The sequence below is a fragment of the Pyrus communis genome, chromosome 2, assembly GCF_041283825.1.
Source record: "Pyrus communis isolate YQ-2024b chromosome 2, ASM4128382v1, whole genome shotgun sequence".
NCBI classification, from domain to species: domain Eukaryota; kingdom Viridiplantae; phylum Streptophyta; class Magnoliopsida; order Rosales; family Rosaceae; genus Pyrus; species Pyrus communis.
In genome coordinates, this window is record NC_142566.1 from 7,332,494 (window position 1) to 7,404,095 (window position 71,602).

At 36.6% G+C, this 71,602-nt stretch overlaps 6 protein-coding genes, 1 long non-coding RNA gene and 4 pseudogenes across 7 annotated transcripts; 5 read left to right on the plus strand and 6 right to left on the minus strand.

Annotated features, from left to right (window-relative positions):
- Positions 1-11,015: 11,015 nt before the first annotated feature.
- LOC137748353 (putative purine permease 11) lies at positions 11,016-13,655 on the minus strand. The gene is made up of 2 exons (XM_068488498.2): positions 13,411-13,655; positions 11,016-12,324 (listed from the first exon to the last, which is right to left on the minus strand). Exons 1-2 carry the CDS (start codon positions 13,421-13,423, stop codon positions 11,234-11,236), a joined length of 1,104 nt encoding a protein of 367 aa, XP_068344599.2. The 5' UTR covers positions 13,424-13,655; the 3' UTR covers positions 11,016-11,233.
- A 2,359-nt stretch (positions 13,656-16,014) lies between these two features.
- On the minus strand, positions 16,015-19,519 carry LOC137747179 (ras-related protein RABH1b). Its single transcript, XM_068487225.2, has 6 exons — positions 19,200-19,519; positions 17,739-17,809; positions 17,264-17,352; positions 17,003-17,114; positions 16,532-16,622; positions 16,015-16,408 (listed from the first exon to the last, which is right to left on the minus strand). The coding sequence occupies exons 1-6, from the start codon at positions 19,314-19,316 to the stop codon at positions 16,262-16,264; spliced, it is 627 nt and encodes a 208-aa protein (XP_068343326.1). The 5' UTR covers positions 19,317-19,519; the 3' UTR covers positions 16,015-16,261.
- Positions 19,520-23,392: 3,873 nt separating this feature from the next.
- Positions 23,393-25,380, plus strand: LOC137747539 (acyl carrier protein 1, mitochondrial). Its single transcript, XM_068487669.2, has 2 exons — positions 23,393-23,668; positions 24,938-25,380. Exons 1-2 carry the CDS (start codon positions 23,465-23,467, stop codon positions 25,112-25,114), a joined length of 381 nt encoding a protein of 126 aa, XP_068343770.2. The 5' UTR covers positions 23,393-23,464; the 3' UTR covers positions 25,115-25,380.
- A 2,888-nt stretch (positions 25,381-28,268) lies between these two features.
- LOC137746571 (putative invertase inhibitor pseudogene) lies at positions 28,269-29,024 on the minus strand (annotated as a pseudogene).
- A 13,161-nt stretch (positions 29,025-42,185) lies between these two features.
- LOC148698442 (uncharacterized) lies at positions 42,186-43,853 on the plus strand (annotated as a pseudogene).
- Positions 43,854-44,165: 312 nt separating this feature from the next.
- LOC148698443 (uncharacterized) lies at positions 44,166-45,000 on the plus strand (annotated as a pseudogene).
- A 2,711-nt stretch (positions 45,001-47,711) lies between these two features.
- LOC137735383 (protein TRIGALACTOSYLDIACYLGLYCEROL 4, chloroplastic) lies at positions 47,712-52,509 on the plus strand. Its single transcript, XM_088683611.1, has 5 exons — positions 47,712-48,267; positions 49,232-49,478; positions 50,398-50,779; positions 51,369-51,691; positions 52,066-52,509. Exons 1-5 carry the CDS (start codon positions 47,996-47,998, stop codon positions 52,261-52,263), a joined length of 1,422 nt encoding a protein of 473 aa, XP_088539737.1. The 5' UTR covers positions 47,712-47,995; the 3' UTR covers positions 52,264-52,509.
- Positions 52,510-52,973: 464 nt separating this feature from the next.
- LOC148698444 (putative LRR receptor-like serine/threonine-protein kinase At3g47570 pseudogene) lies at positions 52,974-54,146 on the minus strand (annotated as a pseudogene).
- An 8,264-nt stretch (positions 54,147-62,410) lies between these two features.
- LOC148698445 (uncharacterized) lies at positions 62,411-63,436 on the minus strand. The gene is made up of 2 exons (XR_015951796.1): positions 63,317-63,436; positions 62,411-62,592 (listed from the first exon to the last, which is right to left on the minus strand). It is a non-coding gene; the product is annotated as an uncharacterized LOC148698445 (long non-coding RNA).
- Positions 63,437-64,708: 1,272 nt separating this feature from the next.
- Positions 64,709-65,629, plus strand: LOC148698446 (aldehyde dehydrogenase family 2 member C4-like). The gene is made up of 4 exons (XM_088678135.1): positions 64,709-64,774; positions 64,862-64,951; positions 65,078-65,206; positions 65,615-65,629. Exons 1-4 carry the CDS (start codon positions 64,709-64,711, stop codon positions 65,627-65,629), a joined length of 300 nt encoding a protein of 99 aa, XP_088534261.1.
- Positions 65,530-69,253, minus strand: LOC137735384 (uncharacterized). The gene is made up of 3 exons (XM_088683612.1): positions 66,472-69,253; positions 65,927-66,332; positions 65,530-65,829 (listed from the first exon to the last, which is right to left on the minus strand). The coding sequence occupies exons 1-2, from the start codon at positions 69,158-69,160 to the stop codon at positions 65,953-65,955; spliced, it is 3,069 nt and encodes a 1,022-aa protein (XP_088539738.1). The 5' UTR covers positions 69,161-69,253; the 3' UTR covers positions 65,530-65,829; positions 65,927-65,952.
- Positions 69,254-71,602: the final 2,349 nt, after the last annotated feature.

A 71,602-nucleotide genomic window follows, 5' to 3' on the forward strand; every position in this document is an offset into this window, starting at 1 on the left:
GCCATGAAAAAGGCCGCCACCACCATTCCATTGTCATTATACCTATATATATATATATATATATTTTTTTTTTTTTTAGTATAGGTATCAATGGAAAAGTTAACCAAAACAATTCTATAATACTATAATTCAAAATAATTACATGATTGTCACTCAATCCTACCAAGTTTTTCAGCCGGCCAACTTGTTCCTGTGACCAGTTGATCAAATTTTTTGGGTACTGGAGAAAATTTTTTGGCACAACGACCATGGCGGCAACAATTTCTAGCATTGGCACTGGTGGCATGTGAGTGATGTGCAATGGGGCAAAAGAATATCAACATTCCGATGCTTGTAAGTGTATTTGCTTATAATTTGTGGCTTAACCCAAATAAAATGGAAGTGATCGATTAGTAGTTTTCCTTATAACTAGTATTTTTTCTTAAAACCTTTATTAAACTTGGTAAATTATGAACTGCAATTCGTAGGAACTTCAACCCTAAACGTATATTGCGAGCGCTTTTTTATCTGGTTTTTTTTTTTTTTTTTTAATTATCTTTTTCTTCTCTTATTTTTTTCCGGAGCTCGAAATTAATTCAATAGTGCCCACTTATTTATGGCACACCAACCAGTGTCTGTAGCTAACTTGATTTAAAAAAAAAAATGGAAAATATTCAGTTTCATTAATTAACATGGACTGACCATAAATCGGTCAACGACCCAAAAAAGATAGATCATAAATTGATAGCTAACTTGTTAAGCGATTCGAACTGAAGATCCTAATTTTACTTACGAGTGAAAAAAAATACTACTAAATTATAATACTAAATAATGAGTTATTAAATAAATATTTGTTGATAAAAGAAAGGTGATTATAGACAAGGGCGTGTACAGTTTTTAGCTCCGAACTTACAAGTGAATGTAAGTATTATCATTTTTTTTTTTTTTGTCAAATAATAGATTTTGTTAGATTAGATGTTAGAGTAACCAACAATGGGGTTTAACTCATGCCGTCCTGCAACGGTTCAACACATTTCCACCACTGTGGTGAATGTCCAATTGCTATTGATGTGATAGAAACTAGCACACAAATTAAACCCTATAATTTAGACGATTGTAGTATGAGCAAGTAGGGATCGTTCTAGACCGGGGTTTAGGAGGGATGCTAAGCAACACAAATTAAACTTAAAAACAGAAAACTAAGCTAGACTAACACAAAATAAAAACTGAGGGGGATTTTTGGATGAATTTTAACAAAAATAAAGTAAATTGCAGCTGACGAAGTAGGTCTTGTACGAGATATAAGTGAAAGGCTAGCTAGAGGATTCTTCTCCACACATGAAACATATGCATACAAATCGATTTCCAGTTATTATTTTTATTAACCGTGAATGACAATACCCCAAATTAACTGTGAACTGCACAAATTAACTATTAGATTTTCCTTGGTTCATTGAATTGGACTCAGCGATGCAATCAAATTATTCTTTTCAAGTTCCCTAACTATTAAAAGCATGATAGAGATGTATCTCGAAAATCATTAAGTTCTGTGAAAATCATAAGCATTGACAAAGTATTTGTAACTATGAAAAACATGATACTCCTGCGAAGAATTTACTTAACTCAATCATGACTAGTGACTTTTACTACTTACAAATATAAGTTCATAACGATTAGGTGAAATTCCCTTATATTCTAGCATCAAATCTCTGCATGCAAACTAAGTGGGCACCCTTAATAAACATACAAGAATAAGTTCTTTATAAAGCAGATAAATAAATCACATTCATGTTTTATGAAATAATAATTGGATATAATCAACTTATATAAAGCATATGATCATGGCTTCGAATTCACCTTTAGCTAAAAAGAAACTTAGTTACACATGTTCATCATAACTGAAAAGCAATCTAAAATAAACATTGAAACTTAAAACAAAGATAGAAAGAACTCTGAAAATTCCAGCAACTTCAATGGATGAATGGTAGGCATGGCACCCTAAATCTCTACATGAATTTCATATATATAGGGGAAAATGGCTGAATCCAAGGAGGAAAGGGTTTTGGCAATTTTGAGTTATTTTAGGTCTCTAAAAATCAGGTAGAAAGTGTTGGAATGTGATTAGGATTCCTCCTTGTTGCTGGACATAAGATAAGATAGTGTTGGATATGATAGGATAAGATAAGATAGGATAAGTTAGGATAGGATAAGATAATGTTCCTCTCCAATTAGATTCTTTTTTCTTGTGTAATTCATTGCCTTCCAAGCCTCAACTTTAATTTCACCAGATTTTAGCACATGTCTAACACCATTTAAACACCAAAAACGTCCAAACCAAATGCTATCCACACATGCTATCCAATCTAAGTCCAAAACTGCTCCAAATTGCTCCATTTGACTATTTATTGTCATCTTTACCAACTAGACCTACAATAATATGAAAATAATATAAATTACCAAAATAAATGGAAATTAACTAAGTAAATGTAAAGAAATAAGATAACAAAGTTGCATAAATATGCTCCTATCAGGTATTATAATATTCTAGTAAGAAAATGTATTTAAAATTAATGATAATCATCGTAAGAAACGTGCACATAATGCCTTCGCACGTTTTGTTTGAACTTGTTATAAAATCACAAAACATCATTGCTCTCTTAATTGGATTATATATTTTAGTCAACTAATCCAAAACATTAAGCATGCTATATATTATCACCATGACCTATTTATATACATTATATATATACAGCTCTGGGTCAGGCCTTTCAAATGTCAAATATCAAATATATACTAGTAAATTGTCCAATGATCCTTTGGTGCTTCTAAGATCAAGACTGACTTTTCGTTGAAAGCTAATTGATTGGTACTCTAAATATGTTATACCGTCACACTGTCAATTAATTGGCCGCAGCCTTAGTTTTTGTGGACTAATCTCGAACTACTTTTTCTTAGACGACCCTGTAGACAAAGAGGGATCAAACTAATATATATTAGGATTAAGTTCTTATCTTTTAAAAGGGGACTAGCTAGTGACTTCGCCACGCACTCCACTCTTTCGGGAGCCGGAAGACTCGCATAGGCATTTCCGCCTCCTCCTGGCCACTATTGCGTGATTCATCATCGCTGAGAATTGAACACAGGATATGCTGTGTAGAATGCGGGCCTAAAATTCATCCTCAATTGCTGGGCCACACCGTAGTGCTTAGGCTTAAGTTAATCATTCACATAATTGTTTATGTAATTTTTTTTTTAATTTCTTTTGGTTAAAATAATTATTTATGTTTGATTAAGGTTGGATATAAAACATTCATGCCCTAGAAATTGACACCATGTGCTTATTTACTAGACATTATTTCACAACCCAAACCTCTTGCATTGAATAGTAACTCCAAGGAAGGAGGATGAGTTTTTTTTTTTTTGTTTTTTATTTGGTTACAAATGGTAAACTTATTACCAACCGAAAACTTACAACACAAAGGCCCACACTAAAACATAAAGGAAAAAGGGCCAAACAAACTACACACCAAGTTCCAAACCATATACGCAACACAAAATTAGCCCTTACAAACTACACACAAAAGGGCCAAAACAAAGGTTAAAGCCCAAAAACAAAGACCCACCGAAAGAGAACCTTCGTCTTCTGCTACAACCGCATTTGTAGCACTGCACAAATAGCAGGAACCAAGTACACCATCGAACACCAGAATTCCAACCAATCAACACCTTACAGATGGGAGGAAGGAAGACCCCATGATCCATTAATGAAACCCTCTCCGAACGCAGCCACCAAGGAGAAGAAAACAAAGAAACCTATAAGAATACCACAAGCAACACTACCAATAAAGGCAGACCAAGATAAGGAGGTGGTACGGACACCCAAGCCGATACGAAGACCAGAACTTGACACACCTTCTCGATGTACCGTGACAGATCACGGTCAAAAGTGATTGCAGACCAAACAAAGGTATAAATTGATGAATGAATGAGCCAAATCGAAAATAAAGAGGATCGAATTTGTGGGGGATGGATGAGGGACATGAAGATGGATTGATGAATTGGATGGATATGAAGAATAAATTGAGTAGGAATAATGGCATCAAGGATGCATAGGTCGCACTGATCATGATGGATAGCTGAGAAAGAGCAGTAACAGAAAATAAGGGAAGGAAGAGCAAAAAGAAAAAGAAGAGGATTACCACTGACCCTAGCCATAGCTAGGGTCGGCAGCCGAACGGAAAAGCCAAGAACAAAAACCTCACACAAGAGACGAGAATGAGTCTAATTAGATAGAGATTATCATCAACTCGGGAAAGAAGGCTGTACCAAAGTTCAAAAAGAAAGATGATGAGTTGACCATGAAAATAAGTAGACTTTCAAATCTTATAGAGAAGATCAAAATCAAATCAAATCAAAGCAAAATGATGAAGCAAGCTAGTACTATTGGAGTAAATATTTTTTTATTTAAATATTTAAATATATTTATGTTTTGCTTTATTACCAATATTATACACATAACAGTCAATTGATTTTGGCTTTATCAATTAGACAAGGAGTTATCTGCTCTTAATTATGAAACATGCGATTCCTTATCTGTATAGAGAAGAAGATCATGTCATTATACATAATCAAACTGTTTTTTTTTTTTTTTCATTTTGAGTTTACTTTACGTTTTGATTTTGTCCTGCTTTCAAGCCCTTAATCTCTCAAACCCTCAACGTCTATTTCTTCTATAAGTATATATAGCAGTCCCTGGAATCATTGAAAAAGACACGACAAAAATAATACATGTACCTTATGATATTGAGTTTTGGTTAGCAACATATTGAAAGGGTGTAAGTTCAAAGGTTCTTCCGTTGTGCAAGGAAGAACCTTATCAAAAGAAGAAGTTTCTAGGCTGTTTTATCCTGGGGACGACGTGGTGTTTGTCAACTGCTTGAACACTTTGGGCAGATCTGTGAAACATTTTAAAGAGAGTGACTTAGCCCGCGACTCATCTCAAGAATCATTCATCACTCAAGGCTTTTACATTTTTCGGGTAACTTCGTTCCTTTCTATTTCAATTTTCAACAATTTTAAGACATCAATCTACCATGGATTTTGAAAACCCTGCTTCTCATTCAAATCTTGTTGAAGAGCAACTAATTGCAATGATATCAGAAATCAACCTAGTTGATGGATCTGAGGGGTAGTGGATGGGCACTGGCGCTTTTTGCCATGTTTGCTACGATCGTTCCCTTTTCAAGACTTATTCTGTGACTGAGGGAAGGAAGGTGTTATTGGGTGATTCGCACTTAACTAATGTTGTTGGTACTGGAGAGGTGTAGTTGAAGTTCACCTCTGGAAAAAACCATGATATTGAAATATGTGATGCACGCTTCAACAATAAGGAAGAATCTGATCTCAGGCTTTCTTCTCAACAAGGCTGGATTCACTCAAACCATTAGAGCAGATACGTATACTCTCACTAAAAATGGAGTTTTTGTGGGAAGGGGATATGCTACTAATGGAATGTTTAAATTGGATGTTGATGCTAATAAAATGTCTACTTCTATTTACATGTTGTCTTCTTTTAATACTTGGCATGCTAGACTTTGTCATGTTAACAAACGCTTGGTTAAGAAGATGAGTAACTTAGGCTTTTTACCCAACTTATCATTGAATGATTTTGAAAAATGTGAATATTGTAGTGAAGCTAAAATCACTAAAACTTCGCATAAATCTGCCAATAGAGAATCCGAACCACTTGGCTTAATTCATTCTGATATATGTGAATTTGATAGAAAGTTAACTAGAAATGAAAAATGTTATTTTATTATCTTTATTGATGATTGTTCGAATTACCTTTTTGTCAATCTTATGAAAAATAAAAGTGAAGCTATTGACATGTTCAAAAGTTTCTTGACTGAAGTTGAAGATCAATTTAATCATAAGATTAAAATATTTCATAGTGATAGAGGACAAGAATATGAATCCACTGAATTTATTATTTTGTTCAAGTCTCATGGAATTATTCATGAAACTACTGCTCCTTATTCTCCTAAAATGAATGGTAAAGCGGAAAGAAAAAATCGAACTCTTTGTGAATTGACTGTTGCTACTTTATTATTATTGGTAGGGTGAAATTGTGTTGACTGTATGTTATGTGTTAAATCGAATTCCTAACTCAAAAATGAATATTTCTCCTTATGAAATTTGGAAAAATAAGAAACCAAATGTGTTGTATTTCAGAACTTAGGGTTGTTTAGCTTATGTTCATAAACCTGATCCAAAAAGATCGAAATTGGCTAGTAGAGCGTATAAATGTGTTTTCATTGGTTATGCATGTATTGGCAAAGCTTATAAATTTTATAATTTGAAAAACCATGTCATAATTGAGTCACTTGATGCTGATTTTTATGAGAATAAATCTCCTTTTATTTTTTGAAATAGTGGGGGTTCTCATTCTTCTAGAATTTATGAACCTATTGTTGTAGAACATAGTGAATCTGCATTAGAACCTAGAAAAAGTAAAAGAGCTCGAACAGCTAAAGATTTTGGGCCTGATTTTCATGTATGTAACTTACCAAAAGATCCTAATACAATTCAAGAAGCTTTAACTTCTTTAGATGCAGATTTGTGGCAAGAAGCTATAAATGATGAAATGGACTCCCTAGAGTCAAATCAAACTTGGCACTTGGTGGATCTTCCACCTAGTTGCAAAACAATAGGTTGCAAATGGATTCTTAAGAGGAAATTAAAACCTGATGGTTTTGTTGACAAATTTAAAGCCCAGCTTGTTGCCAAAGGCTATAGGCAAAGAGAAAATATTGATTTCTTTGATACTTATTCACCTGTGACTAGAATAATATCTATTCGTGTAGTGTTTGCTTTAGCTTCTATTCATGATCTTGTTGTGCACCAAATGGATGTTAAAACAACTTTCTTAAATGGTGAATTAGAGGAAAAAATATATATGGATCAACCATAGGGTTCTATTATTCCAGGACAAGAAAATAAAGTTTGCAAGTTAGATAAGTCTCTTTATGGATTGAAATAGACTCCTAAACAATGGCATGCAAAATTTGATAGTTTGGTTACTTCGAATGGTTTTAGAATAAATGAAAGTGACAATGCATCTATTATAAGTCTGAAAATAATATGAGCACTATAATATGCCTATATGTGGATGATTTGTTTATTTTTGGTTCGAATATTCATGTTGTGAATAATGTCAAATCTTTGTTATGTGCTAATTTTGATATGAAAGACTTGGTGAAGCTAGTGTAATACTTGGTTTGAAAATAACTAGGTCCGAACATGGGTTTTCTTTAGACCAATCTCACTACATAGAAATTTTTTAAGTAAGTATAATTATTTCGATTGTAAACAATCATGTACTCCTTATGAACCTAGTGTTAAACTATACAAGAACACTAGTGACAATGTTAAACAATCTAACTGTGCAAGTATTATTGGTAGCCTTCGTTATGCTACTGATTGCACTAGGCTTGATATATCTTATGTCGTAAGAGTTTTATGCAGGTTTACTAGTATATCTAGTTTAGAACATTGGCATGCTATAGAAAAGCTTATGAGATACCTTGAAAGGACAATGAATTTCATATTACATTTTGAGAAGTTTCCCGATGTCCTAGAAGGTTACAACGACGCTGATTGGAATACCCTTTCAGATGACTTTAACGCCACTAGTGGATATATTTTTAGTACTGGTGGCAGGGATGTGTCATGGAAGTGTAAGAAACAGACTATCTTGGCTCAGTCTACTATGGAGTCATAATTAATAGAGCTGGCTACAGCAAATGAAGAAGCAGGATGGTTGAGAAACTTACTGTTAGATATCCCTTTATGAGAGAAACTGATTCCAGCAGTTTTGATTCATTGTGATGGCACAGTGGCAATAGCTAAAGTGCAAAACCGTTATTATAACGGGAAAAAGCGACAAATACGTCGTAAGCATAACACTGTAAGAGAATATCTCTCTAATGGAGCTGTAAGAGTGGATCATACACGGTCTGAAGAAAACTTGGCTGATCCTTTGAGGAAAAGACTAGTACGAGAAAAGGTTTGGAAAACCTCAAGGGATGGGACTAAAACCCTTAGAAAATTGAGTCATTTTTTATAGCAACCCAACCTATAGACTGGAGATCCCAAGAAATAGGTTCAAAGGGTAATAACAAGTCGCAAGTGATATGAGTGAAGTCTGCTAATTTTGATTTGGAATATTATTCCACGTCCATCCCTAAGAAGCATGACATCCTGAAGCGTTTTTAGGTTGAGATTTTTTTTATCTCTTAGTGAGGTCTATACTCAATGTTGAGTAGGATATCTAGTTGCAAGAATATCCTTGATAGTCTTACCTATGTGAATGTGGAAGTGAGGCCGCTTCCTATGAAATCTTGGGCAAGTTTCTGAGTGTTCACTGTACTGGGATACAAGCACATGGTCGTAATGTGTTGATTTTTTGAGCTTCACCTTAATAAAGTTATGTGTGTGGTGTTGTTAGAGATAGAGTTCAAAACTATAAATTACTCTAGTATAATCTAGATCACTAACACTATGTACATGTTCAAGTTGAGAAACACCTTTACTTATGCATAGCTTTATGATATGTTGCTTGATATATAGCTTTAAACAAAAACAAGTGGGAGATTGTTGGAGTAAATATGTTTTTATTTAAATATTTAAATATATTTATGTTTTGCTTTATTACCAATATTATATACATAACAGTCAACTGATTTTGGCTTTATCAATTAGATAAGGAGTTACCTCCTGTCAAATATGAAACGTGTGATTCCTTCTCTGTATAGAGAAGAAGATTATGTCATTATACATAATCAAACCGTTTTGTTTTTTTAGTTTTGAAATTTACTTTATGTTTTGATTTTGTCCTGCTTTCAAGCCCTTAATCTCTCAAACCCTCAACGTCTCTTTCTTCTATAAGTATATATAGCAGTGCCTGGATTCATTGAAAAAGATGCGACAAAAATAATACATATACTTTCTGATATTGAGTTTGGTTAGCAACATATTGAAAGGGTGCAAGTTCGAAGGTTCCTCCGTTGTGCAAGGAAGAACCTTATAAGAAGAAGAAGGTTATGGGCTATTTTATCCGGGGAACGACATGGTGTTTGTGAATTGCTTGCACACTTTAGGCAGAGTTGCGATACGTCTTAAAGAGAGCGACTTAGTCCGTGACTCATCCTAAGAATCATTCATCACTCAAGGCTTCTACATTTTTTGGTTTAACTTCATACCTTTCTATTTCAGTTTTCAACAAGTACTTAGGAAGAGGATCCTCTCCGAATCCACTTGGTGGGGATCCTAGGGATCCCCACATCCTAACTGTTCATCGTAAATCATGAGACTAGTTTTCGTCAGGTACTATTTGTGTTTAATTTTAAATAAAAAAAGTCAAATGATTTCTGACTGCACGATGCACGATGAATGGCTAAGATGTGAGGATCTCTAGGATCCCCACAATTTGGATCCGGATGGGATCCAAATCATAGTACCTAAGTACTAATTATTTTTTAGATGTTTACAGATAGGCATAGGGATCACTGCATAGGTTAATTAAATATGTTTACTTTTTTTTCGATCTTTCACACTCTTGTTTATTCGTGTTCATCATTATTGTTTGATTTATTCAATTTGATGGTCAAAAATAAAGAGAAGCGCATGAGAGTTAAAAAAGCTTGTGTGAAAATCATTCTAATATGTAAATTTTGCGTATTGAGTGGATAGATTTAGCCCATCTTCATTAGTCTATGATATAAATTAGTGGAAGTGTTCATAATTTGAATTCCATTTCCATTATTCGCAACTGTTAATTGTAGGGTTACGGGTGTGTTTGGATGAGGGTTTTAGAAGACTTAAGAGATTGATGTCAAACTACGAAGAAATTGACCATAAAAAGGTAACATGGAGAGGATTGGAGAAACCCTACATGAGCATTAGAACAATTCCAGGGTTGATAGGCCCCCAGGCTATAGGCAACTCAATCACCTTAGTGAATGTAACCGCCTACAATGAACAGTAACTGCTCAAGTGCATCTCCACCCTTATAGTAAATAGTTCAGGCAATTCATATTAATTTTTATTTTTTATTTTGTAATGCTCATGGAAGGTTTCTCTGATCCCCTGAATGTTACATTTTATGGTCCATCTCTTCATAGATTGACATCAGATCCCCTTGGTCTCCTAAAACCCTCATTCGAACATACCCGTAGAGATCGACACCTATTATAACAATTCATTGTCATTCATGCACCGTACAAGAACAACCATTTCAGTTAGAGGCTAATACTGCAGTAACTAATAAGGTGTGTGAAGATCAACTCTCATCTGCAAATACTGCATACAAAGGTCTTTGCATGACCAATATTACTCGCTTGTTGCACTTATTTTTATCTAACAAGAGCTAGATTGATGAGGTACGTTGTTACGATGAAATGCCTAAGCACTCTAATGAGTTTTAAAATGTCAGAACGAATTAACCAAGGCTCATTCGATAACTATTTTGTTCTTAATTTTCACTTTTTTCATTGACGAGTTAGAGTAGTAATACACAGTAGAAATGAGAGGTAAAGAAGAGCGGATGAAGGATGGTAGCACACCTTTGAATCCATTCTTTTCCTACCTACTTCTCTTTCACATTCCTGTTATCTTTAGTTCTGCATTGCCAAAAGCACAGGCGGCAACATCCAGCCAAGTTTTCTTTGAGCTCTTATTATGCTTGGCTGGATGTTGCTGGCTGTGCTTGCTTCTCTCTTGGTGTTTTCTTCCTAATGCAGCTCAAAAGAATAACGGATTTTCGCCTAATCCGAGAATAGGCTGCATATCGTAATAATCATTAACTTGTGGGAATCCTAATGCAGGTTATTCACACAAGTCATCGTTAGCACTGCCGCAGATTATTCACATCCAGATCATGTAAGGTCCCTATAAAACTGTTTAGAAGGTAGAAATCTAAATTTGACTCCTAATCTCCGGGATCAAGGGACTACTTTACACAGTGCAATTCAAATGTGAGAATATAAGAGGGTCGAAATCAACATTACCTATGACACAAGACTAACTACATCCCCTGATAGTTTCTGTCATAGTTTATCTATTTTGACAACTTGTACAAGTTAGACAACCGTGAATCATAAATCTTACCGAGCAACAAAAGAACTATAAACAATATGCTTAAATGTGAGAATGGCATTGATCGAAAACTGAAAACGTCACTGATATGAACAAAACTTTAAATAGAGGAATCATTTTGTGGTTCCCTAGCATCAGCTTGTCTTCTTCTTGCTTTAGAGTCATCAAGATAGTTCTGATAAACATAAGAGGCGAAACCCCAAAGAGCCAGAAGCATAGCAATTACCTTGACACCGTTCATCTTGTCATGGAAGATTATCACAGCGGCTATAGGAGTAACAGCCAAAGAGAGAGTACTAATTACATTGGAGAAGAGAGAAGACACCACGAAAATTAAACCCACGACACCAACAGAACAAACTTGCCAAGCCACAGCTGTCCAAACTAAGGTCATCACGTAAGAAACTTGTCCCTTGCCATAGTTTACCATTTCCCCATGTAAACTCCTCCATTCCCCACTTGCAAAAAGACCTACAGTTGCAGCACAACTAGCAACCAGGGCTGTATAGATTTGCATCTCCAAAACCACAGAAAACGTTTCCCTTTTTAAAACCTTCTGGAAAGAAAGCTGCATGAGGGAAAGCAAAAGAGAGTACAATGCAGAAGCTCCAATGGTACAGATGAAGCCAAGGATATATTTCCCCTTTGATACTCCTGTTGGCCCTCCGGAATCATCATTAACAGCAATAAGAGCTGCTGAGAATGACACGATAATCACTGAATTAAGAATCAGCATTGTGAACTTCTGAGAGTTGATGAAGTACGAGAAAACAGCATTAAAAGCTAATTGAGTTGCGCATATGAGGGAGTAAGTAGAGGCAGATAGGTACAAGAGTCCGACAGAGTACATCATGTTGTCACCAGCTAAGAGCACTCCAATAGAGAAGTAAACCAAGGCAAGAATTTTAATGGAAGGTGGGTTTAAAGTTGCCTGATCTTTGGATGAAGGAAGAAAATAAAGCGGGATGAGAAGGACTGGGAAGGCTGCAGTTTGGACAAGAGTAGCCAACCACTTACTATTACCACCCTGGTCATAATAGAATCTTCCAAGTAAAACAGCAGCAGTCTGCCCCACAATTAGGAAGAAGACGTTGAGCACCACCAGAAACCACCATTGCCAACGACCAAGTTTAACAAATAGTGTTTGTTCAATCACAGTTTCTTCTTTAGGTAAGATCGATTCTTGGCTATCTGTATTTAAATACACACACATGTAAACAAATTATTAAGGTTATAGGTTCACCGAAAGAAACTAAAGCATTTCAAACAGGAGAATCATGAAACATGAAATCAGAAAACACGGCATCTATGCAGTGATTTCCCCTGCAGTTCAAGCTGTGGTATAGGCCAGGTAAATGCCAGAGCCAGAATTTGGATATAAATTTTTGGTCGAGAGGCTGGTAACATACACTCTCATTTCCATACACGCATTCTCGTTTCTTACAATATAGAAGCTAGCTTCTATCAGGTTGGCAAAATAAATCACAAGCTGCAAATATGGAACACGTTCCTTTTCAAATGACGGTGATTCTAAGATTCAAAACAGAATAAAAGGCGTTTCTACGGTCACCAATTCTTTCCATTCATCAAATGCCCGGGAGCTTTTGATGAACGGATACAATGGGATACTTAATAAGCATGCATGCACAAGCCAGCACTAACAATATTTCATTCATAAGCTTGCCTGAAGCTGCAAATTCAAACGAGGCGGAGGCCAAACAGTAATCAAAATTAAACATTGAAAAGATCCAGACTTTCATATGGCATATATTTCAATCAAGTTAAAATTTAAGTGGTGAATCATGTGACAAATACATGCTTAACAATAACCAGCTAAAAACATAACAGATACAAAAAAAAAAAAAAAAAAAAAACCAGCTAAAAGCATACAATAATCAGTTAATCACCAGAAGCACAGAAAAATTAATAAAAGAACTAAAAGAACTAATTTGTCAAAAAAAGAAGCCGAAATCCGAAACCCAATTGGAATTTTCATGTGAGTGATTGTCTGTAACTGGAGAAAGAAAAACAATATATTTAAGTGCCCAAAATTGAAGCTTTGAGTCATATTCTGTTCTTCTTCTCATGCATACAGTTGGTCAGCAAACCAAACGAAGCCTCAGGTTTTGATTATTCTAATGAAATAAACAAAACCCATATCGAATTTCTCCATTAACATATTAAACAAAATAAACAAAACCCATATCTAATTTCTCCATTAATCTTCACAACCCAAGAACGAGAGAGAGAGAGAGAGAGAGAGAGAGAGAGAGAGACCTGGCATGGCCATGTTTGCTTAGTTAGGGTTGGCGTTAGCGTGAGTGAATGAAGGACTTTTTGAAGTGGTAGAGGGAGAGTGGCAGTAATCGGCGGGGCAGTGTTATTATTATCGTTAAGAACTTCAGATTGGGATGAAGAGGATTTTAAGTGGGATTTTACTGTTCTTAATCACACAAAATTCCACAAATGTCTTTTATTTTATATTTAAATTTTGCTGTTTTGGCCTTCTTCAAGGATTTGAGTTTAGAGTCAGACTTGTTTCGAATACGGTGGCGAAAAATAGAATCGTGCGTTTCCACATACCCGTCCACCAATCAGAATCTGCCGCGTGTAAATCCATGAAATATCTGCGCGGCCAAGAGAAAAGCAGAAGACACAGAGATTTGGAGGACTGAGGAGTTAGAGAAGAAGTACAAGTGTACCGCGTGTTCGTGATCCACCAGACCAATCTATGACTGGCACGGCGGAAGGACCGATGGCATTTGCTATGTGGCGACGACATCACCAACTGTGACTAATGATTTGGAATTAGGCGGAAATTTTGGTCACGTTCTGGATCCTGGCTTCTTGCTAGCCTTCTGTTGGCCCAATTATAGTATTTGTGGCTTAGCCCAACCAACCGCTTTAATTTAAATTATTTCATCACAAAAGAACTTTTTTTTTTTTTTTTAATACATGGATATTTTTACATGAAGAGGAGTGAGAGTTTGGCTAGTACATTGATATTTTTAAAGAAGAGGAGTGAGAGTTTGGCTAAGCCACATAATGAGCAATCTGATTTGGTATCGAATTCGCAACCACGAGATTCGAACCTAAAACCGCTCACTTCCAAGTAAAAAGGAATGTCACCAGACTCTAGTATTGAATGACTATAACAACTTATTATAGTATGGATATTGAAGATATAGTTTATTACCAAAAATCTTCATAAGAAAATTTTATTAGTTACGCTACGTGACACGTAATAATGGTATGGTCCATTATATGACCAAATCTTCATTTTTTTTTTTTTTTTGAGGAAAATATTATCGTCATATAAAAGGTGAAATGTGGTGAAACTTTCAAATTACCATTAAATATTTTTTGGGAAATTTTATTTAAACTCATGTAACTTATTTCTACATCCAACTTACTCTTTGCACCCATTTGATTTTTAACTAAATTATTAATATCTCTTTAAACCCTAATTTACTACCTAATATACACCTATAAACCTAATTCAATGTGTGGATTTATTTTTAGGAAAACTAATGAAAATGACTTGAAAACTTTGAGTTTTAATGATAAAGACAAAATAAAAAGTAAAGTGAATAGTAGCAGGATTGATTTTTTAGTGTAAAAATGTAGGTTTTTGTTAAAATAAACAGTACCGTAAGCTTTTCGTTAAAACTCTCGTTATTTTTACACCCATTTAATTTTTAACTCTATTTTTTGCTTGTATATACTACTATAAAGAGACGTTGCTTGCTTTTTAACTCATCTTGATTTGGATTGGATTCTCGTATTCATTCCAGGAGTTCAATGCGCCACACTATGAGGAGAAGGCGGTTGATGGATTTTATGATGTATATGGACTTTCCCTAGATTCAGCAATTCAAGGAAAAATGCCATCTCTCACAAATCTTGAAACAAACCTTGGGAGTTCTGGAAGTCTTTTTGGTTTTTTAGGGTGCAGTCTTTGTATTAGGACTTTTAGGCAATACTATTTGCACCAATAGTTACATTGATGCCATGATTTTGGGGGTGTAGTTAGACTACACCGATAGAGAAGAAAAATAATAATAATAATAATAATATAAAAGCATAAGAAGCAAACCAAAATACTCATCTTCTAAACTCTAAAAAGTTGAAATCAAACGAACAAAAAATTCATAAATTGAGTCATAACTTGGTTGGAAGATTCAAAACTTCAAAATCACCATCCATCAATAAAAAAAACTTATTTTTCTCTATGAGAGTTATTAAAGTTTTAGCCCGAATGAACGTTGGATAAATAAAGAGTGATCGTAGGGTTTAATTATAGTGTTTGGGTTTATTGATAAATTTGAGTTTTATTATTAATTTCATTTTGTACTTAATAGTAATTATGCAATAAGGTAAAATAGACAATTAATATTTAAAATTTAAAGTTAGGTGTAAAAAGAAATTGCATGGGTTTAAATAAAATTTCCCATATTTTTTTTCTTTTTAAACAAACGATATTATCTATACTGAGAGAAGGGATAAACTTGGTCTCACAATTGGCTCGCAATAATTTAATTCAAATTTGCCTTTGTCAAGGATCAAACCGAAGACCTCTCAATTACAATAAAAAAGAATATCACTAGATCATAATACTAAGTGGCCCATTTAATATCAATTTATAAAATAAAATAATAATAATAATAATAATTCAAGAGAATAAATTATAAATTATAACTATTTTGACTTTTGTTTTTATTTCTCTATACTCGTTACAAAACAAATTATAAACCCATAAATAACAAAGAAAGGTAATCAGTTCGAGCGCATGCCAATAGGCTAGTATTAATAATTGTACAATACACAATAGTTGAGAGGTTTCCTACCAATGCCACCCTTTAATATCCGAAAATACCCGTAGAATACAACCATAGGAATTTATTAAAATTAGTTTGCAGAAAAAAAATGTAAATGTTTCTTTTAATTACTATTAACTGAAAATCTGAAAGTCTGATATTCTAAGCTCAGCCAAGCAAACAGTGTACACTTCCTTTAACAATCAACCAAACACAACTTCAAATGCTACAAAATGGCGGGACGACTGGGACAGTAACTAATCTTTACAGATTGTGGGATCAAAGCAGAGCACATAAGTAACGGGGTAAAATTAACAAGCGCACCCGCCTGACTGTGCCTGTGACTGTGATGAATTTGCATTCGAAGACTTCAGGTTCACGTCAACCATGTCCTCCTGCTTCGTTGAAGAAAGTGTTTCCATTCCAGGTAAAGCTGCTGCAATCTTCCGAAACAGCGCCTGTAGTGGGATTAAGAGAAAATAAATCCAATGTACAGATCAAGTACTCAACAGTAGCGCAAACACATGCGTTAAGGCATTACAGGAATATGATACAACTCGCTGAGCAGAAATGTAGCTTACCTTGATATTGAAGCCGGCCTTGGCACTGGTCTCGATAAACATAACATTGAGGTCACGAGCTTTGGCTTCTCCTTCCTCTATAGAAACTTGCCTGTCCATCCGTCCACAATACAACCCAAATATGAGCACCATAAGTGACAAGAAAATTCAGATGCAAGAGGCTAGCCTAATTGACAATGAGATACAACCTGAGGGGAAAACTTGTAGTATCACCCTCTTTGTTCCCATCTACAGTAGAAAACACGTATTCTCCATACATGTTTTACAAATGAACATCCGCACAGCTTGATAAAAATCATCTTCTCATGCAAATGAAGTAGTAGGATGGAAATGTTGCAATAAATGCACATGTAATCATTGCCATGAAGACCACGTGCACATGACTATCGAACTAAAAAGTGAAATTGCAGTAGGAAACACAAGAATCAACTTTCTTTGTAACTTACTGCAGAGAAGAAAGCAAATAACTACCTTTTGTCTACAAGATCTGTTTTGTTTCCAACAAGTACAATGATAACATCACTTCCCCGCTCAGTGCGAACCTCTTCAATCCACTTGGAAGTGTTTAGGAATGATTGTCTGCCTACACCATAAGAATGAGCCAAAAATATTTAGTTAAATTCATCTTCAAACATAAAACATAAAGTCCCAGTCATTTAATTAAAATGATATAAACTTCAAGTTCAACAAAGTTACTTTCGTGAGAGAGAGAGAGAGAGAGAGAGATCATACTTGCAACATCATATACAATGACAGCCACAGAGGAATCCCTGATGTAGCTAGGAATGAGACTCCTGAACCTTTCCTGCCCAGCAGTATCCCTGTTCAAAATTTCTAAGGTTTTATGTATCACGAGATAAAAAATATTCCCACAATGCCAATCTTGTTCTAGGATGACTTAAATACGAAACCCTGCTAATCACTGAGAAAAATATAAAACAATCCCACAGCTTCAGAGTGCAGGTTAAAAAAAATGGTGTGAAATGTGCCTCGAGTGCATAAATTGAGAACATTTTAATATGAGTACTAGTGAGCGCCAAGGGACAATATCTTTTATAAAAGAAGCCTAATAACCATCATTTAACATTACATCATGGAATGAGAATGCTGAGCAAGATCATGTCAATAAGAAATTTAACCTTATACGTGAAAAAGGGAGTTATAACATCTACAGGACCAAAAACTAAATAAAGGGATAAAGACTAACCAGAGCTGCAATCGAACAGTTCGATCTTCAAGATACATTGTCTTTGACAGAAAATCAATGCCGATGGTAGCCTGGTTGCAACAAATAAATACATGAGCTAAGAAAGAGAAAACTTAAACAAATAATTCAGAACATGTAGGTTAAATATTGAGGGTAGATATCTGTACAGTGGAAGAAATTTAATCTGTACAGTGGAAGAAATTTAAGTAAGACAAATGACATTTTATGTATAAAGATTCTGAGAACCCAACCAAAATGAGAAAAACGAAGAAATGAATGGTAATCAGGTTATCTGAGCAGTTACTAAAAGAGATGAACAATAATACGTACACAAATAACAAAGAAGTGTTTTAAATAAGGAGCTGTATTTCAGGCATTATACATATGATTGATATCTAATAAGGACCCAAATCATAGACACACATCTCAACCAACCTATTTGATCTAACAACTGACATGCATTTCCGTAACATAAGTGTAGATTTTCATATATATTCTCACACAAAGTTTTTTGATATTGATATGTTTCTCGGCTGTTAGATTAGATACGAAGAGCTAAATACATTAACATACAAGAAATAGGTCCTTATTTGAGGATCCTATTGCGGAGAATGATACCCCCTCCCTCCCCACACCTAGATCACAATTGATCCCCTTTCCCCAAACAACCCACATCCTAATCGTTCCCTGCCTCAACTTTTATTTTTGATCTCATCCCCAACCCATACCGATCAATGAAAGGTTAGTGTTTACTGTTGCATAATTTGAAGAAAGTCCTAAGAAATTTCTTAAATCTTCTTCCCCAGTCCAAAGTGAAAAAGAAGATTATCATAACATACTTCTATTTCTAAAAATTTTTACAACCTGTTACAAATCGAGTTAATTAAAAAAATTCAGCTCCCACTCATTCTCTTTTACTTATTCTCTTTCAAACGCAGTAATCCAAGTAACTCCCTACTTTTACATAAATCTCCTCTCGTATTAAAATTAACATATTTCGGATAAAAGAAAATTGCCCTAGTGTACTAAAGCAGTTGGCACACACAGTCCCGCCGCAATCACATAAGGCACCACATCAGAGTCCCAAAACGATTTTCAAAAGCTACAGGTCACATTTCCGCCACTACAGCACAGCAACCAGTTTTTGGATTATAATGGCAGTTCCAGCCCATGATCGCCACAAACCAAACCGGCATTATTCACAAATTTGACAATTACAAACCGCAATTTTCGACACTCGAAAGCATTCGAAATTTGACAGCAATCACAGCCCACAGCAGTTCGTTTGAACACTAACACTGTAAACGAAAGCAATTGCAATCTAGAAACCTACCATCAATCAATCCAAGACATTGTTGCAGTTCATAGCAAATGTTGACAGAAATGAAACAGCAAAAGCTCGAAGAATCGAAAGATGGCACAGAAATTTCAGAAGATTTGGAGAGGGAAGGATGCGATTACCTGATAGGTATTGTCGAACTTGTCGTACATGAAGCGAGTGATGATGCTGGTTTTCCCGACGGACTGATCCCCCAGGAAGACGAGCTTGTACTTGGCGAGAGCCGAAACGGGAGCCATGGCGATTTCGGATCTATGAGGATCCGATCGGTTTCAAGGTCGAGATCTCGCCGGAGATTTATCGGACAGATCGAGATCTCGGAGCCTCGTTCGAAATTCGCTTCTTTCCTTTGATTTTCGGTTGGATGCGTATTTATAGCGCGATGACCCGCTGGCAGAGAGAGAGACGGAAAGAGACTATATTTTGCGCGTGAAATTGGTTTGAGGGGGTTTTACCACGAAAAGGAAATTATTTGTAGGGCTGGTTTGGGTCATGATCTCGAACAGAAACCCCTAATCCGAATCTCAAATCAAAACATTTCGGGATGAGATTTTATATTCCAAAACAAAACCGAAACTATTCATTTTTCGAAAATCGGGATTCCCGAAAGTGTTTTGAGATTTTTGGGAAACTTTCGGATTGGGCCTTGAAGCCCAAAATGTTGGGCTTTTTAAACTTTTTACACTTTTACGCTCTTTAACAAGTAAGGCCACTCATTTTTCAGGGGAAAAAAAAAATCAACAATTGTAGGCTTGCAACCCACTGCCCACAACAATTGTCTACCAAACTAGTTAATTAAAAGTGCATGCAATCAAATTGAAATAAGTTAAGCTTTACAAACCAAACTGCTGAATGAATTTAGATTATGTTACAAACCAAAAGCAAAACATAGTTTGTAAGCAAAAAAGTACATGCAACCAAAATGAAGCTTAAGTAAGTTCATTCCCTTTCGCCCCTTTGGCCCCTTCCCCTTGTTGATGAATGACCCGTTGCCGTTGATGGTGGACGCCGTCCTCTTGTTGATAATTGAACCCTCATTTGTGTTGGTGTAGATGCTCTTGAAATGGGTGGTCACGGAGGTAGTGATGCGCGGCGTTGAACTTGAGGTGGTGGAGGAGGTGGCATTTCACAATAATATATCACAACCATAGTTCAGCATATATATAATATTCATATATCTCATATACTGATCAAACACATATATATCACAACCATAAAATTGATCCATAAACTGACAGAGTGCACATTCCATAAACTGATCCATAAACATATATATATATATATATATATATATATCAACACACATATTTATCTCTGATCCATAAACTGAGAGAGTGCACATTCCATAAACTGATTCATAAACACATGTATATCAAACAAATGCAGTAGGAAACTAACATGCTACACAGTTGGCAATAGGAGAATAAGCTGAATAGCTACGACGTGCTTTGATGAAAATGCTTTGATAAAATAGTAACAAATGCAGTAGGGAACTCACACTTTCTCTTAGATATTAGTTTCATTATATGATTGCCTATTATTACGCATGAAAAACAAAAGTTCATGTATGACATTGAAGATGTATGTTGGTTTTTTCTTTTGAAAAAGATTTTAAAGTGGTTTTTTGGTTTTTTTTCTTTTCTTAAAAAAAAAGATTTCAAAGTGGTTTTCTAGTGTTCAAACTTCACACGGATTGAGAAATAACTTGTTTGTCATAAGAATAAAACTATTTTAGTTATAGTTTGGAATGAAATAACTCAATAAGCATGCAGAGCATAGTCAAATTTATGAAAAAGATCTCCGATAGTTTCACAATTGTTTAGGCGAAATTGATTTTCCATATGTTGAGATAAATTTGGGTTTAAGGGTACTTAAAAACAGCGAGTACATGAAACAAAACAATATATGATGCAGCTTTTACGGCAAAGGTCTGCACATACTCACCCTAATTCGAAACCCATAGTCCCTTAGATATATTACATGCAGGTTCTGCACTTACCCACCCTATTTCGAAACCCACAGTCCTCAAACCTACACATTTGACAAAACCCTAGTGAAAATCAAGTTAATCAACATGAAATTTGACCCTAAACACTAAAGAACAAAACCCTAGTGAAAATCAGAAACCCTTACCTAGATTTTGGGACTCGATTGGTGTCGGATTCGCATCTTCCTGCATCTACGTCTCTATGTGTGTGGCTGGCTGAATGAGCGCCGTTGAAGTGGACGGAGGACGGAATGAGCGGCGTGAGTCGATGGAGGAGCAGCGGAAGCATGAGCAACTTCAGAAGATTAAGTGTGAGACTGTGAGAGTGAGCAACTGGGAGACCACAAATGACCTAACTCCATGGACGGTTGGATTAGATCTTAACCAATCCAACGGTCCAAGTAATTTCTAATTATAAATTAAAAATAAATAAATAAATATATATATAATATTCGGTTCGGTTCGGGATTACCGAATGCATTCAAAGTTGTGGCCAAATCCCAAACCAAAACTTTCAGGACAGGTTTGGTTTCAGATACCGAATTTTTCGGGAAATTCGGTTCGGGCATTTTTCGGTCAAATTTCCAGACGGTTCGGGATTTTCGGGAAAAAATTCCACCCCTAATTATTTATGTCAAAGGTGAAAACAAAAAAAATTCTTTTATCTCATGTAAATTACTTATAAATCCGGAAAATTAACTATTATATACTCGATTAGAGTCTTGGTCGTAGGCCTGGGGAGGTGTACCGGGGAATGGGTCATCGTTAGACGGCTGCCTGCTCTTCTAACATAACCACGGGACGGTTCGCAATGCTGACGGCTGGATGATCCAGTTTCCTGTTTCCATCGTCAGTTGGTCCTCATCCTCATGCACCTTAGACCTCCCAGCAGCCCCTCAACCCAACACATACAGAGCCCACTGCGGCTGGAGTTGGCCTGGACCATTTTGAATTGTAGTGTAATTTATTTTATTTTATTTATTTTTTTCTGTGTTCTGATTTTAAAATTTTTCCTTCGTTGTCCGTACAATTTCTTATTTATTTGATATAAAATTATTTTTTCTTTCAATTACTGTTTTTATTCTAATTATACTAATTTAATTTAAATATCAACTATTTAAAAAAAATTTAAATTAAATTCTAAGCAATTGAAAAAAAAAAACACTTTTGCGTGACGAAATTACTTCGTCGTACTAAAGTAAGAGAAATGAAACAGTTCGTCACACAAAACCTCACAATGACAAATTACTTACAATTTAATAATTTTTAAATTACTCAAAAATGATAAAATGTCCTTGCCCTAATGTGTTCAAACATTACGAAAGCATTCGTCGCGCAGTACCACCCAAGGAAATGCTTTCGTAGGCATTACTTCAAGGCAACAACAAATTTTGTGGTGTTAAATCTTGCGTGGTGAATAAACTTCTTGGTGTTAAACATTGTGCCACGAAGTATTTGTCTCACAAAACTTAGTGTGACGAACAACCCTTCACGGTGTTAAATATTGCGCCATGAAGTCATTCGTCCCTTAAAACTTAGTGCTACAAATTATCCTTCTTGGTGAGAAAGATTGCGCTACAAAGGTGCTTCGTCACTTAAAACTTAGTGCGATGAAAACATTCGTCATGCAAACCCTAACTTCATGAGCTTTGCGTGACGATAAGATGGCGACGAAGCTTTCATCGTGCAATTGTTGGGCGACGAAAATCTTTTTTGCTAAGGCCGTTGTGGTAATTGTTCAACGTAGTAGTGTGCTCAACAAAGGTCCTTACGTCGCTGTCTACACGTAGATATGTCCATGGAGAACTCATTTCCCAACGCCTTGCCATAAGCTATTCATCAAGGATGGTTCTCACCATTCTTTCATAGAACTACACCCGTGGTTTGATTTCCCTCCCCGGAGATATGTAGGTAGTCCTTTCCGAATTCAACCACACCCTCAATCAACCTCATTCTTCCCTCGCCGAAGAATATGGGCTAGTCTGACTGGATTTCGCCTCCGCCTGCAGATATGTGCAAATTTGGTTTCAACAATGAAGATTAGTGTGTCATCACATCAACATATGGAGAAAAAAACAAAAAGGGAAAATAAGTTCAAGAAAAGGACTAGGATTTTCTCCCATCCTCTTTTCATCTCCTTCTATTCCCTCTTTTTACATTCTCTATTTTGTCTTTTTCTTTTCTATATAAAATTAATATAATGTGTTGACGTGGTTTAATTGTGACTGTTCAAATAAGAAGGAAAGAAATGGGAGAGAACAAAAAGAGAGAATCTTACTCCCAAGAAAATGATATCACGCCCCAAACACGTGACTACTAAGCTGTTGTTTACTATGCCATTGCCAACAGCAACCAAAAGACTCGGGGAGAGTTTACCACAAGAGCAGAGAAGGTAGAGAGATGGCGCTGAGAGCAGCCGTACTGCAGCACGTGCGAGTTCCGGTACAAACCCTAAACCCAGCCCTAACCCTAACCAGAGGCAAATGGACCTCACCTTCTCTCCGGTGGATGTCATCGCACGGCGACGATCATCTGACCAAAAGCGAGGTCACCGACAGAGTCCTCTCCGTTGTCAAGAGCTTCCCCAAAGTCGATCCTTCCACGGTCAGCCTTCTTTCCATCTCTACTTTCTGTTTGTTTCCAGGGAAAATGTAAACATTATATCACAAATCCGAATCCGAATCCCAATTTTTGTTTTTATTTTTCTTCGGTTTTCTCGGAAACCAAAAGGGTAATTAGAGCTATTGATTGCTAGATTACTTCGATTTCAATTTATCTTTGGTGAATTGTAGTTAGTGTTGTTTCAGTCAATTTCCTATTTCAGCTCAATTTCCCCCATGAATTTTTGAAATAATTTAGGTCCGATTTTGGGTTCCAATTTATGAAATAATGCCAGAAGAGAAGATAATTAAATGAGATTTTGGATCTATTTTCTGTTTGTTTGTTTAATCTTAGGCCTTTTACGGGCATGTGAATTATCTAGATTTTTGTGGATCTTAGTGCTCATGCATCTGTACAATGTAGATAGAAATGTTGGAGTAATTTTGGCCTGAATTCGTAGTTTGTTTGCTTAATCACGCTCTATTCTTCTGTTTTTGTGTTTGATGGTAATTTGGGACTTCGATAAGAAGTCGTGGACTCGTGGGTAGAACTTGAACCTGTACTCTTATATTTAGCTGATGTGAGAAAGCAAGAGGAAGAAAACAAATTTTTATACTGATTTTTGGAGGATATAATGCACATTTTCTTGGCATCGAATGCTGATGTTGTACTATCTTTTCGTTGATCTTGCACGGGTTGGTGAGATTTCTTTTGCAAATCTTCCGAGTAAAGGTCACATGGTTGTAACTATGACCTTTTGACATATTTTGAGCTCACAGGTCTGAGGCTGATTGGGCTATAAGAACCGCATAGGACGGTTGGTGAGAGACCGGCCATGATAAAACTTAAGATAATGATACACTTTGGTCCTTTGTAACTATTAGCCAAGATCTGAAGGGTTTTGGGTTTACAGGGAAAAGTGGGTTATGAATGAGACGCTTTATGGAATCTAGATTGAGCATGTGCATGGTGGCTGCTTTGGTATTTTTATGTAACAATCATTAACAAAATGTAGGATGCAGTGGTTAAGAATCTAAAACTGTACTTGTGGGATCTGTTTTAGTGCTTATGTATTATGTTAGAAACCTCATAAGGGCAATGGCACGATTGCTCATCTTCCTTCTGTTTTACGTTTTCGTCTGCCTCATTCAATAAGTATAACTTTGTTTCTCCCTTTCAGAATGTCTTTTTCTTTCGTTATCAAGTATCAAATAATTATTTTTTTGGCTGAAATTTACTGGGAGAACCTATTTTGCCGTCAATTTTTGGCAGGTGACTCCTGATGTAAATTTTCAGAAGGATTTGGGCTTGGATAGCTTGGATAATGTGGAGATTGTTATTGCTCTAGAAGAAGAGTTCAAGCTAGAGATCCCAGATTTGGAAGCTGTTAGGATTGACTCCACTAATCTGGCCATTGAGTACATCTATAACCATCCAATGGCTTCGTAAGTCTCTTTTGCAGCAGCTTTTTCTCTTTGCATGAACTGTTTGAACGTAATTTTGTTTCTGCTCACGTGATGTGTAGAAATTTGATCACCACGGTGGTTGAAAAATAATTTGCATCTTTCTGAAAAGAGTTGTCTTCCTGGAACTAAAACTTACCAATGTGTTTGCAATGCTTCAGTTGTAAACAATGACATCTTCGATCCAATCAGTCTGCTGATTGGTTGTGTTCCTTCCGATATCTTAAATGCTATTTTCCATACACGGTTTCACGTTCTGGTTTGTATGGTTAACATATCCGTGAGTTGAAAGTGTATTACTTGTGGACTCAGTTGAGCGTATCATTCATTACATGCTTACATGGTTTCTGATTCTTTTGGATTCGTGATTCATTGTTTCAAGGATCATGATTCTCGTTGGAAATACATTGTAACAATGAAGAGCACGCTTCGACTTGATTCGTTGGGAACATTTTCTCTTTTGGTCTGTCTCTGAGAAACCTTTTCCAGCCCCAAAATTATTTTTCTCGATTTCATTTGAATATTTGAAAAGCGTTATGAAGAATCTGGGAACACACATGACACCATAGAAAGCACTCTCAAACATGAATTCTACGAAAGACTTTCGGGATTGTGATTGTGTGCGTTGGCATGGGTAGTATTTTCTCGATGATATGTTGCTTTTGTAATAAGTTTGCTCTGAATTTCATTCTTATGGGCAACTGCTGCTGTAGAAGCTGGATCCGATTACAATGCTTAAAAAGTTTTGCCATACAACAGTGACCGAAATAACTCTCTCGAAGTTATCTCATTGCGGCGTCTATAACACGCGTTGGCCGGAAAACTCTCCAATGAGAAAACTTTAAGGGGATGTAATACCCGGATAAACTGTCAATCTTCCCCTGAACTTTCATTCAGCTTTCGGTTCTCCCCTAAACTTTTTCATTGGAAAATTAAGGCTTAAGCTAATTTTTTTGGCTGATTCTCCCCTACTGTTAGTTTTCCTTAGATTCCATCAAAATAAATGTTAACTCTTATCACATGCACATTACGTGACTCTCCTTTAAGGACAAAAGCGTTACTTCGCTAGATTTTCAGACACAAAAGATATAGAACCACACAGATTTGCAGAGGTCGACATTTTAGGAAATTTAGGATTTTCAATTATTTTAAAGAATGTAGTGATCGAACTATTCTCACATGTTGTGCACATGTTTTTATTTAACATAAATTTGGATGTAATGAATAAAAAATTAATGGCAGGAGGAATCGGCCAAAAAAATTAGTTTGAACACTCAAAATTTTCAATTAAAAAGTTTAAGGGGGAAATCAAAAGCTAGGTTAAAATTTAGTGGAGAAATTGACAGTTTAGTCAATCATACCCATAGGTAGACCTGGCATTTTGGACTTGACCCGACCCGTTAATATTAGTATTTGGGTGGATGCTTAATGGGTCGGGTTGCTAACGGGTGAACCCGTTAACAACCCGTTACATAACGGATCACTTTGGGTCAACTTGTTAGCACCCATTAGTTGAGGATGTTTTAGTAATTTCAATCAAGTCTTAACAACAAATAATAAACTCTATGCAAAAAAAAAAAATAATAATAATAATTGTTAACGGGTGTTAATGGGTGAAATGGATGACCTGTTCGCTTAACGGGTCGGATTCGGATGACCTGTTAGCTTAACGGGTTGGGTTCGGATGACCCGACTCGTTTACAGCCCTACCCATAGGGACCAAAAGAGGTAACTTTGAGAGAGTTGAAGTCATTGTCGTCCCCTGTTCCAGTGGCCATATCCCCTCTTCCAATAGCACTTTCCAGGTGGCTTACACGAAGAGAGGGACATATCCTGTCCTTGGCTGTATGCACGATTCTGCCTTGTTCACAATTATCTTCTGTTAACATAACGAATATTGAAAATATATCTACAAACGTATCAAATTGATGTAGAACAGATGACAAAGCAAATTGCAGTATAATATGTCGTTCAGAAGAAAACGGCGCGTAGATCAATACTCACAACTGTACACCAGTTGTCAAACTTAGTAACTAAGCTAACTAAGCTGACGTGTACAATCTAACAAACTAACGGAAATATTACATTATGTTAATACAAAACAGCGTTCCAAGTTTTAAGGATGCTTTTGATATTTCGTTAATTTTTTATTTTGTTTTCTATTCAAAGTTTTGATGTGGGGGTTTGGCTTCATGTATTCGACGTATAAGTACACCTCTTGGGTGTAATGAATGTTATATTTTAACTATTAGGGCTTGCCAATGGATTCTAGCGTCGGAGTTTCATTCGATTTCTTTATCATATACCATGCTGCGTCACAAATTGTGAAGAGAAAATGCTCTTTACGTATAGGAAGCCAAATATTTATCTTTTCATATTAAGTTTTTGGCATTCTAATCTTTATCCATTTTTCAAATAAAATGGCAACCATTTGAGCTTCACAATATTCACCCATCATATTGTTTTCTCATCTAACAATCAATTCTTGCATCAACACAATACTCATAGTTTCATCCATTAAGCAATCTACTTAATTAGTGAACAAAAGAGTACTTCTTGTTGTTGCGTACAAGGCACAAGGCTCCCACCACATACTTTTTGAGATTTCTTTTTGCTTGTTATGTTATAGTTTTCAAATTTCGTGACGGAATTTAAACTTGGGATCTCTCTCTATACAACCGGACTAATAGTTATTCAGTTATGAGATTTGTTTTCAACAATCTCGTATAATAAGGTCGAGATTGATCAACGTCTAGCAATATGAGGTGTTAATTAGCCGTGAAACTTGAAGCCTTGGTTCATTGCAGATAGAAGATCGTTTCAAATTTGGAGTGACGTTTCATTTATTCAAAACTGGGCTAATATTGAACCTCATTTATTTTTAACAAATAACGTACAAACACGAGTAATTACCATACGTACACATTTTGTCGAACCTTAGTAGTTATCTTTCCCATTCCCATTGTGAACTTTTAATTCATCAGTACCTCTCTATCATAAAATAATTTAATACAATAGGATTAATTAGAAGCTACTCCTTCTTGATATTATATATCTTCCAAAGCCCACCATTAGCAATTTCCTAATCATATCTTCTGATTAATCAGATTGTTTCACACACTACCTTGCAAACAACAACAACCAGGAAATCAAACAAAACAATGGACGAACATCAAATATAGATATTGTAGAAAACAAACCAAATAAATACAAATAATTACTAAAAATATAAAACGCACAAATATAATTCATGAACAAAGACAGTTATATACTTATGCGCGCGCGCGCACACACACTTGATTTAGTTTGGTGAATTATGCATATTGATAAAAGACAGTGCTATAATCGACAACTGAAACGTGTCGCCGTTTCGCTTGGTTAATGGCGAAACCAACCGATTTCCTCCGTTGAATCCATCGTCACAAGTTGTGGAGGCATCAACGACTGAACTCACTTCAGTGTTGGCATCTTCGTATTTCTTGGACTTGTAATTCATGAGGGCGTGCTTAATGGTTGGTATGGCATCCGAGTAAAGCTCCAAGCAGTCGCCCAAACACGCCCTTACGTAGGGGTCGAGGTTCTTGTTTTTCAGAAGGTGCTTGATGTAATGCCTCGTGTCCGTTGCGTTGTTGCGGACTAACTTGATTGAGATTATGCCGAGTTTGTGAAGACCGGCGCGCTGGCTTTTTGGCGCTGCTTGCAGAGAGTTTACACAGAAATTGTAGCTTAGGTTTGGATCGTATTGAGCAAATTTTTTGCAAGTTTCAGGGATGAGGTTTTTGGCAGTTATGGCATTGAAGGTGAAGAGGAAGAAGAGGAGGGAGACAGGGAGAGAAGTGAAAAGGAAAGCGGGAGTTCTCATTTTTGTGTTATGGTGGGATGATAAGTGCGTATTTTTCTGAATTACGTAATTTATAGGTAGTTTACAGTTGATAGTTGAGTTTTTTTTTTTTTTTTTTTTTTTTTTTTCTGGGGAGACCATCTTATTAGATCACATTTTATAAATCACATGATATTGCGGTTTATAGTTGAGTTCATTTTTTTTATGATTAAAATAATGAATCTAACCATCAACTGTCACAACATATAATCTTCAAAATATGATCTCTCTAGAATCTCCCTTTTTGAAATTATGAGAAGGGATGCTTGCATGCTTGGACTAAAATGAAAATTATTGTTTCAATAAAGTGAGTCATGCAATCAACCTCTAATATGATATATTCATTAATTGACGTGACATGTAGATGTTACTTGCTGATATACAAATGTAATAAAAAAAATGTGTTCTCCCTAGTATGTTTCTAATAAAATAGACTTGATGGAGCCCATGCACACTGTATGTAAATAATATTCAAACGCCCTTTAAGCTCATCGAGGTCCTCATCCGTCCTTGAAAGATCATCATCGCCATTCGCCTCCACATAGCATTCAAGCAAACCCTGCTTCTTCTTCTTGTGAATTCATACAAGAAATCGACAATGAAGAATGACTGGAGCTGAACAGCTTGAAGAGCAGGAACAAATGATTCTATTCTCTGCTCACCATGTCTCTGGAACCATCTCAATTTTTCAAATAAATATATATTTTTTTATTCCTCTAGTTTAATCATATAAAATAGTTTTGTTTTTCGTGATTTCAATTATAAAGAATATTAAATATTTAAGAGACATCCACTCAACTAAGTGTGTCATACATATGCATTCATGTAGTTAGAGCATTTTTAGTAGTATCTAAATAGGAATAACCACTTTATAAAATGAGTATAAAATAAATATAGGGACAAATGAATATCTAATGAATCGGAAAGTGAGTTCTTCAAGTATAGGAACTCACCAGATACATAATGTATGTACTCACATACAAGGACTATATAGGAACAACCTTGAATGAAAAACAAGGCTTACAATCTTGATTGAAACTTTTATGCTTTTAATTAATAAAAAAAAATGTTAATATAAACGAAAAAGGTGCACATTGAGTGGAAAACGGGTCCACAGTCTTGATTGAAGCTTTTAATGTTTTGAATGTTTTTAATTAATTAAAAAAATGTTATCATAAACAAAAAATGTGCACCTAATCAAACTATTACATAGAATCATTAAAATTTCAAATATAGGGATTCTACTATAAGGACTCTTCCATTGAAGGCAATATTCTTTTAGGGATACAAAGATTCCCTTTAAATTCTTAAATGAGTACTCAAAAGTGATGGTAGGAGTCCCTAAATAGGAACTTCCATTAGAGATACTCTTAAGCCTTATTTAGTGATTGGGTTTAATATTCTTTCGAAATATATTTATTTGTGTGGCTATATGTGTAACACTGGTTTGGGCTTAAACTTTATATAACATGGTTTAATAGGTGTTGATTTAGGTTGATGGTTTAGGTTCGGGATCCTCTCCAAATTTCTTCTTCCTAATCCACCAAATCAATGAATTCGTGTCATTGAAATTTGATCCAACGACTACAAATAGGGGTCCACTTTAAAAGTTATAATAATTTCAGTTGTTAAATCAAATTTCAATGGAACGGATCCACTGATTTGGTGGATTAGGAGGAAGGGATCCAGAGATGATCCTTTCCGATGGTTTAAATTCATAATTTTTTTTTGTTGTCTTTAATTGTTGTCATTGATCTGGACGTAGCATTTTTGCATAGAGAGGAAATTTGATTTTGAGAGCAAATAGTGTGCATCACTACTGATCAAGCGTTATTTTAAGAGAAAAAGTTGTACTCCTCGTGCTGGTTTTGTTTGGGCTTTAATTATAGATTAATTATGAAACTGTGGCATGTGATTTTCGTAATTAATTTATTTAAAAAAAAATAAAAAATCATTTCATGCATTTTACGTGATTGCATTAGTATCTTGCAAAGTTTGAGAAGAAGGTAGTGAACGGCTTCGTTAGTATGGTATCACTTCTACTTGATGCCTCAAGAGAGATCGAGTAACAAAGCGCCGAAACAAAAACGCCTACTAATATGTGTATCTAGTTGATGAGTTTTGTAAATCTTTCTGCACTCATTTCTCTTAGTGTTTGTCCTAGTTTGGGAGCACGAGGATTTTCCAGTGGTGGGTTTTGCCTCTCTAAATCCTACATCCGGTGTGCATATTTTATTTGTGTATTTAAGCATATCTATAGGATATTATCGTGTGTGATGTAGATATGAAATTAATTTGAGAATCGAAATTGACATTAGATTTATAAGTTAGAACCTATTCACCCCCTCTAGATTAAATTAGTACCCTCCTAAAACTTTAAGTTCTTACTATAGACATGGAAATTTCATTGCATACAAATGATGTATCATAAAGCTCCACGTGGCACATGACTCATCACAAATGGACAAGTCATCAATGACATGTGGTACAAGTCAAGCAAAGGAAATACAAAGCCTTCCCAAAATTCGGCAAAAGGGGGAAAATATCCCTTAAAATCGGCAAGGGGCCCAAATTGCTCTCAAAACCAGAAAGAAAGCTAAATCATCTTCACAAAACAAGCAAAAATTGAAGAGTGCTCACAAAATAGGCAAGAAAGCCCTATAATTCGGCCAAGCAAGGAAAAGTGGCTGAAATTAAGACACAAAACATGCCTAAATTCTCCCATGGACAAATTAAAACACAAATCAAAGCCAAATCCACCTAAAGGCATGGATTTGGAAGTCTATAAATACAAGGTCCTAAGACATGCATAAGGTCGACAATTTCTACATTGAAGGGCCGAAATTCTCACAAAAGGAGAGCATTTGCCAAATCTTTAAAGACTAATACGTTGTCAAAGCTGTCTTTGAAGAATACACAACCAAAGCCGAAGCATTACCTTGAAGAATCAACAAGCACTTGTGCTGATTCCTTCAAGACTTTGTTGCAAGCTCAAAATTTGTAACAACGTTTTCAAGATCAAGTCGCCAAGACCCTTAATCAACAAAATCCTACATCAACACTACATTTGCCGCACATTATTTCAAGCTCAAAACTTGAAGCAATCGTTCAATCGTTCGTTCGAGATCAAGTCATCGCGACCCTTGGATCAACAACCTACGAATCTACATCAAATTTGAAGACTAAATCAGAGGAAAGTTGTGAACAAAGATTGTAACCTACAAATTCAAATCAATACAAATCTACTTTGTACATGTGTTCTTATTTCATTCGTTATAGAATTTCATGTTTACAAATTTGGCATGCCCTATGGGACTTCTTTGCCTCTCATTTCTGTCTTCAAATCCACATGAAACACACATGGCATCAAGAAAGGATAAAGTTGTTCCCGCAACGAACGCAAAGAACAAGAACATCCTTGCTGCAAATGGTGGCATTTTGGGTGCCACAACTCGAAGCAAGGCAATAGCTCTCTCTACCGTGCTTTCCACCTCTGCATCAACTTTGCCGAATGAGCAAGAGCAACTGAGGCATGAGCCCGCGACCATCTTGGCCTTGCTAAAGGCGCCAAGGGAAGAAAGCCCGAGGAAGTACTTTGAGTCGTTGACTTCCGATGCCGACTCAAGCAATAGCTCGTATCCTGTAGCCATGTAAGTCATGACTACTGGTGCAACTTCAATTGAGGAACAACTAGCTCAAATGAATGAAGCAATTACAAGGCTAACAAGGACCATAGAGGAAAAAGACTTGCAAATTATCGCACTCGTCAACCGACTGGAGGAGCAGCATGACGAAAAAGTTGATCGCGACTCAAAGGTTGATCTACAAAAGAAGGAAACCGACTAGGATGAGGAGCCTCCGATGGAAAAAATCGAGGAGAAGCCAGACCAGACAACGGTGTTTATGTGATCTCTCTCTATCCAGTAGCTGCAGGAGATGATCATTAACACGATTAAGGCGTAGTATGAAGGAAGCTCATACGACTCCGTGCTGTACTCAAAGCCATACTCCAAGAAGATTGACGCCTTGAGGATGCCAGGGGTTATCAGCCGCCAAAAGTCATGCAATTCGATGAAAAGGGCAATCCTAAACAACATATTGCCCATTTCATCGAAACATGCAATAATGCTAAGACGAAAGGGGATTGTCTCGTCAAGCAATTTGTGCGCTCACTAAAAGGTAATGCCTTTGACTGGTACATCGACCTCAAGCTCGAGTCCATCAATAGCTAGCATCAGCTTGAAAGGAAATTCCTCAACTACTTCTACAACACTCGCGGCATTGTAAGTATGCTGAAGCTTAAGTGTAAAGCAGTGGAAGGACGAACTTGTCGTCGGCATCAATAGATGGCACTTATTGAGCCTGGATTGCAAATATCGGCTTTTTGAAACCTCCGCCATTGAGATGTGTGTTCAAGGCATACATTAGGGGCTACATTACATCCTCTAAGGCATCAAACCAAGAATTTTTGAAGAATAGGCAACTCGATCCCATGACATAGAGTTAAGTATTGCCAATCATGGGAAGAAATAACCGATCACCGACTTAAAAAAAGGATAAGGTATTCGCTCCAAAGGTAGACAAGACTAGGAGAAAGTCCGCCAAAGAAGCTTTTGCCGTCTATACTATCCCTATTAAGACCTCCGCACCCGTCAAGATTTCCTCTAAAAGAAAAACAAAGGAGATGAAAAGTGAGCTTTCTCACACCCAAGATAGGTACAAAAACACCTTAAGGGAACTGGAGCAAAAGACGTACCTTTTTCCTGACTCTGACGTGGCTGCAATGTTAGACGACTTGCTGGAAAAAAGGTAATTGAGTTACCTGAATGCAAGCGCCCCGAAGAGATGAATCACATTAATGATCCTAGGTATTGCAAGTACCATTGTATCGTGAGTCATCCTGTCGGTAAGTGCTTCATCCTCAAAGAGCTCATCATGAAGCTGGCATAACAAGGGCAGATCGAGCTTGACCTTGAAGACATGGCCGCAACACATACTACTACGATTGTGTTTGGATCATTCAATCCCATGCCTTTCCAAGTAACACTTGACCATTGTCGTCCATATTCAAGCTACACGGCACCTTTTGCAAAACCATCGCTAGGGGCAAACGACTAAAATGCACCTACCGACGATGAAAAAGGATGGTCATTTGTGACCTACAAAAGGACAAGGAAGCTAAGACCACAAGCCACACGGCCAAATGTGGAGCAAGGGAGAAAGCACCGTTGCCGCAACAATAGGAAGCCCAAAAGAAACGTAAGAGCTGCTAAGCCAACATACGTAGGGGAACCTATGGAGCAAGAGCCACGCATTCCTGTCTCTTTGCATGAGTACTTCCCAAAAGATTTCTTCCAACAGTGCACTACGGTTGCCTATCACATGGTTGAAATAGAGATAGAAGAGCCCTCAAAAGGCAAAGTTATTGCCATCGAGGAAAAGAAAACTTCCATGCTCGAAGAAAGCCTGCTGACATACTTTAGCATCAAGGAGGCGCTGCGATTGCCCAAGGAGATGGGAAGAGCACTAGTAGCGGTCTTGGTGAGTCTTGACAACTATGAGGTGCAAGAAAGCAAGGACGAAGGCTTGAAGCTTCGGCCACATTGATATGCCACATGTTGTGCCACCTATGACGTAATCAACTTCACTGATGAAGACTTGCTGCTAAGGTCAAAGCCTCATAACTGTTATCTCTTCGTCTTTGGGTACGTAGGGATCACAAAATCAACCGCATGTTTGTGGATGGTGGATCGGCTATAAACATCATGCTAAAGTAAACAATGACCATAATCAGCATCAAGGTAGATGAACTATCTCGAAGCCGCCTCCTAATCCAAGGTTTTAACCAAGGAGGACAAAGAGCGATGGACATGATCCGAGTGGAGATGACCATTGGTGAACTTAAGTCAAACACGTTATTATAAGCGGTTGATGCAATAACTTCCTACAACTTGCTTTTAGAAAGGCCTTGGATCCATGAAAATGGAGTAATGTCATTCACCATTCATCAATGCTTGAAGTTCTACTGAGAATGAGTGAAGGTGATACAAGGCGACACCAAGCCATTCACCAAAGTCGAATCAGACTTCACGAATGCCAAGTTCTGCATGGATGAAGACATGGTACCCGAAGCTCTTCCAAAAGAGATCAAAGTCACTGGCAAAGCTACACCCAAAAAGGAATGGCAAGCCGTGCCATCTTCAAGCAAAGATGATGATGAGCTTGCCAAGCCTGCAACAACCAAAGAGAGTATGACACCCTCAAAAGGACCAAGTACACTTATCTTCCGATACATCCCAATGTCAAGAAGAAAGAATGGGCAATTTCCATTTGAGACTGGAGCAAGTAAAGCCGACACACAGCTGCACAAGGATGATGCAAAATCCCTTAAGACAAATGCATTTTTACCTCTGACACAGCTAGGCAATGCTAAGGTTTCAAAACCACCACAAGGCTTCATAAGACCCCTGCTAAAGGGGGCGGTACCAAGCTCTCTTCCAACTAAGAGGACTAAAAAAGGTTTCGACCCAAACGTCTACAAACCCATGTCAAAGGCTAGATATAATTTAGCCTCCTTTTCAAATCTTGGAAAAAAGAATGCAACTGAGACTCAAAAGAAATTGAAGTAGCATGGTTACAGAGTTGACAATAACAAAGCTGGACTTGGCTTCGCATTAAATACACTTGTGAAGATTTCAAGAAAAATGAAAAATGCTAGCGCTTAACACATTATCGTTAGCATTGAACAAGATTAATAAGAGCCTAAACTTGCCCCTCGAACATCATTCTTCAATAGGCTGAATCGTTCAAGGCCCCGAATTTCAACACTTGATCGCATTGGTAGTCAAGATCAAACTTCCGTCTTCAAATGGCTTAACACGCCAACACCCCAAAGTGCTGTGTTTGAAAGGTTGTCAAAACCTAAGAAACAAAGTGACACGGCTAGCTTTCCTCCACAATGGTCGACCTTGGAAAGACTTGAAGAAACTAAGAAGCCTTCTAGAAAGAGGAAGACAATGCTTAATGAAGAAAAGCTCGACGGTCTAGCAGAAAAAGATGACGTTCGAAGCTCGATTCCTTCATGGATGAAGCGCCAAGCAACCTTGGAAGTTGACATAAAAGGATAACTGAAAGTAAGAAAGCGCACCATCATCCACACTTGCCAATCTTCACGTCAACAAGTCCAAGGGGATAACATTGAAGAGGAGGTCCAAGATGTCTTCCATATCACGATCCAAGAAGATAAAGAAGATGATATCCCTGAGGAGGACGTCGTTGTCCTTAAGAAGTCTAGACAAATACGTGTTTGCGTAAACTTCCGAGACCTCAATGATGCTTGCTCGAATGATGACTTTCCCTTGCTAATCATCGAAATCATGGTGGACGCAACCATTGGCCACGTGGTGTTATCATTCATGGACGGCTCCTATGGGTACAATCAAATCCGCATAGCTTCCGAAGATGAAGAACTAACAGCCTTCCGCACTCCAAAACGTATCTACTGCTATAAGGTAATGCCCTTTGTCTTAAAGAATGCTAGAGCTACATATCAACATGGAATGTAGAAGATCTTCAACAATATGCTACACAAAAATGTAGAATGTTACGTAGATGATGTTGTTGTCAAGACCAAGAAGAGATCTGATCACTTGAAGGATTTACGAATGGTGTTCAACAAACTACAGCACTACAACCTCAATATGAACCCGTTGAAGTGTGCATTTGGCGTCACCTCTGGGAAGTTCCTCAGCTTCATTGTCAAGCAACATGGCATTGAAGTGGACCAATCAAAGATCAAATCTATTCAAAGCATGCTTGAGCCAAGGAACCTACACAAGTTGAAAAGTCTACAAGGACAGTTTGTCTTCATCAGATGCTTCATCGCTAACCTTGCTAGACCCTGTCAACCCTTTAGTCGACTCATGAAGAAAGACGTTCCATTCATATGGGATGATGCCTGCCGTAATGCCTTCGAGAACATAAAACGGTACCTGGCAAGCCTACCTGCCTTAGGAGCACCCGTGCTTGGAAGGCTATTTATCCTATACGTTGCTGCATAAGAGGGTTCTATTGGAGCACTCTTGGCACAAGAAAATGAAGACCAAAAGGAAATGGCACTCTATTACCTAAGTAGAACTCTTACTGGTGCCGAGCTCAACTACTCATCGATCAAGAAGATATGCTTTGCCCTAGTCTTTGCTGTTCAATAGCTAAGACACTAGATGCATGCTTACACTATCCACTTGGTTGCTAAAGCTGAACTGGTCAAATACGTCATGTCCAAACCAGTTTTGACAGGGTGACTAGCTAAATGGGCTTTGCTTCTTAATCAATATAAGATCATCTACGTCTCAACTAAAGCCGTCAAGGGACAAGTGCTAGAGGACTTTATTGCCGATCATCCAATCCCAACTAATTGGAAAATCTCAGACGACTTGCCGACGAAGCAGTGTTCTACGTTGACATTTTCCTAACATGGACAGTGTTCTTCGACGGATCTGCACGAGCAAACGGAGCGGAAGCAGGAATAGCATTCATGTCATGACAAACACAAGTAGTACCCTATTCATTCCGATTAAGCGAGTTGTGCTCGTTGAGTACCAAGCACTGATTATTGGACTCCAAATGGCAATCGACATGGAAATCACAACGCTAGAAGTGTATGGCGACTCCAAGCTCATAATCAATCAATTCTTGATTGAGTATGAAGTGAGGAAAGATGATCTCGTCCCATAGTTCTGGCTAGCAACTCAACTGCTACAAAAGTTCGAGGCCATGACACTAGAACATGTGTTAGGAAAAGAAAATCAAATGGCAGACGCTTTCGCTAACTTAGCCTTAAGTATGGCGCTAGGAGAAGACGAAGTTGCAAACGTGCCAGTTTGCCAAAGATGGGTGATTCTGCTTGTCACTGAAATGTTACTGGATGATACAAACGTTAACTCAGTACTTCCATTCAACACTGAAGAGTGGAGACATCTGTTCATCGCGACCCTTGGATCACCAACCTACGCATCTACATCAAATTTGAAGACTAAATCAGAGGAAAGTTATAAACAGAGATTGTAACCTACAAATTCAAATCAATACAAATCTACTTTGTACACGTGTTCTAGCCTCATTCATTACAGAATTTTCATGTTTACACTTACCATCCTAAAGCTTTAATTTCTTCATTGAATAATAACAACATATGAAAAATTTCATCATCACCTTCTCATTCTGTTAACCCTAAAAACTAATAAGCCTACATAACGCGCAGGCCAAATAGCTAATGAGCTAACTACGTCCTTCTGGTGAATGCGAGCGTGCCAACTTGACGACTGAGCTTGGTCGGTAAGTAGAATGAGTGTAGTGGTGGTATCGAATGCGCAACTGATTTCTGTTATCTGCGTAATCACGGCAGAGAAAGAAACAAGTCTCGGGCTCTTAGTTTTAGAGCCTGAAGACAAGGTTGCTAATCATTTCGAAGTTCAAATAAGGGCTTTCAATGTGCCGAACACTGATTAACCTGGTAAAACCTCAATTGGGCGACAAACTAATGAGATAACCTTTTCCAACAAGGACCCAAAGACTCCTTGTTGACAGAGACTTAGATAGTTAGTTAACTAAACTCGAAGCAGTATTGTTACTCCAAACTGAAGGTTCTCATCGATTGCCTGACTGTATTGCTTCAGTGCTGTTAATCCAAACTAGAGATGTCACTGGTTGTCAACACAATGTTGTTAATCCGAACTGAAGATGTATTGATGAAGTTAGGGAAGTTAGTGTTTTCTCCTAAGTTTGAGAGGGTTTCACGTAAAGCGAGAATTTGCACATGGCAGTTTTGTGTGTTGAGTTGAAGGTCATTTGAATGCACTAGAATATCTTCTATTTATAAGGGTTAAACCACATTAACCATTCACACCAAATCAGAGTCCTACCTGGACTGTATCTCGTCATCATCTAATCTTTTATTAGATAACCTCCTAATTTGTGTGTAGCTATTTGGTGACTCCTATTAAGATTAGGATTTTGAACCTAGTCATTTCTTTGCATGTGATTCACTCCTATCTTATCCAAACATGAGTTTTGATTCTGGGAATATTAGAACCCTTAGAGTAGTTCCATCGGAGGTGGAATAGCCCAGCACCCTGTCCAAGTGCTCCAGCCCACAAAATAGCTTGGTACCCAACCCAAGCCAGGCAACAGACCAGCCCATTTCGGACAAACCCAGAAGCCGGCTTATTTGGCTAGCATGTGCAGCACACTTGCGATTGGGCGCGAGTAGGAGACAAGGGTGCAGGCAGCGGGGCCCGCTTGTCAGCCCACTTGTGTTCACTTGGATGAGGGCTACGGGGCCCTCTTCAGTGTTGTTGGATTTCCAACGGTAAAAAAAATTTAAATTTGACTTTTAAAATGGACCGTCCGATCACAGATCAACGATCCATGTTTTTTTCACAAAAAATAAAAATAAAACAAAAAAAAAGGCCCAACGATTAGAATTTTGACCGTTGGCCACGTGGCAGCTCGTTGGCTGTTGGATTTGAATATTTTTCAAATCCAACGGTCTAGATTAATTAACAACATTAAAATTAATTAAAAATTATGAATTTTTTTTAAAATACAGAAGAATTTAAAAAAAAATTAATTTTTTTTTTTATTTTTATAAATACCTAACCCTCATCTTCCAACTTACACCACATTTCAATATTTTCTACACTTTCTACACTTTCTACATTTGAATACTTTGTACACTTTGAGAGAAAAAAATGACTTCGTGGAAGCTCATTGAAGATGTTACGTTGAGTGAAAATATTAGCGGAAATCTAATCACAAAATAGTACGTTCAGATAATGACACGTGGCGTGATGAGATTGGTTAAAAATCCTATCCGAAATTAAAACTATTTTTTTAATTTATTATTTTATAAAAAAATTATTAATATTTTAAATGGACGAGGTGCCAGTGCATTTTTAGACTGGGTGCCAGCACATTTTTTTAAGGGTGGAGATGCTTTGGCCTGTTACTGTTCATTAGGGTATATTATTGTTCACTGAAGTGGATAAATGGGCTGAGTGCTGGCGCAAATTCTTTAGGGGTGGAGTTGCTCTTATCAAAATCCATCTTGATCCCTTAACAATTTACTTGCGTTAGGACTTTGGCTGAATCCTTTCATCCTGATTCCCTAAGGGTGCATTTGTTGCTCCTAACTATCTCGGACTGAACTAGTTTCAGAGGCTTGGATTAAGCAGGATAAGAATTATGAACCATTTGATGTAGTATCGGACTAACCATAGACTAAAATATTATTGAAACCCAATTTTTTTTTTTCACCTTTTTATTCACTTTGTCCTTAAAAAACTAAAAACTAAAACACAGACCTCATCACCACTCTCTATAGCTTTGCACTCATTCATATATTTTCTTTTTCCTCCTTTATATCCTGCGTTTCAATTTTCTTCTTCACAAGCAACCATTATCTTATGTTGGTCAATTCTCAAGATCTAAACTATTTTGACCGATTTCAACCCCCCAGTCTTGCTATTCACTCTTTCTCCTCCACCGCCTTCTTGTTGGAGTCACTGCCTTTGTCCGTAACTTCGTCGTCCCAGCGTCTCAGGCTGCAACCCCCTGATGGAGAATACACAACTAATTGGCGACCCTAAGCAACTGTTGTCCTAATCCAAGATCTGCGTCAATGTTTTCATTGCCCTTAACCAGTGATTTAAATATCGATATTATTGACGATATTTCACCAATAATATTGTTTTTTTGAGAGGGCGATATTTTGGTCGATATTATCAGCATTTTAATGCATATATTTGGGCAATATATCGCTATATTATCGATAATATCGCGAGATGAAACCCAAAAATACTTGAAAAATGCTGAAAAGTCTCAATCTTGCCCATAGAGGGATTCGAACCCCTCCCTTTGTCAACCACGCACCTGGGCCTTATCCAACTCACTACATATGTGTTTGTGATTACATATTCAGCTTGTAATATTTATATGGCCGTTAAGATGTCTGCAAGGCTTGCAAGCTAATATTTATTATCTAGGATAAATTTCTATATTAAAAAAAAATACCAAGGGGATTTGAACCCTTCCCATTTTACTCCTTCAACACCTTGACCACCATATCACTTATGTTTTTGTGAAAATATGCTAAAATATTTATATATATATATGGTTTTGTTTTGAATTCTTTTTGCAAGAAACAAATTTGCACATGACAATGAATTTTTGACAATTTCTTTTCAAGTATCTACTTTTGAACTACTCACCACGTTCACTCACCTAACTAACTAGTTAGAGTCATATTTCTATATATATGGTTAGGTAGTTCTATTTCTCTATATACAAATAAAATCAAATGGCCCCATGCCGTCCCTTATTCTCACCATCTCTCCAAAACAAAACATAATGCTCATGTTATTCTCAACATCTATCAACCTCAATTTCCCCCCAAGTTAAAAAAAACTGAACTATGGTAAGTTATTCTCATTCATTATTGTTATTTAATTTGCATGTTTGTTATTATCTATTCCAAATTTTTGGTGGTAGTATATTTTAAATTGTGTCAATTAATTACTTAGTCAATGGCATGTGGTTTTTAATTTTTCTATTTTTTATTTGGTCACTTACATGTGTGTTTATTGTCTCTTAATTCATTATTAAAGACTTTATATGTTTTCATCACATTTTGTTACATTTGTGTAATTATTATTTTATTGTTGGTCCACGCAGATTCTATTTGGCCTTTACACAAAGGGTTCCATATTTAAGGTAAGTTTACAAACTTATATTTATATTATTGTAATTTATACAACAACAAAAAAATTTGTGTGGACCCGTGCATGTGATCTAAGAACGAAATAATACTTGCATGTTAATTTTTTCAAGTAATTAAGTAATGTTGTATAATTATTCCCTAGGATAATTTTAATATGTTTAATGTTATTTATTATTTTATTATCAAATTGGATTATTATTCATTAATATTAGGTTTTATTATTACATATTATTTTTATAATTACTTAAATTCTTACAATCATTTTCTTTACTTCCTATTTAATTCTTCTGTAGAATAAATTTATTATTTAGGTTCTCTTATATAACCGTCACTACTATATTTTTTGGCCAAAAAATAATTGCCTAATTTCCATGAAAAATAAATATAGGTACGTTTAAGATGTCTAGTGGAGTTACTAAACGTGATCTAGCTTGGGAACTTGGAGACCCAATAGACGGAAACAAACATGGCAAAATTTGCAAATATTGTGGTCGGGTAATGAAGAGTGGCGGAGTGACACGACTTAAGTACCATCTTAGTGGATTAGATCTAGGAAATAATGCCCAACGATGCGATAATGTCCCCCCAGAAGTGAAGGCATTCATCACCACATTATTAAAAAATAAAAAACACCAGAAGGAAAAGAAAACACATGGCATGGAAAATATTCAAGCTGGGCTACGAGGATAAGTCATTGGCCAAGCGGTTGACAATGATGATGATGACAATGAGGACGAATGTGATGATGACATGGGACCTGAAGAACGACACAATTTCAAACAAGCATTATGTGCCTCCAAACAGTCAGCATGGGAAAAAGAACACCTTCGTAAAATTCCTAATAGAGCACAAGGTTCCAGGACAAGTGGTGGCGCACAAATGAGATGGGGAGCAAGTGTTAGAGAATCACAACCAACACCACCAATAGCCCCAAGTTTATAGAATCATCCAAAGCACGTCAAAAGAGTGTTTTGAGTTATTTCACTCGAGGTAATGTGAAGGAGGGAATGGGGCGTCTAATTAGCAAGTTCTTTATCTATGAAAATGTCCTTGCTAAGAAGGCATCATCACATCATTTCAAAAATATGGTATTGGGATGTCAACATGCTGGTGTTGGAGTACAACCTCCCACTCCCTATGAGATAGGAAACAAATATTTGGAAATGGAGTATAAATACATTGGCGAGTATGTTAACAAGTTGAGGTCAAAATTGGAAACTAATGGTTGCATAATCATGTGTGACAGATGGACTGGCCCGACCAGATTGTCTATCATAAACTTCATGGTATACTCTAAGGGAAAGACAATTTTTTTGAAGTCCATTGATGCTTCAGACCATATAAAGAACTACAAGTATATTTACAAATTATTGAGGGATGTAATCATGGAGGTGGGAAAGTATAATGTTGTCCAAGTTGTGACCGACAACGGTTCTGCATTTGTCAAAGCTGGAAAAAAGTTAATGAAGCATCATAATGTGTTTTGGACATCATGTGCATCACATTGTATTAATCTCATGTTTGAGGCAATGGGGAAGAGAGAGAATATTGCTAATGTCGTAAGAAGAGTTAGAATGATCACAAATTATATTTACAATCACGGTTGGTTGTTGGCAAAGATGCGTGAATTTTGCAAAGGAGAAATTATTCGTCCAGCTACCACTCGATTCGCCACCAACTATATTGCATTAGACAGCCTACTTAAGAAGAAAGCAGGGTTGAAACAACTATTCACTAGTGATGATTGGGCCAACCACAATTTCAGCCGCTTAAATGCAGGTCGTATGGTGGAAAGTATAGTGCTTGATCATGCTTTTTGGACTTAATCAGAACATGTGTGCCAAGTGTTTGAACCTCTTTACAAAGTTTTACGGATCGTTGACACAGAAGTGTATCCTATTATGGGGGCAATATATGAGTTGATGCATGTAGTGCAGGAGAACTTGGAAAGAAAACATGGTGCAAGGTGTCATAAAGATAATTGATGACCAATGGTATAAAACATTATACCACGATTTGCATGCAGCATGTATAAATTATGTCATAATTTGCAATTCATTTCTTTAGTTGCATAAGTATTATTTCTCTTATTAGAGTATGTGTTTATTTGAAAAGCATATTATTTGAATCCTCGATACCAATACAGACCCGGTGTTGGAGATGATAGTAACCTTATACGTGTTGTACATAATGTATACTCTAAATTAGACCCTGCATCACTAGCAGTTAGCCAATTTGGAAATGAGGTACATAATTACTTAAATTATAATAATTACATTGTTGGATTAAACTAACATGATTTATTGAATTCAGCTAACATGGTTTAAAGATGCAAGAAGAACTTTTGAAGAACCAACATCAGTTGTTGCTCGAACAAAAATGTCTCCTAGTGAGTGTAAACATATTTCACTATCAGTTTATAATAGAATTTGTTGGAGTTATTAGGCTTAACAACATTGTTTTTCATTATAGCTGAATGGTGGATCATGTATGGGACTGATGCACCAATTGTGAGAAAGTTAGCAATCAAAGTAGTATCACAAACAAGTTCCTCATCTGCTTGTGAAAGGAATTGGAGTACATTTGCACTCATACACAAAAAGCAAAGAAATAGGTTGGCTCATAGTAGGTTGGAAAAATTAGTTTAGTGCTACTACAACATGAAGCTTCAAATTCGAGATAAGGAAGCAAATATATCATGTCGACCATGGTGACCCACTAGATGTGTTTGATATTGTTGTTGAAGATGATGATACAGAGGGTAACCAACTTTATCAATGGATTAGACCTCTTCATTTAGATGATGATAAAGGCAACCCAGCTTTAAGAGTTGCTGAAGAAGCACGTAATGAAGGGATAAATGTAGAAAGAGTATTAGAGGAGGAGGTGGGATCTAGCAGCGTTGACTATTTGGAAGAACTTTTACGCCCAAGATCAAGAAACACTGGAATTCCACATTTTTCCAATCCTACACAACCATAAGATTCTGCTGATACTAATGATAACTTTAGTACAAGATCAGGAGACTCACCTACCACCGAAGGTGGGAATGATAAAGGATATAATGGAGCTGGAGGTAGTGGTGGATATGGAAACTATGTTGGACCACCTTTCGAATTTATGAGCCCTTTCACTGGTGAAGCAAACTTCACGCATACAACACAGGATAAGGACCATGGCAGTAGGCGGGTAGGACCAGGAATTGGTGCCATAGGGAAGGACTATACTCGTAGAGAAAGAGGCAAGGGGACTTTTTTAAGTTAAGAAAATGACTCGTTATCTATAACTTCGGACTCTGTTGGAGTGGGAATGAGTAACTATGGTTATACTCATAACCAACCATTTCCCTACCCTTCATATCCCATTCCTGTTGGGATAGAATCGAGCGACTCATGGAAAAAATCCGAGACTTAATCTTCAAATGATTTTGCTTATGGACAATGTCAACCAATCTCGGATCCATATGGGTGACATGTTAACAATTACATGCAAAACTATTTTAGGGATTTATCATTTGATGACTACTCTTCACAATACTCTTACTCTACGCATATAGATGATGAAGATTGTCAAAATTTTGAACCTCATTGGAACCCTATGTGGTACTAAGTCACTCATGTATCTTACCATGCAATGTATAAAGTGTAAAATATTATACTAATTCATTATATATAAATGATTATGGTGTGTTTAAACTTCTTTCATTAATTACTACATATTTTCTACACTCACAATGTTTGCCAGCTCGCTCTATAATCAACTTAAATCAGTTAAATCCATCATGCAATGCTTTTCCTTCCCATTTTTTTTTTCTGATAAACTAATAGTTAATTGAATAAATAAACATCCTGCAAAGTTTCAATAAAAATTTCCAAGTTTTTCTTACAATTTCCGTGGTTTTTAGTCAATTTTTATCGCTATCGATAATATCTCGATATTTCCATCAAAATTTCCGTGTTTTTGGACTACCGATATTTCCGATATCATCGATATTTTAGACCTTGCCCTTAACTATGCCACCACTCTCTATTTCTCGCGCCTCCTCTGATTTTCTTAGAAAAAAAAAAGGGAGAATTTTTCTATGGAATTATTGTTGTTATCATTTTTTTTTTGTTTGGAATTTTGGGGGTTGGATTTGAGATTTAGGTGGTGGGTGGAAGAGTTTTTCTAGGAAGAAAAAATAGGAGTCGGGATGGGTGAAGGGGTGAAGCGGGGAGGTTCAAAGTGGAGCTAGTCTTAGCAATCTGCCCAAAATTGGGGGGTCTCACTAAGACCTCCTAGTGAGGCTTTTAGTCTAGGCAAGTCCCTCTTAATCTCATTAGCCATGGTCCCTACTGCCAACAAACACAAGATTTCACTAACTAATAATCCTAGCCAATCTAGTGAAATCCAGTGAGGCCAAATAAACATGCCCTAAGAGTCCTTCACCTCTTAGGACTTGGCCATCACAGGCTGAGTGGGCCTTAATCTAATTTAGGAGATTAAGAATTGGGTCGAGTACATTGAGCTCATATCCGGCCCATGCCCAATAGTTTAGGTCCAAACACCTTCACATCGTCGTCGTGGATTTTGCCAATTTCTCAACCACCGATCCCTTTCTAGTAGAGAAGAGCTTCTATGACAGTAACACACCACTGTAGTGGGAGTCTCAAGCCAACGGAAAAATTGTACTGCATTTTTACAAAATAAACTGTTCAGATTGTTGAAGTTCAACGTAGATTCGGCTTTACAACTAGTCCTCATTTTTACGCAAAAATGAGGATCCCTTTGGATAGAGAGCCTGATAGTTACAATACACCTTGACCTTGTAAGTTGTCTCGCAACCCACCTAAGAGCACTTCCAACTTAACAAATATCCCCTAGGGGATAGTTGATTTAACAGGCTCTAGGGGAGCCCCGTTGCTTACCCAATGGATAATTGACTGGCCTAGCCCGTAGGGGCAGTGATGCAAGGCTGACGTCATGGTGATGTCAACCACTATTAAAAAATTACAGAACATTATAAAAGATTAATCAAATACAAAAAATTATAAAAAAAAAATCATAAAAATTAATTAAAAATATAAAAAAAAATTATAATTCTTTTCTATAAATATCTAACCATGTTCTTCAACCTTAGACCACATTTCAATATTTTCAAATACTTTCAACCAATCTTTTATTTTTATCAGGTAATTCGTATTAAAATATTTTTATAAAATAATAAAAATTATTTTAATATGAATTACCTGAGCTATTTAGTTTAGGAGTGAATATGCATTTAAGCAGTTACAGTTCATTATAGACAATTACTATTCACTTAGGGGGATTGAATTGTCAATTGCCCAAAGGGCTTTTTAGGGATGGAAGTGCTCTAAGCCTAGGTATTTCATAGCCAATGTGGGCACGTTTAAAATAAGATAACTTTCATAAAAAAGGCTTGGACTAAGTTTATTTTAACAAAAAACCATGCTATAATTTTATTTAATGAAAAAGATTTAAATTTTAATTAAAAACCCTTAAACTTTAATAAAAAAGAAAAAGAACTTAAATTTTAATGAAAATGCATAATTTTAATATAAAAAAATTAAAAAAAAAAAAAAAACTGACGCTCAGGACTCGCGCATCCTCACACGTACTGTTTTTGAAACTTACTACATTATTTATGAAACTTACTCCATTGTTTATAAAACTAAACGGTAGTACATTCTTTATAAAAGTTACTACACTGTTTATGAAACTTAACGATATTGCACTGTTTATGAAATTCACTACATATATCACTTATATATATTATTTATTAGATACATGAACATACACCTTACGAGATTATAGTACCAGACGTGTGTTTGTGTTATCTTGCTTTGTCAAAGGTCTAAAAGTAGGTGTCATCGTTGTTACGGTTAGCTAATTCATACATGATATAATATGTATGTGTATTTTCATGTATTTTTTCTTATTTAGTTATATTTGGATGGGGAGGGGGTTGGGGGACGCACTAGGCGTGTATGTTTATATTTATATTTTTGTTTTTATTATTAAATAAAGTTATTTGATAATTTTTTATTAAAATACAAAGTTTTGAAATTTTTTTTTTCTTTTTTTATAGTTTGTTTCTCATATTCAAACTCATTTGAAGACAGATAAGGAGTTAAAGGAAGCGACAAATAAAAATCACAAACCCAGAACCTAAAAGAATTCGCACTCCCTCACTCTTTCGACAGCCAACAATGGCGAACCTGAGGACGGCAATGGACTCAGCGTTCTGGGACTTGAACGTTTCGTCGCCTCAGACCCTTGAGGGCTCCGCCAAGGCCGTTCCCGGCGACCCATTTCCTCTCGACGGCGCTCGAGCCAGCCGAGCCCTCAGGATTCAGCAACTCTCTCTTCTGGGAAATGGGTTCCCTTTGGGTATTATACCTTCCTACTCCCCCACTTCTCACAAGGAATTGGGTTCTTTCTCTCTCCAGTCCCTCTTGCTCAGACCAGCTACCTCTAACTGGTACACTGCTACAACGGCTTTGCTTAGCTATTGCCTATTGGGTTTTTTTTTTTTCAAATTTGTTTTATATTATATTCTGTTTTGCGTTGTGTGTTCCCGTGGATTGGTTTGTGGTTTGTTTGGTTACTGGGAAAATGTTGGGAAATGGGTGTGATTCGTTTGTTGTTTGTTTCGTTGCTGGGAAACTTTGGAGAGGAGCAATCGAAATTGTTGTTATAGGGTTGAATTGGGTGAAGCAATAAAAAAAAAAATAAAAAATAAAAAAAACGCGAAAGAGAATTTATCTCCTATTTGCCGAGAAACGAATATGCAGCTTTTGTTTTCGAATTTCGTGTTTTATTCAACAATTTTTATTTTAACAACTGATAAAGACCCTCTATCTCCCTGTTTATAGGCTTGGTTTGTGCTATATTTGATATTTGGGAAGATATTGGTAGATTGGATATACATTGGATTATAAATTATTACATGACAATGATGTGAGAAGGAGAGATTGAGTGGAAAGCTTGAAAACCAAACAAATTTTTAGCCTAGTTCTAGTGGTATATCACATGAAGCATGAAGTTTTTGGTGCCTTGTTATTTTACTGATTCGTGAGGGGGGTTTCATGTTTTTTCCAGAGCATCAAAGTTTCCTTACCTAGCAGGGTTATCGGAGCTTTGGTTGGGATTATTCATCCTTTTTATGGGGCTTCTTGGGTGAAAATATTATGTTTTGATGTTTTGAAATTCGAACAATGTCCTAGCTAATGAATGGACTGTGTATATGTATTGAATTTGTGAAATTACTGATCCAAATACATTGAGTTTAATGTCCTAATTCCTTGAGCATGTTTCCTGTGAAGGAGTGAGTTATGAGTTACCATGCTTACACCAAAGTCATCTCTCACATTTATCAACTCCGGCTAGCATTTTTTGTTGTCCGACATACTAATTCCCTTGTTAAATGATCTTCATGAGAATAGGTGGCTTGGATTAATTGGGCAGTTCCGCCCGAAGAAACTTTTTTCTTCTATTAAAGCTGAATTTACTAATGATGAGATGGAGGTCCCTGCATTCAAAGATGTGGCGAAGCATGTCTTCGACAAGTCACTTTATTCGTTTGGACTATGCACACAGCTTCTTTTGTCTCCGTCATCATCCATAAAGTTGAGCACAGAAGGGCATGGTGAGAAAAAAGGACGCCGCAACAAATTGATGCTCTTTCACAAGGTACACATTTGCTTTCCTAGTTTTGACTTTTAATCCAATTGTTTAAACAGTCCGAATTCCTTTTATCTTTTGTTTGCCGGGTTCGTGAAGTGAGTTTGAGGGATTTATGAGTGTCAATCTGTTCATTTTTTTACAATTACTATTGGTAGGTGGATGATTTGTTTACAGATTGGAGTTGTTAGGTTTAACGTTCTTCTTGGGGTTTGTTCATGCCAGGTTGTAATACCTTCCAACTGCTATTTGTTTTCTTTCATATGAAAAATTTCTCTTATGGGAATTAAAGTTAAACGTAAGTAATTCTAGGGATGTATCTATATGAGCTATTAATCACTTGAACATGAAATGGCCTTAAACAACCATGTGGTGGGTCTCATTACTAGTAAATAGACATACCAGATTCTGTCAGCATGTATAATCTTAAAGTATTATTTCCTAATTTCTTAATTGTTGAAAAGTAAGGCCTCGTTTGGTCTCTAGGATTGGAATGGAATCGATAAACTACTATGTGCACGTATATTAAAGATAGAGGCAAATTATTTTTCATTTCTTTCGTCAATATACCTTGAATATAGTGGATTGTCAATTTCAATCCAATCTTAGAGACAAAATGAAGCCACAATTTTTTCAGTTTTTTCCTGAACATACCTCGAATATAGGTTTAGCTTATATATATCAACATTCTTTAAACATCTTAATTTACAAGATTCTTCTGTTTACCACTTTTATTTATAGGTTACTTATAGGTTACATGACTTGATAACATTGCACATATGCACTGCCCCGAACATAGATGCTACACTGCATAAGCTGTTTTAGTGAAAAAGTTCATGTCTGTACCTTTATTTTTTTTCATTTATCTTCCTGTTTAAATTATGAACCATGTACTAGGAAATTTTCTCAACCTATAAGATGTTTGCAGCTTCCTTACCATGATATTACACTTGAGGCTGCATGGCCTGAACTATTCGTTGACCATAAAGGAAATTACTGGGATGTGCCTGAATCAATTTCCTTAGACATGTCATCACTCATTTCTGAATCTGGATTGCGGTACCGCGTTGGTGTACATAAAAATAGTGGTCATCCCCAAGCAGTTAATTCCATAGATGGTGAGGCACCTACTTCTCTAATGCCTGGAGTGTGCGCAAAGGCTGCCTTTTCTTATGAAAAAAGCCAAGATCTTTGGAGGCAAAAGGAGACACAAAAAGACATCATGATACAGAAAGAAAAGGGTTGGTTTTGGCGGCCATCTTATGATGTGCGTCTTAAAGAACCTCATGCTGCAGTATCTGGAATTTTTGGTAATTTTACAAGTTACTCATATTATCTGTGATAACTTATATTATCTCATTACATTTTTTTTTTTCCAGAAATTTCATAGTCCCTCAGGTGCAATATCTTATAATTTTAGCTTATACATTTGCCTGTTTTTATACATGTATACATGTTTTGTTGGCTCTTCGTTTCATTTGTGTTGTGTATGTGTAGTTTTCTACATTATTATATTATAGCCAGTGCACGTAAAGAGTATGTCACCTCCTTTCATCTGTTCCGCGGTTGTAGGTATGACTTAAGTAAAAGAAACATTATAAATAATAGTAATAAAAGATAATTTTAGAGACAAAAATTCAAATAGAACAATTCAATATTTTTATTTTGTGTTTATGAGTCCAGATCCGTTGCTGACAGTATGCAGTCTCTCAAGGTTTTTACTTTTACCATTTCCTAATGTTTGCACCAGAGAAGACTAGATACGAAATTCTATAATAGTCAAAATTAATGGGTAGTCAACCTAATCATTGTTAGTGATGTAGTTCCCTTTTGTTTGGAAAATGAAATTGGGCAATTTCTCACTTGTTTCTTCTGGCCAATGGTGGCATTATATTTTAGGTGGAAGCTGCGCAGCCTGGTTTCAGGATGGGTACAACCCAGTGGCAGTTGATATGAGGGGAGACGAGGACAATTCTAGGAGCAATAAGAAGAGAAGTCCATTCAGTGCTGATTTTTTTGGATCTCTCTGCTATAGTTACCAGCACGGGAAATTTAGAGAGCTCTTTGGTGATCTGACCAGGATAGATGCTCGCCTGGATGTTTGTTCAGCTTCAGCTTTGGCTAAAAGGGTTATTAATGGTTTGAAGAGTTCCTCGGCCAATACTAATAGTGCAAAAGATCCGATGTCCTCCCCTAGGATCAATCTAATCTTTCAGCAGCAGGTATTTCTATTCATACCTTAACTTTTTAAGTGTTTCGAACCTTTAGTTGTAGTAAGAGATTTTTTAAATGCTGTTATGCACAATGTGTTACAAAACCTGCATGCTATAGTTTTTGCTAATTGGCGCTTGCGGAAGCGTGTCTTCCCTGTCTGATTTTGAGTATCAAATCTACTCATTTTTCTGCTGATGCATCTGTAGAGTCGTTATACTGCTCAGGCGCTATAATGTCTGACTATTAGATCAACGTAAAACTTTAGAATGTGAGGATGAAAACCGAGCTCCTTTATATGGCTACTAACATGCGTGACGGGTAAATTTTTTGGTTACTGGGATGAAAAACCAATTGTTGTTGATACTATACCTTTCCTTTGTAGGTGTATGGGCCGATCGTCTTTAGAGCGGATTCCAGAGTTGCGCTCGACCATCTGCCCGGGAAACATGGCCCACATATTGAGGATTTCATATACAGCTTGAGCTACTCCTTGAGACTTTTACGATCAGGGAAGGTCGTTGCTTGGTATTCCCCAAAAAGAAAAGAAGGGATGATTGAGTTGCGCTTATTTGAGTTTTAACTCCTGATTTTCATTTACAATTGGATATGTATGTTTTGACATGTATCGCTTTTACGTAATTTAGCTAGACAGTAGAAAGCGAGAAGGATTCCGGTTCCAGCTGTATTACAAAGATTTGAGTAATACTGTGTTTATTGATCAAAGGGAACAGTTTATCATCGGCGAGCAAATAGTAATTCTGTGTTTATTGATCAAACAAAATACAAAGGAAAAGTTTATTTTACATACGAAACATTTCTATTTTTACATGCTAATGTTGCTCGGTATGCTTCTTTCTGATCTGACGCATTTGTGTCACAACATCGATAATGTCCATACTTCCCCTAGGCAACTCCGATTTCCAAAATTGAAACAATGATTTCTTCAAATTTGATGCCGGTGGTGGTGATATCCTCGTTAAAGTGATGATGACTAGAGTTCATCTGATCACCGGTAACATAATGTTCTTGAACATCGACAATCTCTACCACTTGTTCACGCACAGATGCCTTGTTGAAGTTATGCAGGTTCGAAGATCCTTGAAACATGTTAGACATTTCCACATAAGAGAATGTCGTAGCTGCACACATCGCCTTGTGTCCAAACTTCATGCCCCATACCATACTCTGCAAAGCACGATCCAAAAATAATTTGATCACAAACCCTAGCTAATTCAATTTTCCAACAATTAACGTACATGGCTTGTGTGAAACTTGATAGAGAAGAAATATTTAAGAAAAAGTATATTCGCCTGTTGGAGCGTAACCAATTGTTCCTTTTAGTCCAGTAGAGCTCGATTGATTTCCAAAAGTTTCCGGAAGGAATCTTACCAACCCAAAATCGCTTACATGTCTGACCATACCATCGTCGAGAAGAACATTGCTCGGTTTCAAGTCACAGTGAACTATGCGTGTTGGACAATGATTATGGAGATACTCCAAGGCCATTGCGACATCGATAGCAATGCTCAACCTCTGAGAAAAAGTCAAGTGTGATCTCTCATTTGTTTCATCAGCTGGATGCAACCAGTTCTCCAAACTCCCATTAGCCATGAACTCATAAATTAAGGCTTTGAAATCATCACTGAGATAATTGGAATCCGAACATGCTGAGAGTACCTTCACAAGATTGCGATGTCTAATATTTTTCAAGGCCTCACACTCGGCAGTGAAACTTCTGTAAGGTCCATGAGTATCAAGATTAAGTACCTTGAAGGCAATTTCTGTTTCGCTTTTCTAAAGTACCCCTTGTACACAGAACCAAAACCGCCAGCACCAATCAAGTTGGTAGAGGAGAAGCCATCAATAGCTTTTTAGAAGACTTTGGTAAGACACCTTGAGAAATTTGTCTAAATCAGTTGAAGTGCATTCCTTTTCTTCCCTCCTCTGTAAGCATTGAAAGTACGAAAAAGCTAATGCAAAAGTGATTCCAAGAATCCCCCAGAGCAGAGAGATTGTCAACTTCATTTCAAGGCTCAATCCTCCCTTGCTGTAATGTTGAAGTTTGCATATTGGCAAATGAAATTAGGAATGCCCCCGCAAAGTTTACTAGTTCCTTCAACTGATGTAGCAGTGGCATTCTTGATGACTACGTTAATTCGTACACACCCTCGGAATTGTTATAACATAGGTTCAAATATTATAGTGATTGAAAATGCTGCAAGAACTCAGGAATCACGCCTGATAAGTTGTTGTGAAAAAGATTTAATTGTTTAACACCTCCTAGTGAACCTAAAGTTGGTAGAATTAGTTCCTTGGAAGTTCCAACCAGGCCTAATACTTCAATCTAATACAACTACCCAGTGTCATGGGAATTTCACCAGATAATGTGTTTCTTGACACATCCAAATACTCGAGATTTATCAATTTTTGAACATCGTTGGGAAGGGAACCAGAGTGCGCCATCGGTTGATGTAGTCGATGACTGGCTCGTCCTTGCACTGCTTTGTACTTGTGAGCTCCATCATGTTGATGGTGTGACAAGTACTGTAGTAACAGTTCAAGAATTCCCGCTCCATTTGACCCCAGCTGTTGATGGACTTGGGCTCTAGGTTTGTTTACCAATTGAATGCTTTCTCTTCAGAGAGTGGATAAACTGCTTCACGAGGTAGCCTTCTTCCATCTTCGTGTTGTTGCAAGTCTCGACGAAATGGGCAATGTGCTACTTTGGGTTCCCTTTTCCATCGAACTGCATGAACTTAGGCGGCTGATACCCCATCAGCATCCACAAGCCATCAATTGGCCTGGTGTATGTAGGCCTGGCAATTTCTGACACGACCCGATAACCCGACACGACACGACACGAAATTAACAGGTGTTTGGGTCGACACGATAACGAATCGGGTCTTATCGGGTAACCCGATAAGCACCTGTTAAGATAACGGGTTGGGTCAGGTATACACGTGGGTAAACACGATACACGATAAGCAGAATATTATTTTTATAATTTTATAACCCTAAAAAAATACTGTAATAATTATATACATTAATTTTACAATTTTATACCCCTAAAAATTATAATAAATATATATATATATTAAATTAACTATAAAATTTATAATAATTATAATTATTATATATACTATAATAATTATACCCCCAAAATATTAAGTCTATCTATACTAATTATATATATATATATATATATTAAATTTTATAAAAACTATAATGCATATTAATTAATAATTTAATATGCATGAATCATGATCATGCATTTGCCAACTTGCCGCCCTTTTTGAAAAAAAAAATGGAGGGAAAATGAAAATGTTAAGAAAAGTTGAAAATAAAACAAAAAAGTGAGGGAATTAGGGAAAGATGTTGGAGGGAAAAGTGAAAATGATAAGAAAAAGTTGAAAAGGAAACAAAAAAAAGATGGGAAAATGAAAATTAATAGAAGTGGTGAGAAATTTTTTTTTTTTTTTTTAAGTTATTAACTTTTTATCACACACATGACTGTCATGACATATCTCACTATTTTTATAATGACACACGTGACACGTGATGTATGTACTATTCCGTGTACCAGTCAATTATAATTTATACGTACAAAATAAATAGATTTAAATCTACTTAATAAATATATATACACACACACACACGGAACTTGATTGATGGCATACGAATTCTCCAAAACTAATTTCAACGATCCCAACCGTCAAACTTGTTTGTATATGCTTTGAGATCACATCAACAAAAAATCATAAAAAATAAACATTCAGAGATCAAGTAACGAGACAAAGCTTTTCAACGGTTATAAACGAAAAATCACGATTTAACGGTTATTTTAACTCTGATTTTGATGATTTTTTATAACTACACTCCTTGACCCTATATGAATACAATGAATGAATTCGATCTTCAATTTAAAATATTTACATAAGTGGATACCACAAAATCTTTTGTTATACCTAATGAAAGTATAAATAAACTCTAAGTGTTAGTCAATCTATCGTTTTATGAATTCTCCAAAACTAATTTCAACGATTCAAACCGTCAAAATTGTTTGTATATGCTTGGAGATCACATCAGCAAAAAATCACAAAAAAAAAACATTCAGAGATCAAGTAACGGGACAAAGCTTTTCAACGGTTATAAACGAAAAATCACGATTTAACGGTTATTTTAACTCCGATTTTGATGATTTTTTATAACTACACTCCTTGACCCTATATGAATACAATGAATGAATTCGATCTTCAATTTAAAATATTTACACAAGTGGATACCACAAAATCTTATGTTATACTTAATAAAAGTATAAATAAACTCTAAGTGTTAGTCAATCTATCGTTTTACGAATTCTCCAAAACTAATTTCAACGATCCAAACCGTCAAAATTGTTTGTATATGCTTGGAGATCACATCAGCAAAAAATCACAAAAAAAAAACATTCAAAGATCAAGTAACGGGACAAAGCTTTTCAACGGTTATAAACGAAAAATCACGATTTAACGGTTATTTTAACTCCGATTTTGATGATTTTTTATAACTACACTCCTTGATCCTATATGAATACAATGAATGAATTCGATCTTCAATTTAAAATATTTACACAAGTGGATACCACAAAATCTTATGTTATACTTAATGAAAGTATAAATAAACTCTAAGTGTTAGTCAATCTATTGTTTTACGAATTCTCCAAAACTAATTTCAACGATCCAAACCGTCAAAATTGTTTGTATATGCTTGGAGATCACATCAGCAAAAAATCACAAAAAAAAAACATTCAGAGATCAAGTAACGGGACAAAGCTTTTCAACGGTTATAAACGAAAAATCACGATTTAACGGTTATTTTAACTCCGATTTTGATGATTTTTTATAACTACACTCCTTGACCCTATATGAATACAATGAATGAATTCGATCTTCAATTTAAAATATTTACACAAGTGGATACCACAAAATCTTATGTTATACTTAATAAAAGTATAAATAAACTCTAAGTGTTAGTCAATCTATCGTTTTACGAATTCTCCAAAACTAATTTCAACGATCCAAACAATCAAAATTGTTTGTATATGCTTGGAGATCACATCAGCAAAAAATCACAAAAAAAAAACATTCAAAGATCAAGTAACGGGACAAAGCTTTTCAACGGTTATAAACGAAAAATCACGATTTAACGGTTATTTTAACTCCGATTTTGATGATTTTTTATAACTACACTCCTTGACCCTATATGAATACAATGAATGAATTCGATCTTCAATTTAAAATATTTACACAAGTGGATACCACAAAATATTATGTTATACTTAATGAAAGTATAAATAAACTCTAAGTGTTAGTCAATCTATTGTTTTACGAATTCTCCAAAACTAATTTCAACGATCGAAACCGTCAAAATTGTTTGTATATGCTTGGAGATCACATCAGCAAAAAATCACAAAAAAAAAACATTCAGAGATCAAGTAACGGGACAAAGCTTTTCAACGGTTATAAACGAAAAATCACGATTTAACGGTTATTTTAACTCCGATTTTGATGATTTTTTATAACTACACTCCTTGACCCTATATGAATACAATGAATGAATTTGATCTTCAATTTAAAATATTTACACAAGTGGATACCACAAAATCTTATGTTATACTTAATAAAAGTATAAATAAACTCTAAGTGTTAGTCAATCTATCGTTTTACGAATTCTCCAAAACTAATTTCAACGATCCAAACCGTCAAAATTGTTTGTATATGCTTGGAGATCACATCAGCAAAAAATCACAAAAAAAAACATTCAAATATCAAGTAACGGGACAAAGTTTTTCAACAGTTATAAACGAAAAATCACGATTTAACGGTTATTTTAACTCCGATTTTGATGATTTTTTATAACTACACTCCTTGACCCTATATGAATACAATTAATAAATTCGATCTTCAATTTAAAATATTTACACAAGTGGATACCACAAAATCTTATGTTATACTTAATAAAAGTATAAATAAACTCTAAGTGTTAGTCAATCTATCGTTTTACGAATTCTCCAAAACTAATTTCAACGATCCAAACCGTCAAAATTGTTTGTATATGCTTGGAGATCACATCAGCAAAAAATCACAAAAAAAAAAACATTCAAAGATCAAGTAACGGGACAAAGCTTTTCAACGGTTATAAACAAAAAATCACGATTTAACGGTTATTTTAACTCCGATTTTGATGATTTTTTATAACTACACTCTTTGACCCTATATGAATACAATGAATGAATTCGATCTTCAATTTAAAATATTTACACAAGTGGATACCACAAAATCTTATGTTATACTTAATGAAAGTATAAATAAACTCTAAGTGTTAGTCAATCTATCGTTTTACGAATTCTCCAAAACTAATTTCAACGATCCAAACCGTCAAAATTGTTTGTATATGCTTGGAGATCACATCAGCAAAAAATCACAAAAAAAAAACATTTAGAGATCAAGTAACGGGACAAAGCTTTTCAACGGTTATAAACGAAAAATCACGATTTAACGGTTATTTTAACTCCGATTTTGATGATTTTTTATAACTACACTCCTTGACCCTATATGAATACAATGAATGAATTCGATCTTCAATTTAAAATATTTACACAAGTGGATACCACAAAATCTTATGTTATACTTAATAAAAGTATAAATAAACTCTAAGTGTTAGTCAATCTATCGTTTTACGAATTCTCCAAAACTAATTTCAACGATCCAAACCGTCAAAATTGTTTGTATATGCTTGGAGATCACATCAGCAAAAAATCACAAAAAAAAAACATTCAAAGATCAAGTAATGGGACAAAGTTTTTCAACAGTTATAAACGAAAAATCACGATTTAACGGTTATTTTAACTCCGATTTTGATGATTTTTTATAACTACACTCCTTGACCCTATATGAATACAATTAATAAATTCGATCTTCAATTTAAAATATTTACACAAGTGGATACCACAAAATCTTATGTTATACTTAATAAAAGTATAAATAAACTCTAAGTGTTAGTCAATCTATCATTTTACGAATTCTCCAAAACTAATTTCAACGATCCAAACCGTCAAAATTGTTTGTATATGCTTGGAGATCACATCAGCAAAAAATCACAAAAAAAAAACATTCAAAGATCAAGTAACGGGACAAAGCTTTTCAACGGTTATAAACGAAAAATCACGATTTAACGGTTATTTTAACTCCGATTTTGATGAATTTTTATAACTACACTCCTTGACCCTATATGAATACAATGAATGAATTCGATCTTCAATTTAAAATATTTACACAAGTGGATACCACAAAATCTTATGTTATACTTAATGAAAGTATAAATAAACTCTAAGTGTTAGTCAATCTATCGTTTTACGAATTCTCCAAAACTAATTTCAACGATCCAAACCGTCAAAATTGTTTGTATATGCTTGGAGATCACATCAGCAAAAAATCACAAAAAAAAAACATTCAGAGATCAAGTAACGGGACAAAGCTTTTCAACGGTTATAAACGAAAAATCACGATTTAACGGTTATTTTAACTCCGATTTTGATGATTTTTTATAACTACACTCCTTGACCCTATATGAATACAATGAATGAATTCGATCTTCAATTTAAAATATTTACACAAGTGGTTATGTTATATTTAATAAAAGTATAAATAAACTCTAAGTGTTAGTCAATCTATCGTTTTACGAATTCTCCAAAACTAATTTCAACGATCCAAACCGTCAAAATTGTTTGTATATGCTTGGAGATCACATCAGCAAAAAATCACAAAAAAAAACATTCAAAGATCAAGTAACGGGACAAAGCTTTTCAACGGTTATAAACGAAAAATCACGATTTAACGGTTCTTTTAACTCCGATTTTGATGATTTTTTATAACTACACTCCTTGACCCTATATGATAATATGAATACAATGAATGAATTCGATCTTCAATTTAAAATATTTATACAAGTGGAATTTATATACTTAATAAAAGTATGAATCAACTATAATATTAATAATTATATACATTTAATATTTGTAATAGATTAGTAGTGTATGTATTATTTTTTTTATTAGGCTTTCATTTTCGAGTGTAGATATAGTACTTGAACGAGAAATGTTTTAATGTTTTCAAGTAATATTTATGTCGCAATGTGTGGTATGTGCAAATTGTAAAAAAATATATTTTTTTCTTAACGGGTCATAACGGGTCGGGTCACTTTACCCGTTGGGTAAAGTGACACGACCTGTTAAGGACCCGTTAAGATAACGGGTGTGACACGACACGACCCGTTAAGATAACAGGTGTTACACGAAAACGACACGAACACGACTGACACGACCCGTTTGCCAGGCCTAGGTGTATGGCATCGGATACAGCAGTGTATCCCGTGAAGTACCTCCCACGTGTGCTCTGATGCTGTTTGCAATTATGTCCTGGAGTTGCTAGATGGAAATAGAGCCCATCGATGTATCTTTAGTCTTTGGCTTCTATTCTTCTCCGGCCTTGTCTACTTGACACTCCTCTTCTTTGCTAGACTCTTGGGCATTCTGATTCATCTTGGGGTCGGGACCGACTCCTTTTTAATGTTGTGCCTCTAACCTATTCATGAGCATGGTAATCTGCAAGTCATTTGATTCGATAGTCTTGGTTAACCTTGCCATCGCCTCATTCATCTGAGCTACCTATTCTTAATGTAGGTGGCGCTGGTGATCATAACCTGCGCAATCAAAAGATGTGACTCTCCTATAAACATCAAGGGTATTGGTGAAGTCTCCCTGTGACGGTTGCTAGTTGGCGATTTACGGTAGGTTTCTGCACTCGAGTCCGTGTCTGAAGCCAATGATAAAGAGCTCTCCCGTGAACTTTTTGACACGAACGAACCTTGCTTGCCACTTTATGTGTCCTCGTGTGTGCCACAACAACATGCTTTAGTGCGCTCAATGAGGGCAGACTAATGATGGACTCGCGCCTCTGATGCTCTCCTTGCTTCCTCAGCCGCATCAACTTTGAAGTGGCATGTTGAAGTGTGGTGACCACCTTTGCCTTGCTCTGCGTCGTGACACCCACAAATTCTCCACTTGCACCAGAAGTGCTGATGCTTCTTCCCTTAGTTGTGAAAGCAACTTGTCCTTTCTTGGAAGCCATCGATTTCAAAGTGTTTGTTTGTTGAACTGAGAAAGAGATGAGAGGTAGAGATTGTCCCACTGGGTGTGCCAAATTGGTAAACATGAAAATCTATAGCAAATAACGAGATAACACGTGTACATAATAATTGTATCATGTTAATGAGTTTAGGGTCACACTCTTTGTTTACAAAGTTTCCTATGATTCTATCTCCAAAGAGGTGTAGATGCGTGTTGTTGATCCGAGAGTCGGGATGACTTGACCTCAGATGAACAGTTGCCGTAAGGATTTAGCTTGTGGCGATGGAAAAACTGGCACGGGTAGTAGTGCTTGATGATTCTTCAAAGGTTTGATGAAGAACGCACAAGACTTTTTGAATTCTTCTAAGGGTTTGGGAATTTGGATGCTTGAGAGCTTCAGAGTTTTAGATTTTTAGTGTCTTGGGTGTGAATGATTTTTTGGGCCATTTCCTTTGTCTTGGAGCCTTGTATTTATAGACTCTCAAAGCCTTGCCTAAGGATAAATTTGGCCTTGACCGTGGGCTTGATTAATTGACAAAATAACCAAGACTTGATTTGTGTCTTGATTCATGATTTGATTGCATAAATTAATATTTGATTTAAATAAATATAAATCAAATAAATAAATCATTTAAATTTATTAATTTGTTTAATTTAAATTAAAATAAAAATCCCTTTCTGACAGATGTTGACATGTGTCCTCTTGACGACTCGTCCGGTTTTGATGAGTCACATGCTATGTGTACAATTTGTGAGACACATAGTGCATGCCATATGGCCATGTAAACCCTATCGTGTTGATGTTTAATGTGTTGGTGAACATAATTTACATGTCATGCCTGAAATCATGGAAGTCCTCCTAAAGAGTTTGTTGTTCTAGGGGGAGAAATCCCTAGGAGTAGAAAGTTTCTCTCATGCCGACTATTAGTTTTTCTCCCTACTTAGGTTTTCCAGTTCGTCCCTATAAAGAGCATACATATTTTGAGAGAGACAAAGACGAGGCTTTGGCATGGAGTTCCTGTGATTACCCAACTGAGAAATTCGTAAAAAGGGGAGTGTTACAAGACATTTATGTCCATCCACTAATTGGTGATGAATAGGCCATTGATAGTCGGTGCTGAATTGCCAATTGATACCTCAAATGAATAGGACATTCATTCCTCAGTTAACTATTGTAACCATCATAGTCGAGTTTTCATCAACCAAGGGTTGGAATTTTAAATCGAAAAACTGACTGAACCGAACTAGACCACACACATCACCTCCAGCATGGGAATGTATACACATATAGACTTGGCATTTTGGACCCGACCCGACCTGACTCGTTAATATTAGTATTTGGGTGGATGTTTAACGGGTCCGGTCACTAACGGGTGAACCCGTTAACAACCTGTTAAATAACAGGTCACTTTGGGTAAACCCGCTAGACCCGTTATGACACACCCCGACCCCGATATTCCCCAAATACCAGGATAGGCACGTGCTGGCCAACACCCGAGGGTGACGAAAGCCATTTATTGAGTGCAAATACTGAAAACAAGGGATAAATAAGGCTTATAAATATAAAAGAATAATTAATATGCAAATAAGGACCGTGTTCAGAGCACACCTCTAATCTAGAATACTAAAAGAAAATAATATAAAATTGAAAGAAACAAAGGAGTGGGTCCTACACCGAGAGGACTAGAAGATGCCGATGCGGAAGTGCCTGGACGTCGGGATTGTATGCCTCGATTCTAAGTCCTGAAGGGGGCGCAAAACAAACATGAGTGGACCAAGTTGATATATATATATATATATATATATATATATATATATATATATATATATAATAAAACAGTTATCAACATACTAACCCCCAGGTTTTATGAAAACACAAATATAATGATAAACATAGTTTTTCCGAAACCTAGCATGTCGTGCAATGTCTCAAATCATCATTCTCATAAACAATAATAATCACTAGTGAATGTCCAATATAACACTTCAGGCCCCATGCCGGCTCCCCGTCTCTGAGCACACAGTCAGAGGAAAATGCACTTCAGGCCCCTTGCCGGCTCCCCGTCTCTGAGCAGACAGTCAGAGGAAAACACACTCCAGGCCCTATGCCAACACCAAACCGTCGCCCGGGACGGACCGGATCTATCCCTACGTCCCGTAGCGGAAAGGACCACTAGGTAAGTACAAAACCAGTGAACATACATATATTGAAAATCAACTTCATAGTATAAAGTCATCCATCATCTATACTATAAAGAGGTGTTCTAAACATGTTCTAAATATCATATCGTCATCCATCAGATATGCTATAAGAACATGGGTTATAGGAAAAATAGTAATAATTCAAACTAGCCTCAGTAAGCATGTTATCTCGTAAAACGTTCATAAAACATAATTGTAAAGTCATGCTTTTCTGTGTATGCAATTCTACCATTAAAACATGCATTTTTAGAAGGGGTCCACTCACAGTACTTCGCCGTCGAAAAGCCACGCCACTAGCGAAGACGGAAATGCCACAATTAAATGCCCCTAAGCACATAAAGGGTACATTTAGTCAAACTCTACTCAAACGATTGAATTTGGGAAAACGGACATCGAAAACGGGTTCAGAACGTCAAAATTAGCCTAGGAGGGTCCCGCACGAAAAACCCAAAAAGTCAACGGTCAAAGTCAACGTTAACCGTTGACCGGTCAAAGTCAAAGTCAACGTTGACCGTTGACCGGGTCCGGGTCAACAGATCAAACGGGTCAGGGTCACGGGTCACGGGTCAATGGGTTTTGGGTTAGGGTTTTGGGCTTTGGGTTTTAAGTGGGTTGGGTTTGGGTAAAAAGGAAATGGGTTTGGGTTTTTGAACCTCACGGCCCAAGGCCTAAATAAAAAGGGGAAATGGGTTTGGGCTGCAACCAAGGCCCTAAGGCCTTTGGGTTTTTAAAATGAAACAAAATAAAAATAAAAAGGAAAAGGTTTAGGGTTTTGGGCCAGAGACCAAACAGGCCTAAGGCCCGTGGGTGTGGGAGATGGCCCGAAGGCCTGGGTGCCCGGAGAAGGACGCCGGAATTCGGCCGGAAAATTCCCAAGCTCCGTTGGAGCTCAAAACTCAACCAAAACATGTCATTCAATATACCAAATTGAAGCCCCGAAGGTAAGGAATCGAAATATACCCTTGGTTCCGGTCATTGTGGTCGGAGTTGGCCGGAAAACAGCCTGGAAGCCACGGGTGTCCGCCGGAACTGGGTAAGATTCAAATGAGCATAACTTCTTCAATACTTAATGAAATTGGGTGAAACAAAAAGAAAAGTTGTAGTACTCAGCGAGAAAAAGAGATTGATACCTCGCACGCCGGCCAAATCGCCGTGGTTTGGCCGCAAATTGCCTCGAAAGGGGCGGTGCGCGCCGGAAAACTGGGAAATGTCTCCGAGGTGATTTCTTCATGGTTTGACGTCCAAAACACAACCACGGGGTTAGAAAAGAGCTATAGGTGTGGGCATGGGTGTGTGTGTGTGTGTGTGTTCTTGTCGGAGGAAAGAGCACCGAGAGGAGGGGGGAAAGAAAGAGCACGGAGGAAGAAAGAGAGAAGAGAGAAGAGAAGACTTTTCAGAAAAAGAAAAGAAAAGGGAAAGGGAACCGGGGACAAAACAGGGGGTGGGCCTCTTGGCTTACCAATTAAGGCTCAAAAATAATTTTAAAAAGAAAGGTATTCCCCAAACTTAATGAAAATACAAAAATATCCATTTTTTTACGTAAATGCAGAGACGGGTTGTTACACGTTAGCACCCGTTAGTTGAGAATGTTTGAGTAATTTCAGTAAAACCTTAACAACAAAACAATAAACTCTTAGGCTTAGCTGCTGATTGCACCATGGCCACCAAACTTGCTGAGCAAACACCTGTATCTGCATTATACTGTGCGCATCTGGCTAAGTTCGTAAGCTCAGTCATTCTTTGCGTTTGTTCGTGTTTATTGCCAATGTGGCTTGCCATTGTTGACTCTCTCTTGTAAATTCTTATGAAGGCTGGTGTTCCTAACAGAGTGTTCAATGTCATAACCGGATTTGGAAAGACTGCTGGTGTTGCCATCAGCCATCATATGGACATTGACAAAGTAAATTCTCTTTCTTTCGTTCAAATTTGAATCCTTTATGTGAAAATTTGTTACGAAATTCAATGACAATACTTGAACGCCATGTTGTGATTTGTAATGTTGACACATGTTCTTGAAATAATGCAGGCTGCAGCAAAGAGCAATCTGAAACAAGTTTCACTTGAACGAGGAGGCAAATCACCCCTTGTGATTTTTGATGATGCTGATATAAATATGGCTGCTGATCTTGCTCTCTTGGGAATCCTTTTCAACCAGGTGAAGTTCATAATTTCCACAGTTAATATGTGTAAGTGTATTGGAATGCAAAAAAAAAAAAAAAAAAAAAAAATGTTAACGGGTGACCTATTAGATTAACGGGTTGGGTTTGGATGACCCGTTATCTTAACAGGTTGGGTTCGGGTGACCCGATAACTTAACGGGTCGGATTGAACCCGACCCAAACCCAATAAACCCGACCCGTTTACAGGTCTATACACACAGACCAACGCAGCTGCAAATGAACTATGAACTTGGGATGTAAGTGTAGGACTTTGTCTTGTAATTAAGAAGATAAGTGCGATGCGCCCACAACCAGAAAGTAGCAAGATATCTTTTGTCTCACATAATTATTCAGATCATACATGATAAAGAAGTTGCTTAAGTACAAATTTTGAAATAATGAAGGTGGAACAGGCGTAACCTTTTTATTTTTTTCTAATGTGACAAAATATCCCTCATACTATTGAGGTTTCTTGAACAAAAAAAGAGCGAATGTGGTATATAAATTTTTAAGTGAAATAGAAATGACAGACAGATTATTACAACATAAGTGCATATATGGACTACTATAGAACACGATTTCATAGAGGAGATCATCCATCAATGGGTGACGCGCTTGCCTACGAACAACAACAACAACAAAAACATATTCTATTAGCTTGGAATTCTAGCTAATAATGTAAAATCTAACTAGATATACAAGGAAGCAGTACTTACATGGTCAATTGACATCTTCTATTAACTCATAATTTGTTTCTTATACGACACAGCTCGGCCACAACATCAGAAATATCCATCCGTTCTCTAGGCAACTGGGCAGAGCAAGCAACACCAATTTCTAAAATTGAAACCAAGCAGCTTTCTTCAATTTTGTTGCGATTGATTTGTCTATCGTGATCCAAGCGATTGTTTGCGCTCATATCCCCTTTGAAGCTTTCTAGAACAAGAAGAGGATCGACAATCTGTACAACTTTCGGCATAGCTGCCTTGACAAAGTTATGAAGGTTTGACGTTCCCTGAAACATGTTATCAGTTGGTCTTTTTCCAGTAAACATTTCCAACAAGAGGACACCATAACTGTACACATCACCTTGCCTCCAGACTTCATGTCCCACACCGTACTCTGCATTTGCACAATTGGGAAAAAAAAAAATTCTAATTTTTTAAGTGCTCAAAAAGGTCTTATGTCATGTTTGAGACAATCAAAATAAATATTGAGAAAAAAAAATAAAGAAATTAACGATGAAAGAAAGCACATTCACCTGGAGGAGTATAACCAATTGTTCCCTTTACTCCGGCGGAGCTTGATTGGTGACTGGAATCAATTTCAGAAATTTGGGGAAGGAATTTTACCAACCCAAAGTCACCAACATGTCCAGTCATATCTTCATCGAGAAGCACATTACTGGGTTTGAGGTCGCAATGAACTATTGGCGTCTGGCAGTGATGATGGAGATAATCCAATGCCATAGCAATGTCAATAACAATGTTTAACCTTTGACAAAACGTTAAGCTTCTCGGCCTCTCATCCGTCTCATCAATATTTTGAGTTGGATGCAACCATTCTTCTAAGCTCCCATTAGCCATGAACTCATAAACTAAGGCCTTGAAATCATTTCCACTATAATCGACACCTGAACATGCTGAGAGTACCTTTAAAAGATTACGGTGTCTAATATTTTTCAAGGCCTCACACTCAGCAGCGAAACTTTTGGAAGCCCCACGATGAACGAGATTGAGTACCTTGACGGCAATCATCGTTTCACCTTGGTCAAGTACTCCTTTATAAACAGACCCAAAACTGCCCATACCAATCAAGTTGATGGAGGAGAATCCATTGGTAGCTTTTAAAAGACTTCGGTACGACACCTTGAGAAATTTTTCTGAATCACTTGAAGCATGCTCTTTTCTTGCCCTCTTTGAGCAATAAAGGTGCAGGAAACATAGTGCAAAAATGAGTCCAAGAAGCCCACAAACGAGAGAGATAACCAGCTTCAAGGTTAGGCTCAATCGCCTCTCACGGGAATGTTGAAATTTGCATTTAGGCAAATGAAACTCTGGCATTCCTCCACAAAGTTTAGCATTTCCTACTATTATTGTGGCAGATGCATTCTTGAAAACTCCTTCGGTTGGTACCACACCCTCCAAGTTGTTATATGATAGATCTAGTGACTGCAAAAACTGAAAACGCTCCAAGAATTCTGGAATTGTGCCAGACAAATTGTTGCGAGAGAGATATAATTCTTGAAGTCCTTTCAGTGAACCCCAAGAGGGCGGAATATTCCCTTGTAAGAGGTTTCCCTTCATGCTTAGATACTCTATCTTTACACAACTCCCAAAACTTGACGGAATTTCACCAAATAACATGTTGTAAGAAATATCAAAGTACCACAAATTTATTAAGTGTCCTACTTGTTTGGGAGGGGAACCAGTGAATTGATTTTGAGATAAATCAAAAGCAGTAAATGAAGAGGAAGTATGAATGACTTCGGATACACTACCACTGAAGTTATTAATCTGAAGAGCTAATGTGATCAAATTGCGACACTCAGCTAAACTTGAAGGGACATTTCCATGAAGGGTGTTGTCATGTAAATATAACTCAGTTAATCCGCTTAAATTTCCAAAAGATGATGGAATTTTCCCAGAAAGAGAGTTTCTACCCATATTTATCTCATATAATTTCTGAAGGTTTCCTATAGTGCGGGGGATGTTACCTGAAAGCCGGTTCTCAGACAGCCATAGGCTCTCTAGGTTTAGCAGATTCCCGATCCCCTTTGGAATACTTCCAGATATTTGATTTGCAGATACAACGAAGCTTATAAGAGAAGAAGATAGGTTAGCTATGCATTGAGGTAACATTCCCCCAAAATTATTTGTATTAAGTCGCAGGACTTGCAAACGTGTGGCATTTGTCAAATCACATAGAAAGCTCAAGTCACCACGTGCCCCACTTCCAAGATTGTTGAAAGCAAGACGTAATCGCACAAGCCCTTTTAAATTTCCCAAAGAAGGGACCTTTCCATGTAGTTGGTTTTCTGTCACTGAAAGGTGATACAGATTCGAGGCATTGGACAATGAAACGGGAATTGATCCGCTAAATTGGTTACTGCCAATATCAAAGTATTCAAGATTTGGTAAGGTGATACCTAAGTTTGCAGGCAGGGTCCCTTGGAGGTTGCTACCTCCCATACTAAAGAATCTGATAGAAGATTTATTGAAGATTGATGGAGGAAGAGTACCAGACAACCTATTTTCATCCAATGCAAGAAATGTGATATTGGTCAGTTTGCCAAAAATATCAGGAATACTTCCACTCAAACTATTATAAGATGCGGAAACTGTTTCGAGTGACGATAAGTTAGCAAAAGAATGAGGAACACTTCCTGTAAGGTTGTTCCCGTGAATTGTGATTAGTCTTAGCTTTGACAAGCTGCCGAGCTTCTCAGGAATTTTTCCCACCAGCAAATTGTAACCTAGACGGATTGTCTGGAGTTGAGAGCAGAGTGATAAGTTGGTTGGAATTTGACCGCTCAGTGAGTTATTCGCCAGCCATAAATCTTGCAATCTGTGTAGACGGCCGATTTGTGGAGGAATTTGATTGCTGAAGCTGTTATTTCTCAGAGACATTACTCTCAAGAAACTCAAGTTTCCAACATGGGGTGTTATGGAGCCTTCAAGTTTTGAGGACTCAAGGTCCAAACTCGTTACTCTTTTGTGACGACGACCACACGTGACACCACGCCAATAGCAAAAATGGTTGGTTTTGTTCCATGAAGATAAAACTCCAAGAGGGTCATGAGTTATGCTAGCCTTGACTTCAAGCAAGGCCAGTTTATCTGTCTCATTTCCGGGGAGGGATAAAGAAGGAGAGCAAGAGTAGTGAAGAATGAGAGCATGCATACAGAAGGATGAGAAAACAAGAGCAGAAATGGAGTTGTAAAGGCCCATGGTGATACCGTTTGGTGCGAACCTTAACTCACAAATTTAAAGAATGGTGGTTGTTTGTCTAGGAGCTTTAGCAGAATCCAATTTATAACCATAGTCACCACTTAGTGGATCCACCCCCACCACTATCGTAGTCATTGAGGCATGGTTGAATTTCCCAGAACTATTGAAAGTGAAAGTTGACAAAAGACTTGTGGTGTGTGTCAGTTCAGTTGACATGACTTTGAGCAAAGGTTTCTGAGACTTGAAGCAATATTGCATAACACAAACTCGAGACCTTCCTTCCTATATCTCTCATCTAGAATCTTGCTTGAACGTGTATTCCAAACTTGTACGTTAAGAAACAGTGGTAGTCCGGTAGGCCAGTGAAATTAGACCGATGTATGTATGTAAGGAATTTTCCAACACTAGGAGAGAATTAACAGTACTTGACCCAAGAAAATGAAGTCTAAGTCTACGCCTCTACTTTCTCCATCCTTCCTTGAAAATTAAAAGTAGATACAAAACTAGCTACAGGATATTTTTGATGTGGTAATTTAGTCTGTTGTTTTATCAATTCATGATTCAAATTTCAGAATTCGTTTAATGCTCGTAAATTGTTTATTTTTCAAACAATGTAGTCCTACAGTTTTTGTTATCTCGGCTAATTTATAGTGTTCTCTTATTTTCGATTAATTGAGTAATATTGTTACTTTTTATGTTTCTTTTGTTCGTATGGTTTTCGACAAAAACTTTTTCTCATTTTTAACTTGGTAGCAGAGCACGTTTGGACTTTTAGGATTTAATTTGCTCTGGATTGATATCAGTTTATCTCTATTTGTTTTGTTGTCGTGCCGTATTAGGGGGTCTGTTACTTTTCGGGAAAAAAAGAAACTAATTTGGCATAATTAACCCATTTGTTTTCAGCCTTCAACTTCTTGTGTGGAAATATATTAGGCAAGTAGGAATATTGAGAGTACTATGAATCCTACATTGGGGGAAAAGTGATTGAATGTGCTTATAAGTAATTGAGCTACTCTTTAAATTGCCAATTGATTTTTTTGTGGAACCCCAACTTCTCCAAGGAATGGCAACCAACTAGTTACTATAGCTAGTGTTGGAAAATATATATGTCCCTAAGCTTCTCATTGATCAATTAGTAATTGTCTATACTTAATACCTTATGAGTCATGTCATTATTGAAGGAGATTTCAAAATCTTAATCTCAATTCTAAATTCTCAAGTTTTTTTGGCGAATTCACCCTATTATCCAAAATATTTTGACATTTATAAGGCAAATTCCAATATCCAATTTCAACTTACTTATAGGGTAACAAACATGCCAACAGAAGGTCTTGGAAACTTAGAGCACAGATAATATAATTATATTTGATTTTGTAAATTTCTCAAAAAATTTACCAATATTAATTGTCTCTTGTAGTGTTGGAAAATTCCTATCTCAAAAAACCATTACAAAGCAGAGTCCATCAGGGTTTCTCTTAACTGGAAATTGTATATCAACTGCATAGTTTTAATTGTACACCATTTGAACTTGGAACTAATTTTTTTTTTTCGTTGGAAACAAAAAATATTAATTGACCAAAAAACGAAAGGAGAAAAATATCATCAATACAAATTGTGTGTGACTTGTAGTGCGTGTCAGTTCAGTTGACATGACTTTGAGCAATGACTTTGAGCGTAGGTTTCTGAGACTTGGAGCAATAGTGCATGATTCAAACTCGAGACCCACATCTTTGGTCTCACCAATGGCTAAAACTTTACATACACCTTCCTTCCTATATCTCTCCTCATGTGTTGATAGAGATGGGAGTATAGGAGTGCTTTTCCCCACCAATCCAGAGTTGGCTTGACCTCATTCTCTCCGTATACGGTTGATTGGATCTTAGTGGGAAAATTAGATTGTTGATCTAGAATCTGGCTTGAACGTGTATTCCAAGCTTGTACGTTAAGAAACAGTGGTAGTATGGTCGGCCAGTGATATTAGACCGATGCAAAGCTATGTATGTAAGGAATTTTCCAACAGTAGGAGAGAATTAACAGTACTTGACCCAATAAAATAAAGTCTAAGTCTACGCCTCTACTTTTTCCATCCTTCCTTGAAAATTAAAAGTAGATACAAAACTAGCTACAAGATATTTTGGTGTGGTAATTAGTTTGTCATTTTGTCAATTCATGATTCAAATTTGAGAATTCTTTTATTGCTCATAAAATCTCCCTTTTTTTTTCCCCCTTCTTCCAGACAATGTATTCCTATGGGTTATGTCATCTTTGATGAATTTGTAGTGTTCTCTTTTGTTTCGATTAATTGAGTAATATTCTTAGCTTTTATAATTCGTTTGTTTGTATGGTTTTTAACAAAAACTCTCTTTCATTTTCAAATTAGTACAAAGCAGGTTTGTTTTTTCAGGATTTAATTTGCTCTAGATTGATATCAGTTTACCATTA

Excerpts from the sequence above, each read along its gene's own strand:
- LOC137747179 (XM_068487225.2), bottom strand. The coding sequence starts at position 19,316 with ATGGCTCCCGTTTCGGCTCTCGCCAAGTACAAGCTCGTCTTCCTGGGG. Across the intron at positions 17,810-19,199 it reads AGTTCGACAATACCTATCAG|GCTACCATCGGCATTGATTT; the intron begins GTAATCGCATCC and ends TGTTGCAACCAG. Across the intron at positions 17,115-17,263 it reads CATTGTATATGATGTTGCAA|GCAGACAATCATTCCTAAAC; the intron begins GTATGATCTCTC and ends CTTATGGTGTAG.
- LOC137747539 (XM_068487669.2), top strand. The coding sequence starts at position 23,465 with ATGGCGCTGAGAGCAGCCGTACTGCAGCACGTGCGAGTTCCGGTACAA. Across the intron at positions 23,669-24,937 it reads CCAAAGTCGATCCTTCCACG|GTGACTCCTGATGTAAATTT; the intron begins GTCAGCCTTCTT and ends AATTTTTGGCAG.
- LOC137735383 (XM_088683611.1), top strand. The coding sequence starts at position 47,996 with ATGGCGAACCTGAGGACGGCAATGGACTCAGCGTTCTGGGACTTGAAC. Across the intron at positions 49,479-50,397 it reads AATTGATGCTCTTTCACAAG|CTTCCTTACCATGATATTAC; the intron begins GTACACATTTGC and ends AGATGTTTGCAG. Across the intron at positions 51,692-52,065 it reads ATCTAATCTTTCAGCAGCAG|GTGTATGGGCCGATCGTCTT; the intron begins GTATTTCTATTC and ends TTTCCTTTGTAG.
- LOC148698446 (XM_088678135.1), top strand. The coding sequence starts at position 64,709 with ATGGCCACCAAACTTGCTGAGCAAACACCTGTATCTGCATTATACTGT. Across the intron at positions 64,775-64,861 it reads GTGCGCATCTGGCTAAGTTC|GCTGGTGTTCCTAACAGAGT; the intron begins GTAAGCTCAGTC and ends ATTCTTATGAAG. Across the intron at positions 64,952-65,077 it reads ATCATATGGACATTGACAAA|GCTGCAGCAAAGAGCAATCT; the intron begins GTAAATTCTCTT and ends GAAATAATGCAG.
- LOC137735384 (XM_088683612.1), bottom strand. The coding sequence starts at position 69,160 with ATGGGCCTTTACAACTCCATTTCTGCTCTTGTTTTCTCATCCTTCTGT. Across the intron at positions 66,333-66,471 it reads AATTGGTTATACTCCTCCAG|AGTACGGTGTGGGACATGAA; the intron begins GTGAATGTGCTT and ends GTGCAAATGCAG.